This window comes from Phaethon aethereus, assembly GCF_964289735.1.
Source record: "Phaethon aethereus genome assembly, chromosome: 1".
NCBI classification, from domain to species: Eukaryota; Metazoa; Chordata; class Aves; order Phaethontiformes; family Phaethontidae; genus Phaethon; species Phaethon aethereus.
In genome coordinates this window covers 2076230-2138935 of record NC_138575.1, presented here as the reverse complement: position 1 = coordinate 2138935, position 62706 = coordinate 2076230, and the positions used below count along the sequence as shown (strand labels likewise).

Genomic DNA, 62706 nt, shown 5'->3' with positions numbered 1-62706 from the left:
CATTTGCAGAGGGCAAAATCTGCAGATGTAGACTATAAAACTGTGGTTTTGGGAGAATATCCTAGGCACCATGAAAGCTTGAAACAGCCACAGCAGCCCTATAGGGCGCAAGTAGCTGCTCTCCTCAAGCAGGTCCTACCTGGATTTGTAGCTCTGATGATTCAGAAATTGTTCTCTTAGATCACAACAAAACCAAAAGCCTCCCAAAACATACTCCTAGATAGGACCCCCCCTTCTCTTTCAGGATTTTCCATCTTTTCCCAAGCCCTCCAGCCACTTCCTTTGCTGCCCATCCCCGAACAGTCTTAGACATGCACCATCTGGAGAAGAGCCTTTGCAGGGCAGCCTCTGTGCCCAGAGGGCTGTGGGAGGAGACACAGGGTGCTTAGTGGAAAAGGAGTAAATCTCATTAAGGGTTTCAACATTTATGGCCAGTGAGATAATGCAGGAAGGTAATTTGGGGTAGCTTTATTGCAGTTATCATAATGTTTCCCTGAAGCACAAAGATAAAAGTCAGTGGATAATGTCCATAAGGAGTTTTTATATCTTCCTCTTTCTATTTTTTTATAGCCATTGCAGTCAAAGACGGATGTCATTTTAAGAACACAGAGAAGGCAATTATGTCACGTTGAAACCCAGAATTACAAGACTCTCAAGGTTCACCTGGCTGTCATGACCCATGCTGGAGCCCCACTGCAGGTGATGGGAATCCCTTGTCCCCAGCGTTAAATTTTTTTACCATGAAGAGCAGTGTTCTCCCCATATTCATCTCACAGGGACCTTTATTTGGAGACGTCCTGGCACACCTTCTCTTCCTCCCCTCCTTTATTTTCTGGTTTTACTTTCTCATTTTACCCTGTTCTGCAATGTAAGAAGAAAGGTGGATGATGGACTGGGAACAGAGAGGCCTAAAATGAGAGAAAACAAATAACTTTTTCTTTTTTTACCCTGCCTTAGTGAACTTGTAGAACTTGCTGCCACAGGGCATGACTGGAGCTAAGAGGTTACTGTGCATAACTCAACTAATCGCAAAACATGCTCACACAAAACTCAAATATCTTTTGCATCTTTACTTAAGTATGATACTAAGAGTGGGTCAGTATCAGTAAGACTTTTTTGTGGCCCAAAGCTTGTTGTTTGCTACCGTTAGGGATTTTTATTTCTTCCTCTGAAACATGGTGTGACAAGCTTTCTATTCTCTCAAAGAGGAATGCTAACAAAACAGTAGTTTTTAACATCGTACAGCAGTGATTTGCAGGGCTAAATAAAACCATTGTCCTGGAGAATTCGCAGCACCAGCGCCTGCTCTAGCAGCCATCACCCATGGGCACACTGCTCGCCAAGATGGGCTCACATGCCTCCCGATCCCAAATCGACTGCAGAAGCCAGTCAGGCTGTGGTGATAAAAGAACAAGACAACAAGCAAAGATATTTCAAAAGCTGTCGTTTTACTTTCCCCTGCTGTGACAACCTGATCGCTCATTATTTCCCAAATGTTTCCAGCAAAATTATATAGATTTTTTCCACCAGTTCTGAAACTGTATTTTTTTCTTAAGGAAGCACATTACTTCACCATTTCAAACAGCCCCAGACCCTCACCCCAGCAGATGGCTGAGACTCCCAATACAGATTTTCAACGTCGTCCGCCCTCCCAGACTAAAACTAGGATAACCCAGACTGGCCTGTGAGTAAAACAGCCGACTGGAAATCAGGGCCACAGGCCCTCTGCATGGCCTTCATTCTTGAGCAACGCCGCCATCTTAGAGCCTATTTTGGCCTGCGGCTTTGTGGCTGGATAACAGTGCCCTGAAGATTATTTGTCTGACAGTATTAACTTTGTGTCCAGATCTGGAACACACAAATGGAGGTAAAGCCCTGCTGTGGAAGAGTGGGGAAGAAGAGAAAGGTTGATGGGCTGCATGAGGGCGGGTACGGTGCCTTCAGCCACACAAGCGTCTCAGCGAGACGGGTGACACCGCCTCAGGAGACGGCCTGAGTGGCGGACTACAACTCCCAATATGCTCTGAGGCCTAGCGGCCCCCTACGAGGCAGCGCTGCGGAGGGGAACTACAACTCCCATCCTGGCCCGCTCCACCTGCCGTTTTTCTATTGGCTGGCTGTCGGGCTGGCGTGAATCCCCTTCCCGGCAGGGGGTGTGGAGCTTGTCCCGTCTCCACGACAACAGGAGAGCAAACAAGATGGCGGCGGCCTGTTCGGGGGGCTGGTGGGGTGGTGCTCGAGTGTGAAGCACAGACAGCACAGCTCCCTCCGTGTCCTCGCTTCTTATTATAGCTCATGGCGGGGGAGGAGGAGAAGAGGGCAGAGGACGGCCTCGGTGAGCTGCTTCCCCCTTCTCATGGGCCCCTGCAGCACCTCTCCCAAGGGGTCCCTGGGGAGCTGCCTCAGGACAGGCCCAGTCTGCCGCGGCCACAGCTCAACCTGCCTCACCAAGAAGACAAGCAAGAGGCCGATGACGAAGAGGAGTCACAGCACACAGAGGTTCAGCTCAGTGCCCCCCAACTATTTGGGGAGGGTTGTGCTCATGGGGGAAAGAGCCCTTTTCCCCCTTCATCATTCAGTGTAGTTGTGGGGGAAAGAAGGGAGAGTCAATGGGGGCACTAGGTAGTGATTTCTCATTTCCCCAAAGAGGGGAAAGGCTGCTTTGGTTTGTTTCCCCTCACCTCTCATTTCTGCCTTTTTTACGGTCCCTTCTATCCCCATGATGTCCAGGATAGTTCTGGGTGGCCCCCTCTCTGTCTCCCCTTGCTATATAAAGACTAAAGATAAGATGGCATATGGATGGCCAAATTAAACCCTCTTCCTGTTTATATGCCCAGCTCTGAGATTCAAGATGAATTTTTTCTCCCTGCTCTGCTGGGCTCTACAGTGTCCACTGCCACAGCATTATAATCTCATATTTTTACCTAGTGGAAATGCATCTATGGTCTCCATTGCTATAACACGTAGGTGCTATAATTCAGATGATTACCCTTTGAAACATTATTTATCTTGGTCTCTAGATTAGCAATTGTTGTGTGACTTCTCCAAGCTTATAGGAATTTCACAAGCCATTGGCTTATTTTCTCATTAAACCTACGCAGTGGTTCATTAGTGCCATCTGTCAAGTACCCTCTTTGGCAAAGATTGTTCTCCGAAGAGTAGCGCTAGCTGCTCATGCCAAACAAATTTAAAGGGCCTCCAATAATGTGCATATTGGGGTACAACACTGGGGTTATGTTAGTGCTGATTTGCTAAAATGTTAACATCAGTAATCAATGTGAGTTTCATGGCTCAACATCTCTGGAAATAGGTCCTGTTTAGAGATGTGGATTTAAACCAGAAGATAAAAAAAAAAATCCCAACAAAAAGCTGTTGACCCTTTTTAAATGTATAGAGCTAGTAGTGACATATTTCTGTTTATCTGTTTTGAGAGTTGTATTCATCATTTTTACTAAGGTCTAGTTCCTTAGTAGTGTGATGGACCATTGAAAGCAGTGTTTGATTGAGGACTTTTATTAAATTCTGTTCCCGGTTGCATCCCAAGCAGCCCCCAGATTCTACTGAGTGTGGAATTTCGTTTCATAAATCTCCCCTTAATCCATTCCTTTTGCTGCCCCTCCTTTCTGGTATTTTATAGGATCTGTTTGATGGAGCATTGGATGAAGACACTGTGGCTGAGGGACTCCACAAGCTGGGGCGCTCAGCCCCTGGTATTGAATACGTTTATCTGAATCTGTCACTTTCAGTAAGTATAAGAAAAGAACATAATTGTAAAGTGCTTAGCACTCAAAAGTTTCCCCTCTCTAACAGCAAATAGTTGGTCTAATAAAAAAATTTAGAGAGGCAGATTTTTGTCTTTACCTGTCAATGCCATTTCATGTACATGGGACTTGTTTGACAAGACACAGCATGGCTGCTGCTGATGACTGCCGTATCGGTATTGTTTTTTCACTTAGTAGCAACAGCAGTAAGATTTTTCCTTACCCAGTCTTTGGGTGTGAAAATGTATCTTCCCGCTTCAGTCAGGTGAAGAAAAAAATAGAGCAACATCCTAAACACCTGAGAATGCTTTGTCCATTGTACCATCAGAAAGTTAAAATGGTTGTGTCTTTTAAAAGATTACTTGCTGCCACTCCCTTTTCTATGCAGCCTTGTTTTTCTGGCATTTTTCCTAGCTACAGCTATCTCTCCTGGTTGTGTTTTAAACGTCGTCTTTTGACATTTTTCTCCATTTATGGCTGGTCTGCAGGTCTAACATCACTTTCTGTATATGTCATCCTGTTCTGACACATCTAGCTAGAGGGGCCTTGAGGCACCTCTTCAATGTCTCCTGCTACTGTGTATCTCTTGGGAGAGCGGCTGAGGTTATACAGCTAGTTATTAAGGTCTCTGCTTTATTTTTCCAGGGTCGTGAGTTAAGTGACATTAACATTCTCTCCAGATACGTTCACCTACAGAAGCTGGAACTTTCATATAATAAAATTAATGGTATGTAGTAAATACACTAGTAAATTCTTGGGTTGTGAAATCATTTAAGATGAGAAATGCACTGTACCATGTAGCTTTAATATCACAAATCCTGGTCTACATTTTAATGGCATTTACTCCAGCTCTACAAACTGAGGCAATGGCTAGATCTTCTTGAGAATGATGTATGGACCATTCAGACAGCTGCACCAGCATATGCTTATCAGTGGGAACATGGAGATTATTGTCCAGTTTATTATCCAAAGATAAAATGCAAGCAAGCATATCAATACAAGATTAAGGTTGAGATTTTACATGTGCAGATGACATAATATTTAGTTATGTCAGATACAGTTTTCCCAGCCTTGGGTTTTACTTTGCCAAGGTTTCCCATTGGTGACAAAATGTAAAAAATTATATCCCAGATTTTGAATGGTAATAAATGGAGACTGCAGTAAACTCCATCGTCTTCTACACCTTCCTTCATACTCTCCAACTCCTTTTTTTAATATAACATCAAAAGGAATAAGGTGTGGTGGGCAACCTGTTGCATTATTTCTTTCAAGTTCATGTCACTTGAGGTGCTGGAGTACAGTAGCAGCAGCACTTTGTACGGCTGTACTTCTCTGTGCCCATTCTACTAACAGTTTGTGAAGGCTAGGTCTGAACAGACCAGGGACTTTTTCATAGCAACTAGTCATTTAGTCTTCAGTAGTGGTCTAAATGCTTTTCTCTGCTAATTAATAACTTAGGACAGAGGTAGTCTCTCTGTCATTCTAGAGGTAGCTGGAATATAAAACTGTATTCTGGCTTTATGTCAACAAATCAGTTGACATAATGGAAATTTAATGTAGAACCTGAATATTTATTCTTTGTGGTTTAGAAACCATCTTTTTTTCTAGTTGGAGGTGTTAATACATCTGAATTCTGCATTTTAAACATCACTTTCTGAATGTGTAACTACAAATTGATTCTTGATTGTTACTGGACATAATTACCACGTTTTGACATGACGATCTCTGCATTTATCTATGCATTCCTGTACAGTATTTGACGTTTTGTTTTGTTACTAGATCTTTCTTGTATCAGTCACATGCCTCACTTACTAGAACTGAATGCTTCCAACAATGAATTGACTACATATTTTGCTTTTAAACCACCTACAAATCTCAAGGTAAGTTGCAAAAAAATGCATTTCATAGGTTTAAATTCAAACCGGTTTTCTAATTCCAATTTAGATATTGTATTTGGACATGTGCAAAAGTGAATTTTTATGCCTTCCTTGTTCTTCTTTCTTACCTCATTTGACATTTTAATAGCTTTTCCAAATGTTTGAGTATTTTACACTGCACATTCCAGTCTCCTTTCTTTCACTCTCTGAACTGTGGTATGCCATGGGAGGCTGTATTGTACTGGCAACTGTTCTAGCTAAAGGTAAATATAGCCAGAATTTTTTCCTTGCTTGTCAAAGTCATCAGACCTTTAGTGGGATCAGTTTCTGTCTTTCAAAATGACTGGTGCCAGTCGTTACTGTGAAACACATACTTAAAGTGTAGCTGTGTCCTAATCTTCCCTTTGCTGTTGGTTTTTTGTAGCCTGCTTTGGGTTATAAAAAGCAGGATGTTGTTTTGAAATATGACCTTCATGTATTTATCTGTCTTCTCTGTTAGTTTTTTTTAATATGTATGCATAATTACAGGACCATTAATGATAATGTTGTTGGAAGAAAATATAGTTTTGGAAGTTCCCAAAATGGGTATTCTATGTGTCATAAAAAAGAGCCTTTCTCTTTATGTCATAATATTAATATTACTGATCTCTTCTTTCTTCCACACCCCGATCACAAGTTTAATGTAATAGCTGTTTAGTTTCATATGAAAAGTGTAAATGCTGAAGAAAAAAAATTAACTTTTTGTCTCCTTTTTTATTTAGGAAGTAGATTTTTCATACAATAAAATACCTAAAATGCAAGATTTGTCAGCATACCAGTCACTTACTAAACTCTTACTGGATTGTATCCTTATGGAAACTTGAATGGGAGAAAAGTTGCTTGTTTGCTTTCTGAACAGCAGTTTACTTCAAATAGATCCCTGTTTTCTTTGTGTTTTTCCTTCATGTCAGTTTTGCCTTTAGAAGCAAGATTAAACACTGTAATTCTGGCGGTGAAATTGATCTTAATTTCCTTAAGCATGGGTGGTGTTAAAGGTGTTTGTTTATACGTGTAAGGTATTAGCCTGCTAGAGGAGCACAAAAAACCCTCCACTTTGCATCATGTAAAACTGAAAAAGTGACATGTCGCGCTGTCTTTGCACAGCAGAGGTAATAAATAATCCCAGTTTTTTTATATAAGGAAAGGTTAATGGGAAATCAGCTTGGAACACTAAGCTCCTTTAAATGAAAAAGGTGCATGTTATTTAATCTTAGACATAGCTAATTACGCAGGGACTGTAGCGGCTCTGTGGAGGACAAGGCTGTTTAATGACAATGAAGAGAATCTTTCAGTGGGAGAAAACTTGCTGGTGTATGCTGAGGGAAGTACACAGAGCAAAGAAGTTCTGCTACCCACCTTCCATGCTCTCACTGTGGTACTCAGTTTGTGGGATTAGAAACACTGTTCTGGCAGAAATCGTATCACTGTGAACCTGCAGATAAAGTTTCTTCATTGCCTACTTCTGCAAGTACTCCATAAGTACTCTTAGTCTCCCCAAAGATTCTCCTATGCTTTTCTGAAAGGTCTTCTGGAGTTTCATGTTGACATGCTGCCTTACTTAAAATTGCTTCCTGAGGGCTTGTGAACCTTTTCTCTTTGCCTCATAAATTGCATCTTGATTTTCTTCTCTCAAAAGGAGCAGACAGCAGGCTGTTGCAGTTTTTCCTCTGTCTCTTGTCCTCGAAGTAGTCCATTACCAAATGATATTAATGCAATGCCTTTTTCATGTAGGAGCAGATAAAGCATTTGCAGGGCATCCAGGTTACATTATTCACACGTTTTACAAGGTGTGCAGGTGACATGATTCTTGTCAGAAAATGGCATTGAGACACTACCCCTTTGCAATTCTAATATTCTATTGCAGAGCAAAAACCATATGGCAAAATGAAAAGGAAAAAAGATCAGAGATTTGTATTGTGGATCTGAATCAGTATTTTTTCATTTGGTTTCAATGCAGCAGCGTGCTGTCTTCAATTTCTTCATTTGTCAGTGAAAACACCATTGAAATGGGGAGAAAAACGGTTTCATGCATACAGTTGCAACAGAAACCTCTGAAATAGAGGAAAACGAGTGCAGAATTTAGAAGTGCAGAATTTAGAATAGCGAAGTGGCACTGTTCCTAACCCATGTCAAGCACTCCTTGCTGAAGACATGGCAGACAAAACAAGCTGTTCTTCATAATCATCAATGAAAATACCACATTAAATATCATGCAGTAGCAGAAATGTTTGGCATGCATTTCTCATTGACAGTAACTAAGCATTTCTTATCATATTTAAGTGAATTATGATGCAGATGGTAAGGTCATTGTAACTTTTTTCTGACAGGTGCACACACAAGCACACCTGACAGGTTTATAAATGAGTTTTCAAGGAGGAAACTGCCCAAACCAGGAAGGGAGACAGCTTGGACAATAATATCTGACAAAGCATTATAGTGAGTCATTAAAGGACTAAACCTGATTGTATTAGTTTTTAGTGCTGAGCAATTTGCTGCCTAATATTGATGCTTATGGCTCCAACAATACTTTTTCCTCACCAAAACTTTTCCTACGTAGTTGAAACAGTCCCATTTTGTATGCAAATCAATGAAAATCTGTCAAATATCAGTGCCCGTGGATGGTTTTGGTTTCTTTTCTGAATTGACAGAGACAGCCTAGTGTGAGGTTCTGCAAAAGGATAAATCTGTGCTTACTAGCTCATTTCTCTTCCTCTCCTTCCCCATCTAGGCCTGTGAGTGTAGAACTTGGGTAGTGTACAATTAAGTCCCTGTGTAGGAATTCAGTGAGGAAAAAACAGAGTTAAGTCACAGTTATTAGAGAGTGTTCTATTATCCCTGGCTAAGTTTACATTTTGTTTCATTACAGTATCATTCAGACTGAGAGAAAAAAATCCTGACAATTTGTCCGCTGCCTGGTAAAGTCTAGAAATGTGAATGAAAACTCACTTGTCCTTGTTTTCAGGCAGAGTTCATTCTTTCAAGTCAATTAAAAATGTTTCCTTCTGTGATTGCCTAAAGGCATTCTCTGTCTCCTGCATGTTCTGTCTGTTATTTCAGTTATATTTCTTGATTATTTTTTTTTTTTCTATGTAACAGCTTCCAGCTTGGACACTTACACTACAAGTGCAATTCTTCTTGCCTAACTTCAGTCATCAAACAATGAGATGCCTGGATCAGAGTAGAGAGATATAGAGTCAGGTACCTCTGCAGTTCATCCCATTGTGAGAGAGCAATCTGAGATAGCTTGTTTTCAAAGGAAACATGCTTTGTTTGACGATTCTGGGTAGATATGTTAATACAGAACTTTGCTGAGAGGAATCCTAACTGTTTTTACTGCTGCTTTTGAGTTTAATGTTAATTTAAAATACGCTTTCCCCTTACAGTACAGATGGGCAGTATAAACCAGGTATAATTTAGAGTGAAATAGCTCCATATAGTACTACCGTCTGTTATCGCTTGGATAATTTGTATATAATGCTTGGAAGTCAAGGTCAGTTTGGAGCTATGTTAAGTACTTTGTAAACATAAAAAGATCATACCCTCCTCTGATGACTCAGCCATGTCCCCGTATTCTACAGCTGACCTAACATGACTGGTGCCCAGTTAAAGACCCCTATGTTTTAGCCTGCACATATGCATCTCATGAGAGGACCGGAGATTTACAGCATAGTTTTGCAAAATGCTGGCAGAAGTTGTTTCTTCCCCACACTCCTGTTCCCTTATTTCCACTATTTTCTTCATTTGCCGTCGGCCCAGTTATGCCAGGTTGAAGGGCTGCCCTGTAAACCAGGTCACAGAAACGAGTTAAAAGCCCCTCCAAAAAGAAGGGAAGGATATTTCTAGCTGGATCAGTGTCTCTTGTCCTGCAGCCCCACAAAAAGCTGTGTCGGTCAAATGAGGAGGCAGTAAATTCCAGAATAGGGATGGGTGTGTGCCACTGGGATTTAACCTCTCTTAGCATGGAGCATGTGTTATCCAGCTCCCCATACCATAAAATTCAGCTCCATTGGCTAATTCAGCTACTAATTATTGCTGAGGTTTTGTGTTCAGTTATTTTCCTTAAATGCAAAAAATTCTGTATAGTTAATAACATAGAGGAGATAAGAGGACTGGAGAAGTGTCACAGTCTGACTCATCTTAGTGTGTCACACAACAGACTCATTGCAATCAGTGGCCTTGAGAACTTGCCTATCAAAATACTCAATCTGGTAAGAAAGAAGTAATTCTAGTTGTTTTCCTGTCTGTCTTTTATCAATATATTAATGCCTTAATAAATGTGAAGGTAATTGCATAACAGTTTTTCAGAGATATATGTAGTACTGGACATATTTTTTTATTTAATACAGAATCGTAGAATGATATATAGGCTAGAAGGGAGTTGTAAAGGTCATCTGATCCAGCTTCCTGCTCAGAGCAGATCCATCTTCAGTGGAGGTTGTGCAGTGACTTGTCCAGCTGAGTTTTGAATTTCTCCAAAGATACTTTGCATTTTCTCTGGGTAGGTTTTATTGTCGCTTGGGCGATGTTTAAGAGGTTACATACTGTGCAAATCCCACAGTACAAACAATGAAGATTTTTTTTTTTTTAATTACATTTCCTCATAAAGTTAGGTTCATGATAGCTGTGAGCTAGGACAGGAGAGGGAAAGGCAAGGACTGAAACGCCTGTATTCATTTTAGAAAACAAGTGAAATTTAGTATGCAAATCTGATATACAGTTAAAGGATCTTTGTTTAATTTTCTAATGAGGTTGGAAGCTTTATATTGCCAGCTTTGCATCAAGATATCTAGAGCGTATTTGTTTAAATACAGCATTTCTAGGTTGTATTTCTAGATGCTTTAGTGGGATTTATCTTATCTGGCTTCAGATTTCTGCAGTGTAGACAACTGCACATGAGCTAGTTGTTCTCTACTGCCTCAAAAGTCAGTGGAGAGAAATAGACACTTAAAATACTTCATTAATCTGATCCAGCTGCTGACATCTACATTAATACAAGGTGCATCAGGCCTTGGAAGTGTTTTTTTTCTCTCTGTTGGTTATGAAGATAGACAAGGATAACTAGCCCAGATATAGACCTCTTCCTGTCAATGCCTACATTTGTTGGCATGCATTTTGCTCTTTTACAGGTCTTGGGAAGATATTTATCTCAGTGTTCCTCAGTTCCATGTTTGTAAAATGTCCTTATAATACCAATGATCTTTTCTGAGTCATTTCAAAATACTTAATGAGAAGAGCCATCAATATAGAGGTTGCATAGAAACACAAGCAAAAACGATTTTTAATGCAATTCAGTTGCTATAAAATAGAACAGGCTACTTCTTAATACATTTTACTTCGTAATAATAGTTTTAAAAGTATTCAATGGGATTTTAAAAATGAGTACCAAAAAACTATACATAGAAATATGCTCATATTTGCTAGATTAGTTTTAGGCACCTACATAAATATTTTAGGTAAAATGAATAAATCCCTGATCAAGAATAGAAATATTCTTTTCCAATCCTTTTAAAATTTTAAAGATTTTTCTTCTGTTCTGTAGTAATTGATATAGAAAAGAGTAACTAAGATCTGTACCCATCAAGGTCTGATTGGCCCTTGCACATATTACTGCTTCAATATTCAGGAAGGGTATTCACATTTAAAAGTGGAGAGTAGTGTGTTTTGAATAATATATTCAAATAGTGTTCAGTAACGTATTTTTAATATACTTCTATTTGAGATATATAAAGCCTTCAGTAGCTTCCAGTTATGCCCTTAGTGGCAATAAAACTGAATTTTGTCTCATTTTCAGTCGGTAAGATTAACTCAGATTGGCAAAATCTAGTCTAAAAGTTCTGAAATGAACTATAGGAGTATAAAAATCTAAGCTGACAGGAAGATCTTTTCTCTAAATGCTTTCTTCAGGGACAGCTACAGTAAGTCGCTCAACCATTGTGTGCACTGATTTCCTCATCTGTTAAAAGACCTAATAATAATTCTGTTAGCAATGGTTATCTGCTCTGTAAAATGTTTTGGAGGTTGTGTTAACAGCTAAGCCTTATTAATATGAACATGTTCTTCAGTTTTGGTTCTTACATGCTGATACGATTATTCATATAACTGCTTGTCTTTTTTAATTAGCAAAGTAGATAGTCATGTGGAAATTATGTAAATAGACAGATTTTAGCATAGCATTTTCTTTTACTAAATAGAATAGAATTCTGTTCTTTTTTCATGGGAGCAGTCATCCTCTCTTCCCATTGATTCAGCTTGCTTTTCCATTTCCCCTTGAGCTTTTTAGGTTGAAAGAGTAGTAAGGTCTGAAGTTTGGAAGAAAGGCTTCAAAAACTGTAAATACTGCCTAGCTATACCAAAAAGCCTTTATTCTGCTTATGTTTGCAAAAAAATAAGTGCACTCTAATGAACTGGACTCTGAGGAATTTTATGCTTTGCAAAAAAGGATCTCTACACAAATCTCTTTTGTTCACAGAATTTTATGTGCACCTCTTGCATAGCATTTTGCAACTAGAGCTCTAAGCTGTATCCTATTAAACAGCAGTCTAACGAAGAACAGGAAGAGGAGAGAGCACCTCTGTGCTATTAATAACCTAATTAAACATTTAAAAGTCAGGAAAAATGTCAAGGACAGACAACTGGATTAACATTAGAGTCAGCTGGCTTATTTATTTCAATAGTTCCTAAATATTTATTAATAGAATATGAGGCTTCTAAGCTTTCAGCACAAGGTGATGCTGATGGAAAAATATAACTTGCAAGGTTAGACAGAAAGAATCATGTTGCGAGGCCATCTGGGTACATGTGGCCACTGGGACAAAGATGAGACATGCTCAGAACCTAGCATGTTATACCTATTTGGAGTTCATAGCAGAAACGAGTAGATGATTTGTGAGGCCCTGAGAAATGGAGCCATCCGGTGTCCAGTGATAAATATAGGTCTTCTTTTTTGTACCTTGTTTAGAAGGAATGTAAAACAATTATAATTGTTCATGAGTCCTCAAAAGCTTGGGTCGTTTCTTGTGTTAGAGTCTAGATGAACTTATAGTAAGGTGGGTGTCTGAGGGTTTTTTTAACATTTCTGTGCATACTGTCACTGGCAGTAAATAAAGTCTGATCTCACTTAATATGCATGAAGATGAACTCCTGTATCCTAGAGATATTTTTATAGACTGCCTGTAGTCCAAAGAAGGTGGTATTGTATTGTTCTACCTTAATATTTTCATTATTTATTCTGTAATCATAAGTGTAAATATAACCATGATTACAGAGGGAAAGTCTATGTATTTATGTATATATATTCTATACTTTTATGTGCATATCTATTTTCTAAATTTTGAGTTGGGGAGTGACAAGAGTATCCATTAGCCAATATCAGGTTTAAAAGAATGCTAGAGCTCTTTTTGTTGCTGTTACCTCTCGCTGCTTTTCAAGGTGAGGTGAAGATAAGCTAATCAGAAGATAGTTGATTCTTTTTTCCTTGAGCAGTAATGGAATGCTATAATAAGTCATCTCAAGATGAAGATGAGGCTAATGTATAAAAGGCCTATTTGCAATAGGATTCTCAATAATAAAGTGAACTCTTGTTCCTCGGTAATGTTGTTTTCTGCCTGTAGAACTTTATCAACATTTTATATGCTTTCATTTCTTCTTAGAGCTCTAACCAGATTGAGAAGATAACTGGGTTGGACAGCTTGAAAACTCTTCAGAAGCTGGACCTATCTAGCAATAAAATAACTAGTCTAGAAGGCTTGGAGGAACATGGTCTACTAGAGATGATCAACCTAGAGGATAACCAGGTAGCACACTTGATATTGATCTCACCTTTTTCTAAGAATGCACAATTTATTTTTTTTCCTAAAATTCAATCCCTTTAAGGCTTAATCAAAAAATCTTAAAACACTGCAAGAAATTAATATTAGAAAAGATGACATTTTTTCCTGTACTGTTTCACATGTTGATTGATAGTGTACTCCTCAGGCCTTATTTCATCTCTCTAGATGGGGTTATCTTTATGTAGGTATCACTTCTGTAGTATTTAATGCTCACGTACATAAAGAACTAACAGTGGTCCCTTGAGTGGATAAGACAGGGATGAGTATGCAGCTTTTTCAGCTTGATTATTCTTGTGGATCTTTACTTACATCACAGCTTTTCTACTACGAGGCCTCAGGAGGCTTTGCTAATATCTTTCAGCCCAATTTTATGACCACAGGTTTTTCTGAGGTCTCAGCTGGAAACTTCCTGTAAGGCAGAACTGCATGTACTCTATTATAATGTGGCTTTTGTTATGCAGCAGAATTTTCACTGGAAGTACAATTATTGTCCTGGTTTCAGCCAGGGTAGAGCTGGTTTTCTTCACAGAAGCTAGCGTGAGGCTATGTTTTGGGTATGGGATGAGAAAATGTTGATAATGTGCTGATGGTTTGGGTTGTTGCTAAGCAGTCAAGGACAGTCCAGCTTTTCGTGATGGCCTGCCAGCAAGAAGGCTTGGGGTGCACAGGAAGCTGGGAGGGGACACGGCCAGGACAGCTGACCCAGGCTGGCCGAAGGGATATTCCATACCATATAACGTCATGCCCAGTACATAAACTGGAGTTGGCCGGGGGGCAGAAATCACTTCTCGGGGATGGGCTATCAATCACCAGGTGGTGAGCAATTGCTGTACTGGGCATCACTTGTTCTTGTACATTCCTTTGTCGGTATCATTATTATTATTATCATTGTTGTTTCTTTCTCTCTTGCTGTCCTATTAAACTTTTTATCTCAACCCACGAAATTTTTTTTTTTCAATTCTCTCCCCTGTCCCCTGTCCCAGCGGCTGTGTGGTGCTTAGTTGCCGGCTGGGGCTAAACCACGACAATTATACAATCCAACTCATTTATATTTGAATTTTGAAACCCAAGCTCTATATATATATATATATAATAATTTTTATATTGATCTTCCAGGGTCCTTAACTGAAAAGACTGTTAATTCATGAATCGTTTTGACATCATAGACAGATCTGCATGTAAAAAAAAAAAATCTAAGAAAATAAGAAATTAAAATATAAACCAGGAATTTAACATTTTCTGTCATTTTCCCCACTTGCAAGATACATGTACAAGATTTAATTCAAGACACTGTATTTTTTTCTCACACTGTGTTCAGGTTGACATTTAAAGGTATATCAATGGCACAAGACAGGAAACTAACTAATAGTATCGTTGCTATTAGCATTAATAACACCACTTCCATTGCCTCATATAGTTTCTACTGTTCTTTATGGCACGCAAAAGCTATTAATTTTACCTCATCAAAATTTGCCTCTTTTAATGATGTTATTGAAACTGTTTAATGAGTCACCATTTTTTGAACATTCCCTCTGAAGAATAATTTAAAGAGAATTTTAATTAATTAACACAGAAAGATCCGAGTTACTTCAGCTCACTATCACCCAGATCTTAAATGCTTGATTTTTTAAAAATGGGCACAATAAGTTTATCTGCAAACCATGTTTCTCATGTACATGTTCAGTGATTTTCAAATGTCGACAGTTGGCATTCTATGATTTATTTAGGAAATCCACCCAAATGACATTTAACTTGGTCAAAACTGTTCTGCAGTGGGCTTCATGTTATTTCAAAATGAATATTGGGTAGGCTTTGGTTGAGGTTTATGTTTTTAGACACTTACCATAAGCTGAGTATAAGTTAGGGGTAGAATCTGAATTCTTCTAGGTTCAGTCTTTCAGCTCTGGAGGAAAAACTGGTATCCTTACAAGGCAGCTCATCCCAGCCTACCACGGATTGAATGACCTCTGGAACTGCCTCTCTCCACTGATTATAAAGTGAGGTTAAGTGACTTACTTGGGCTAACCTAGCAGATGGCTAAAATGAGGCAACGTGACTTCCATTTGATGCATTTTGTTTTAATTGGGCGCCTTACAACTGTTCACTCAGGGTCTAGCACGAGTGCCTCTAGCATGACTTTGTTTAGGGCACACAAACTTTGATTAATCCCATGTAACTTCTAATGCTTATCTGATGTGCCTGAGTGCAGCCAGCCCAGGTTTCCTTTATGGATGGATGAGACCTTAAGTGGAATGCATCACCTTCTGGATACAGACAGCCAAGGACAACTTTGCTGATGCTTTTCAATCAAGTGCTGAAAGTTAGGTGGGATAAACTTGAGCTCCAGTGAAAAGAAACTCTTCTTAGAAGGAATTTTTTTTGCTAGTCAACTGAAGCGCAAATATAATGGCAGAATTGCCTCACTTAAGCACATCAGCCACATAAAAACTAAATGTGTTAGGGCTTGACATTTGAAAGAACTGGAAAAATGCAGGTGGTTTGAAATTGCTGTCTGTATTATACTGCTTCTCCATCTAACATCCAAGTTGTCAGCCTTTTGTGACTAGAAGTATCTTATTGAGTGCAGTTAACATGTATCTCCATTTTGTGAGTATAATGATTTTTTTTATGTCCAGATTTTAAGAGCAGGGATTAAAATTCTTTTTCCCATAGTTATCATGGATTCTGTTGCTGCTGATTTATGCTCTGTTTCTGTCACTAATTAGATTGCTGAGCTGCGTGAACTTGAATGTATTGAAGATCTGCCTCTCCTCAGAGTTTTAAATCTTCTAAAAAATCCTGTACAGGTAAGAAAGAACCAAAGAGGAGCCAAAAATAAGAACCTAGAACTGCTGTTCTGGATCACACCAGAATCCATTTAGCCTCAGTTTCTACCTCTCAGAGTGGCCAGGTCATTTCAGGGAATGAGAACAAGAAATGAATGAGTGATGGTTTCCCTGGCATCATTACCCACCTCTGCCTGGGAACTTTCTCTGAACCAAAGCTGCATATCATAGAATCATAGAATCCCAGGTTGGAAGGGACCTCAAGGACCATCTGGTCCAACCTTTCTTGGCAAAAGCACAGTCTAGACAAGATGGCCGAGCATCCTGTCCAGCTGAATATTAAAAGCGTCCAATGTTGGGGAATCCGCCACTTGCCTGGGGAGATTATTCCAATGGCTGTTTGTTCTCATTGTGAAAAATTTTCCTCTTGTGTCCTATTGGAATCTCCCCAGGACTAACTTGTACCCATTACCCTTCGTCTTTTGCTTGTGACTCCTTGTAAAAAGGGAGTCTCCATCTTTGTAGCCACCTTTTAAATACTGAAACATGGTGATGAGGTCTCCCCTAAGCCTTCTTTTCTAAAGGCTAAACAAACCCTGTTCTCTCAGCCTTTCCTCTTATGGCAGGCTTCCCAGTCCTTTGAACACCTTTGTGGCCCTTCTCTGGACCCTCTCCAAGCCTGCCCACATCTTTTTTGCACAGCAGGAACCAAAACTGAACACAGTATTCCAGATATGGCCTGACAAGTGTTGAGTAGAGTGTGGTAATGACTTCCTTATCTCTGCTGGTGATGCCCTTGTTAATGCAGCCCAGCATTCCGTTGTCTTTCTTTGCCACAGCAGCACACTGTTCACTTATATTGAGCTTGTTGTCTACCAGGATCCCCAGGTCCCTTTCCACAGAGCTGCTCACCAGCTGAGTAGATCCCAGCCTGTGCTGCAGTCCTGGATTGTGTTTTCCCAGATGCAAAATCTTACTTTTGTCCTTGTTGAACTTCTTAAGGTTCTTGTTAGCCCACTCTTCTAGCCTATCCAGGTCTTCCTGCATGGCTCTCCCTTCTGAAGTATCCACTTCCCCACTCAGTTTGCTATCATCAGCAAACACCATCAGGGTACACTTGATCCCATCATCCAGATCACTTATGAAGATATTAAACATTGTTTGGCCCAATATCGATCCCTGGGGGACCTGACTTGTGACAGGTTGCCAGTTTGAAAAGGAGCTTTTACCAGCACCCTCTGGGTTTGGCCTGTCAGCCAGTTCCCCACCACCACACAGACCACTTGTCTAGACCGTAACGCACCTAGTTTCTCTAGGAGGAGGCTATGAGAAACCTTATCGAAAGCCTTGGAGGAATCCAGGTAGACAACGTCAACGGCTCGCCCCACACCAACCGAGCATATGAATCATGATGTTTATTATCCACGTAGTAAATCCATAAATTTCGTTAATGCCATTTGTGAATCCATTTATATGTTTGTACTCGCAGCATGCCGTGATTTTTGCTTGGGAAAAGATCCCCTTTTTGTGTGCTTTGAAGGTCTGTACTCCATTGTTCCTGGGAAAAGCTCAAAGGAACTTAGAGTACCCCTTTTAAAATCATGTGTCTCTGAAATCTGTATCTTCTTTTCTTGTTTAGGATTTTACTCAGTTCTCATTTATGGCTCCCATAATATTCTTCAATTAATGAATTAAACATCCATTTTATCAATAATGACATTTGCAAAATATCAGAAGTTCTGACTTTGACTCTGCATTTGTAATTTGTCCTGAGTGATCAAGGGTGATTCTATCCTGACTCTTGTGATTTCTAAACTATGCGTGAATTTTACAGTGATTTCCAATGTCAGAAAGAAGAAAAATGTTAAGGGTTTAAATACTTCTTCCTGTAATTGCCAGTTTTGTATTGGCTTTCGTGAGAATGGTCTGTCCTGGCCTGGCACACAATGAAATTATCGGGAAAAAATACCCAAAATAGGCTGCCCCTGGTCCTCCACAATCTGAAAGCCTTTTTCTGTTTAGATGTCCTTCCCCTAAGCAAAGTCTGATCATAATCCTTTCAATTACTGTTTTAAGATGATTGTTGCATGTGTAAGTTACTAAGACAGCTGTCTGAATTGCAGTTGTTTTAACAGGACCTTAGTGGTTTTAGAACTAAGAAGCTTCATGAACTTGTCAGTGTCAGTGTTTTAATTTGATTTTTAATTATTCTTTTTTATTGTCTCAGACTTAAAAGCATATATGATGACAAATTTATAATGCAAATTCTCTTTTGAAGTTCCTATAGTACTACTAAAGTTGGAAGTATTAACCATAGTTTATTACATATTCCCAGTATACATAATGCTTTTAGTTCTCCAGCAGTCTTTCTTGGTATTCTAGGGGGTGGGGTGGTGATTTTTAATTTTTAAATTGACCTTTTGAACAATGTAGTTGCAGACTTTTGAACAACTATTAGCTTTTGCTGCAGAAGCCAAGCTTGTGGTGGGGGATCAGTTTGTACAGTGTATTGACATCCTTCAGGGTAAATAGCTTTTTACGTTGCAATGTATTAAGGCCAATTTAATTTCAACCAATTGAAATTAAATATTAGATTGATGAAGTTACGTACTTTGTGTCAAAGTGTAAACTTTGTCCTTCAGGAGCAAACAGATTATTGGCTCTTGGTGATTTTCATGTTGCTCCAACTAACAGAACTGGATCTCAAGAAGATTTCAGTGGAAGAAAAGGTATGTCAACATCGTATTATTCTGGAATTTTTCTAAATAGAGAATATAAGAAACTGTGCATGCAAATGTAGCTTTTTAGTCATTTGGATATGACAAATCTCCCATGTTTCAGCCCCCAGGATAGGATACAAATTCAGAGACTTTTGCTTTTAAATCTAGATATATATCTACAGAATTTCTGGAGCAGTTATGGTATGTAAAAATGCAAAGCTTACCTAAAAGCTTTGTTCAGTGAAGAAGTTTACTTAGCAGCCATTGTAACTCAGCTAGTGAATCTAAATGGGCAACTACACTGATGAAATACTCTGACGTGGTAACCACTGTGCTACTTCTAAAATACTGTTGGTTTTTTTTACTGTCAGTACAGCAAAGTGAACTCCAAAACTTATAATGTTGCTTGTTTCCCATTCTACTCCATACTGTTTTCACTGTCAAATCTTCTGCTCCAAAACCTCTGCTCAGACCTCTTACGGCAACTTTCTATTGTAATAGAAACCTTTCCCTTTGCTGCTGCTTTTCCTGTAATTTTGCTTCTGCATGTAGTATTTGGGTCCATGCCATGCTAGAACTGTTAGGATTAACAGCTGCCAACTGGAGTTGGATTTTGGGGAATTATCCTTTAAAAATTATCCTTACAGGAAATTCATTGCTCCTAACTTTAGCTACAAAAGTGTTAGGGTTGTTCTTTAATGCCAGACGCTCTCTATCATGAACGCAGGGAAGGGATGATACCAGAGCATCATTTACCCCACCTACCGAGAAGTTGATCTTATTCCTTATCTTACGTGGCAATCTGTTTTCCTTCCAGTAAAATTGTGAATATATTAAAGAAATTTTTCCTTCTCTGTGGACTATAAAAGTAAGCCTGGATGACCGGTTTAGACTAGCACTTAACTTTTGGATGATTAAAGTTATTTCAGAAAATCCTCTCCTCAGGTTATTTTAGAATGTCTACCCTAGCCTCATAAATTCTCTTGTTAAACTGAATTTGGAGGCACTAGCTCTTCTGTCTCACTAACACACAAAATGGATATACAGAAATGTTGTATTTTAGATCAGAAATGTGGTTTTGAAGTGAAACTCCTAGTTGTCCAGTTTGCCGTGCTTGATTCTTACTGTGGAATAGTCTTGCAATATATGAACTAGACTTCTTTTGGACTAACGTGCTCCTAGCCACTAAATCAGACCAAAGGACCAAAGCAGAGCTAGAGTGAAATGAGCTCCCTTCCCCAACTCCCTGCAAAATAGTGTGGACTTTGTGTCCCCAATACTGAATATTTTGCTTTAAAGTTCCATTCCTGTCGCACCATACAACACCATATAGGCATGGCTGTCACCCGAGCTTACAGAAGTATTTTGCAGCAGTTTCGGCTAGTTGATATTTGATGGTTTACATGAAATGACTTGGTAGTTCTCTAACCTGTTTCTGGGTGGGTAGTATTAATAATACTAAAAAAATATACAACTCATTAGCAGTCAGTACCCTCAATAGAGCTTTCAACAGAATGGATGGAGGGAATCCCTGGAGTTTGAGTGCTCCTCCTCCCAGGAAAGACAGAAATGCATTGTCAGGAGAGAATTGCAGTTTGCTTACTTTGTTAATGCCTGTTCTGTTCCTCTTCTGATGAATAAATAAATGGCTTCAGTCCCTGAGGATTTTAGTTCGGCATCTTCCACCAGCACTAAAAGGATGCAAATTAATGGATAATTAAAACCTAAGTAAAATTACTTTGCATCTTATGTGGCATCCTGTTTTCTTTCCAGTAAAAGGTTGAATATATTAAAGACAGTGAGCTACATCTGGCTGTTTTCCATCTATCAAATTGTGCTTAAATCCCCTGAAAAGATTTATGTAGTGGAGTGCTCACAGACAACCCAAATACAAAGACTGACCCTCAGAAATATGAAGCCATCATTATTCATAGTGATCTGCGAAGCATATTGCAGCTGGAAACAATTACATCACTGCTCGTCTTTCTTTTGCCCCTAAACTGTGGAAACAGGTTGCTGCTGTGAATAAATACGATCCTCCTCCAGAAGTTGTTGCTGCTAAAGATCATATGACTCATGTTATGTATAGCGTGCTGCAGCCCCAGAGAATCTTTGACAGGTAAGCTCACCTCCACTTCACATCAGCTCCTGTGGGTGGCACTCAAGTAAAGCAGAATATGTTGTCATATATTTAGAGGGACATTTTTCTGTCCCTCTCCCACCTCTAAATTAATTTAGCAAAGAGGAGAAGTTCTATGGTATTCTGTTAGCAATCTGGAAATTAGGAAAATCTTATTTGGTTGAAATTGATTATGGAATGAAGTTAGTCATTCACCTCTAAAGTCTGAGACAGATTGTCCACAGCTCCATTTCTTTTAAACAATCTGTTGAAACAGATGGCCATTTGCACCATAAATGAAAGATGCAAAATTTCTATCAATACCCAAAAGCAATTTAAAAATCTCTAGAGGGAGAAGAGAGCTATAAAACATATCTTCTTCCTATTCTGCTTACTCCTTCTCTTCACACTATTGGCATTCCATTGTGAGCAAAATGGCTTTATTTTGTGGCTTTGGGGCACGTTTTATATTCATAAGGGGAAATTTTCAAGTTTGTACTTAGGGAAGTTCATCTACTTCTGCCTTTGGGAGGAGATTATGCTGACTGCCACCTAAAGTACAGGAGGGAGAAGCAAATCAATGTTCTTTTTCCAGCGTTGCCATTGCCATGCCAGGTGACTTCTCTCAGTCTCATTTCTGATCTAGAAAATGGAAATAGCCATACTTTGTTATCTGTAGATATGTTATGATATTTGCTTGATGAATGCTTGGAAAATGCTTTGACATACTCCGAATGAAGATATTATGAAATATATGTGGTTTACTATTATATTGACTACAGTGGGCACTGAGATCAACTTTTGTGCCCCAGACCCTGTTTTAGCACCATTTTGGATATCTTAATTCGTAATGAGTAACCTGATTTAAGATCCATGATTTAGAAACTCAGAAATTTATATTTTTAGAATACCTTTATTGCAAGTCTTGTGTTTTCTGGGATTGTTGATGAAAGACAAGAACCATCCCAGTGGTGATGATAGCTCTGAGAATTCTTAAAAGCCTATTAAAAAAAACCACAGAAGATTTATTTACTCTTTTGCAGGGTTGGAGATTTCTTTTACAATAAAAAGCACAATAGTTTTACATTTCTTCCAACGCAAACATAGCTCTATTTAAATATTTGTTTATTGGATTGTGTATGTGTATCTTCATTGCTGGAAAGAAACAATTCTGTCTTCTGTCAGAGGTATTGTATACACAAACATATAAACACACTGACCAGTATTTATGGTACTGACCAAAATTGTTAATGATGCTTTGAATGTTTGCCCATGCTCAGCTGGAAAGCACACAACACAGCCATTAATGAAATCTTCTTAATGATGATGTGTTACAGTCTTCTACGCTATAAAATGCTTATTGGGACCAGATTGGTATAGTTCATTTGCATCTATATTTTCAGATGGGATTATAATTAATTCTTGTTTAGCAATATCTCTATTAAAAATAAAAACTGAAAACAAAGCAAAAAGTTACATGGTTACATACTCTGCAGTCAGAAAACATTAGCATTAAGTTTCTTAGGCCTGTGCCTTCCCCTTCTCTGTGTGCCTTGTGATTCTACCTTTAATTACATGGTAACACACCACTGAACAGTATTACATGTATTTTTCCCCTACTATAAATGCATGTGACATACCATACAAAGCTACCTTTTATATAGTTATAACTGCTACATGGGGAGCAGAAGTTTAATAACAGAGGGCTCTTCAGTCTATTGGGAAAGTACATGATGAGACTTGGTATCTGGCTATTGAGGACAGATAAATTCAGAGAAGAAATAGAGCATGAACATGAGCCAGCAGTGTGCCCAGGTGGCCAAGAAGGACAACAGCGTCTTGGCCTGGATCAGCAATAGTGTGGCCAGCAGGAGCAGGGCAGGGATCATGCCCCTGTACTCAGCACTGGTGAGGCCGCACCTCGAATCCTGTGTTCAGTGTTGGGCCCCTCACTCCAAGAAGGATGTTGAGGTGCTGGAGCGTGTCCAGAGAAGGGCAGTGGAGCTGGGGAGGGGTCTGGAGCACAAGTCTGATGAGGAGCGGCTGAGGGAACTGGGGGTGTTTAGTCTGGAGAAGAGGAGGCTGAGGGGAGACCTCATCGCTCTCTACAACTACCTGAAAGGGGGTTGTGGTGAGGTGGGGGTCAGTCTCTTCTCACAGGTAACAAGGAAAGGGACAAGAGGAAACAGCCTCAAGTTGCGCCAGGGGAGGTTTAGATTGGATATTAGGAAAAATGTCTTCACTGAAAGGGTTATCAAGCACTGGAACAGGCTGCCCAGGGAAGGGGTTGAGTCACCATCCCTGGAGGTATTTAAAAGCCATGTAGACGTTGTGCTTAGGGACATGGTTTAGTGGTGGACTTTGCAGTGCTGGGTTAACGGTTGGACTCCATGATCTTAAAGGTCTTTTCCAACCTAAATGATTCTATGATTATTTTTAACAATGAAGGTAATTAACCATTGGAACAATTTACCAAGGGTACCAAGAATTCTCCACAACTGGAACGTTTTTAATTAAAATAAGCTCTAATGGAACCTCAGGTATCAGGCTTGAAACAAGAACTAACTCAGGGAAATCCTGTTTCCAGTGTGATGAGGAAAGTCTGAGTAGATTATCACCATAGTCCCTTCTGGCCTTGCAATCTATTAATCTTGCACAGCAGTGTATTACTGTACTCGCCAAAGACAACGGAAGTTGAAAGATGTACATTAAATGAGCCAAGAACTCTTTACAAGAACTGCTTACAAGTTGTAGGAAAACCAAAACTTTTAGTTTATCTTTTGAGAACCAATAAGTGGTCGTGTAATGAAAGGTAGTATTATGGAAATGTTCTCCATGTTCTTCTGATGAAATAATAAATCCAAGGAGTTTGAGGATATGAGGAATTTGAGCAATGGAAATTTATTTAAGGGAATTTGAATTCTGAGTATAATCATGTCAAGTAATGATATATTGTGTCACTACTGGATATAACACTTCCTTGTAAAAGAAAAGATAACAGAGGAATTCTGCAGTTTGCAAGTTTGTAAGAGGCTCTGTGCCTGGAGAAGGAATACATTAAAACTACGTTGAAGGTAAGGGTTCTGTCTTCACAGACCTGCCTTGACATCATTATTCATGGAGGGCATGGCCTTGAGCAAGAGTAAGAACCTTTCTGCTACGCCTTGATAAATTTTGAATCTCTAGTCACTAAGCATGTTTCATGGAATTCCCATCTTTGAAACGGTTCATTTATAATAATGCACTTGTAGTATCCACAACTGTCACTACTACCTCCTGGGATCATGTTGTCTTACACTGGTCTTTCCCGTACCACAAATATCAGAAAAGAGAAAGACAGTCTGAACAGCTCAAATAATCAATAGAGGAGGAAGATATTTCTTGAATTGAACAGAATGTCACAACTTAGCAGGTTCAGATAAGGATTTTTAAAATGTATTTTTAACTTCTCCAATATTTTTAATGTATTGTGCTAATAAGCTTATTGTGCTAATGTTGTCTAACGTTTTGTAAATGTCACCAGTTGGCACAGTAAGTAAAAAATCCTTAATTCTCCCAAGGGTTCTGCTACTGTCTTGCTCTAAAATAGTCCAGTGGATGGAACACTGAACCAGGTTCTGCGTTCATTTCACAGTTTAGTAACAGCACATATGTACAGGGTCTAGCCCGTCTCTTAATTTATTAGATGTATCTGTTATTTCTTCTGTGAGAGTAGTACTCCATAGGAGAATTAAGAGACTGAATTGCATTATTACCTTACTGCTTCTGAGGCATTAAGTCCCATTATATACATATCTGTCTGGTAGAAAATAGAGCTGGTTTGCTGAACCTAAAATAGGAGTAAAGCCATTACTTTGAAATCTTTTTCCTCTGTTCTTGTGTTGGGTGGTTATCATTACTTCTTACAGAGTTAGTTACTTGTAAGAGAAAAGGTAGAAGAAATATTCTTTGTTTTCAGGAATTTGTGTTCACCTGTTTTAAATCACATTAAATTGAAGCTTAACACACATTGGTGATTTTCTTCCACTTTAAAATTTAAATTTATTTAAAGCTATTTATTAGTTAAAAATATGTGGGTTTGAAATTCTTTCAACTATTTCTGGCAAACTATCAAGTGTAATAATCTTAAGATCTAGCTGAGATTTAAAAATGAGAGTCCAAAGTTGCATTCCATTTTCAGCTGTCTAAAGAAATTGCTGGACACTCGAAAGTGCAAAAATGCTACTCATTTTGGTATTTCTACCTGGCAGTGGAAATTTGAGGGTCTAACCATCTGCTCAGCATGGAGAAAATGGAGGGCTTTGGATATCTGCAGTACTGAGGTATTTTATTGTAGTGTTATTGGTGTTCAGTGGAGTTTAGGGATCTTAGTGTTTTTCATTCTATTGAATTGAAGACTTCTTTGCAAACTTCCACCTTCATCCTTCAAGGCCATGGCAGCCAGTAAGATTACATGTAGGAGTGTGTAAAGGTTTGTAGGATTGAGTCCAGGTTCACACTAGGCTTGTTATCCTGATCATAAATATTACCATCCCTGCGATAGACTTGGAAAACTCTTAAACAAATCCCAGCAACACTGTAACTGCAGAGGAAGCTTTAGAAAAGGCTATAAATCGGAAAAGATTATGGTAGACGTAACATTATTTCTTTTGCAAAAGAGACCCAGGGGTCTTTAATGCAATATTTTGTGCTATTTTTATGCTTAGAACATATCAAATTGAGCACACGCTTCTGATTTTTGTCTACACTGTGAACAATGTGAATAGTGTGATAGACAGATGAGATTAGCTGAAGTGATGACGAAGTCTCTGCAGAAGCTTTATACAAAGTTGCTGAAGACTTCATTTGTAAGTAATGTAATAGCTCCTTGTTTTCCTTTCTTGTAGCACTTTACCTAGTCTTGATGCTCCCTACCCCATGCTGGTATTAGTTGGCCCTCTAGCCTGTGGTAAGAGAGAGCTTACTTATAAGATCTGCAGACAGTTCAACAATTTCTTCAGATACGGGTAAGTTTTCTCCATAAGTTTCAAAGAACACCAAGTGATCAAGGCTAGAATTTCTGCTGGTTTTTTTTCTTTTTCTTTTTTTTTTTTTTTTTTAGAAAAGAAGTTAAAAGTTAAAGACAACCAATAAATGTTCACTGCTATGCATTTTATCTCTTCCCATGGCTTGATTGCCTGAAGTCATCAAATACTTCCTTAAAAGAAAAGCTGTTTAAATTACCATGTTCTTTTCAAAGGTGAACAGCAAACAAACAAACAAACAAAAATGTGTCAGTTAGTGCTCCTTTTATTGATCTGTTCTATCTGTGCTCACTAATGCCCCTCAACCTACGCATCTGTTTAGATATGTATACATTTCTCTTAATTTTTGTAATGTACCTGCATATAAACACATTAGCATGCATGTGCAGACTGCATCCAGAAGCTAGGAGAGGAAGCAAGTGCAATTGCTGGACCAGTTTATTATCCTGTAAGTAGTATTATCAAAGCAAATGGCACCTTTCAGACTTCACCACCTGCTGGGAGGACTAATTCTCCCTATCTGAAACGCCTGAATTATGATCCTTACTGCCTTGGGCTCCCTGTGTGTTTAGTGGAAAGAAACTATCTCTTTCCAAGGGAAATTCAGCCTTTGTGGATCACTTCCCAGAGGTATCTACCTATTTTCAGTGCACAGTAGGTAGGAATTCTGGATAAGTTAGATCACCACTATCTATTGCCTAAAAGTAGGTGGTGCAAGCTGTCCCTCTTGTCCACCCATTCCATTCTTCACTGTACCTAATTTTCATAGGTCCTATAGCACATGCTATTTGGCACTGGTCTGTATTCCTGTTATATAGTCTCTCCTCTATTTTCTCAATTTTTTTATTACACAAATGTATCCATTCATTTTAAACCAGACTTTGGCCATAGTTTTCCATATATAGCATTTGCCCCAGTAGGACCTGAGTCTACTCTTAAGTACTGAAGTGGTGAGTTGTAAGAAAGGGACTGGGCACATGCACATGCAAGAACGATTCCTCAGAGTTCTTGATATCACAGGACCACACTCTGCATGTCGATGTGGTGTGTAGTAGTAGCCTTCTCTAACGTAATACACCATGGGGAAGGAGCCTATGAGTATTTCTGTCCGCTCTGTACTCAGATTGTAGAACCTTGCTGGATTAGATCATGAAACTGGCAAGTTGAAGGATATTTTAAGAAAAGATCTGTGAAGGTTATGTGACTGGAAAAATGACTTTTTGCCTTTCTTTAAAGCAACTACTATGTTTTGAAAGACTAGATTAGAAATTACAATGGATTGAATACCAATCAAAATTTTCCAAACACTGTGTGTGTTTTTTTAAAAGCATTGTTTTTATACTGTGTATTTTATTTCCTAAAAGTTTTATGCATGAGGGGAAAAAAAGGGAGAGAGACAGAATCTTAACAGAGCAGAAAATTGCAGCCGTAAAGCAAAGTTGTGTTTTAATTATTCAGTGGAGATTTAAGCAATTTTATGGCTTACACTTCTAAATTTCAAACATTCCACTCATTAAAATTGTATTTCATGCAAGATACCCTGGCAGTTTGAATGTAAACATGGCCTTGCAATTAAAAAGGGTTGTAATGTTTAAAAGTGTTTCAAAAAATAAAGTGAAATTGGACCCTCAAACCATCTGGCTAGTGCTCAGGAGTGACCTTTAAAGCTGGATGCGTTCATAATATCTTAAAGAAAATCAGGCCTTTGAAGTGAAATTTTACGGAGCCCATGTGCAGCACACTGTTCTCATTTGCCACAGCTTGCTGATAAAAAAAAAGTGGCACCCTCTAACGCCATGATAGTTAAGATCTGTCAAGCTCTGCCTTATAGACTAAACTTCTTAATGGTTTATAACTCAGCTACCTTGAACAAATGAACAGAAGTAGCCTGGTAGGTGATATACTAGTAGGTGGTATATTTTTTGCTATATTTTTCAGGACAATCAAGCAGAAGTCAAAGGGTTAAAATGTTGTCAGTGTGAATCGACGCCAAAGCTCCACATGACACTTTTGTTCCTGTTATCCTACAATGTAAAAATTAAAGACAAAACCAAAGCAGAAACAAGTAGCAAAATATAATTTCCTAAGATAGAACACGAGCCACTGCATACTTTAATCTAAAATTGCTACATGCATTGAATTAGCTGGGGTTTTTTGGTTTTGTTTGGGGTTTTTTTTGGTGATTTTTTTTTTTAAGTGTTTCATCCTGGAAGTAAGCTCACGTATCTGAGTTTTATCCTATTATCCTTATGTGGTGGCAGGCAATTACTTTTCCTGCCTTATATCCCACTTATCTCCCTAGTTTCAGGATTGTTTGTCCCCTTACTATTAGGGGTCTATTTAAAGATTGGTCTTTATATCTTTCTTAACCTCACAGCTCAGCCTAACTCCTAGTCTCCTTTTCCATATTTAGGGTTCCACTTTATATCATCCACAAGCTGACATAACTGGAAAAAAATGACTTCATCATTTCTCTATTACAGGGTGCTGTGACAGCTTCAGTTCATGCTGTCCTGGGTTGGGGGGCGGATTTATAGCCAAAACGTAACGTTACATTTAAACTTTTTTGTGTATTTATGGGTTAATCTTTCAAATATGCGGCATTAGTGATATGATTTGCACATCTTTATAGTTCCCATAATTCTTTTTTCTTAAAAATAAAATGATTTGTAGTATTCTCCCCCCCCCCCATTCCATAGCTGCTTCTATGATTGAAAACAGGTTATTTCTTTATTATACCATATATTTTCCAGTCCCTGTCACACTACCAGGGCAGCTTATTTTGGTGAAGAAAACAGACTTGATTACTATTTCGTTTCTCAAGAAGCATTTGACAAAATGGTGAACACAGTAAGTACCTGACTAGTATCCTAGTAGGCCTATTTCCTGCACCCAGAGTCAACTCAACTTTTCTGTCCCGATCTGATTTCTTGTTTGTTTTACATTAGGTTTGTGTCTGTGTGTGCATGCTTATTCACTCACGGTTATGTGGCTTAAGTTCATACCCAGAAACCACACACTCGTGTATTTAGGCTGTCTTCTGGATGCAGATATAGAAATCACTAAATGGGCATGATAGTCAATTTAAATGGCATCTTTAAACAGCAGTGTAATGTAGAAATAAACTTATTTCCATATGCAAATATCTACTGAGTGTATAGGAAAGAAAAACTCTTCAAATAGCTGACTTTTTTCCTCTTTTCTTTCTTCTTTTTCCCCCTCTTCCCCCTCTCCCTCCTTCCCCCCTCCTTCCCCCCCTCCTTCCCCTCCTTCCATCCCCTCCTTCCCCCCCTCCCCTCCCCTTCCCTCCCCCCCTCCTTCCCCCCCTCCCCCTTCCCTCCCCCCTTCCCTCCCCCCCTCCCTCCCCCGCCCCTTCCCCCCCTCCTTCCCCCCCTTCCCCCCCCTTCCCCCCCTTCCCCCCCTTCCCCCCCTTCCCCCCCCTTCCCCCCCCTTCCCCCCCTTCCCCCCCTTCCCCCCCCTTCCCTCCCCCTTCCCCCCCTTCCCTCCCCTTTCCCTCCCCTTTCCCTCCCCTTTCCCTCCCCTTTCCCTCCCCTTTCCCTCCCCTTTCCCTCCCCTTTCCCTCCCCTTTCCCTCCCCTTTCCCTCCCCTTTCCCTCCCCTTTCCCTCCCCTTTCCCTCCCCTTTCCCTCCCCTTTCCCTCCCCTTTCCCTCCCCTTTCCCTCCCCTTTCCCTCCCCTTTCCCTCCCCTTTCCCTCCCCTTTCCCTCCCCTTTCCCTCCCCTTTCCCTCCCCTTTCCCTCCCCTTTCCCTCCCCTTTCCCTCCCCTTCCCCCCCCTTCCTTCCCCTCCCTCCCCTCCCCCTCCTTCCCCCCCTCCTTCCCCCCCTCCTTCCCCCCCTCCTTCCCCCCCTCCTTCCCCCCCTCCTTCCCCCCCTCCTTCCCCCCCTCCTTCCCCCCCTCCTTCCCCCCCTCCTTCCCCCCCTCCTTCCCCCCCTCCTTCCCCCCCTCCTTCCCCCCCTCCTTCCCCCCCCTCCTTCCCCCCCTCCTTCCCCCCCTCCTTCCCCCCCTCCTTCCCCCCCTCCTTCCCCCCCTCCTTCCCCCCCTCCTTCCCCCCCTCCTTCCCCCCCTCCTTCCCCCCCTCCTTCCCCCCCTCCTTCCCCCCCCTCCTTCCCTCCCCTCCTTTCCCTCCCTTCCCTCCCCTCCCCTCACTCCCCCCTCCCCCCCTTTCCCTCCCTTTCCACCCCACTTTCTCCCCCCACTTCCTTTTTCCCCCCCCTTCCTTTTTTCCCCTTTTTCTTTTTTCTTCAACCCTGCAGGGAATTCAGCCTTTTAAAATTTAGCAAATCCCCCCTAAAGGCATTGTCTTTCCCTCTGGACGCAGTTTCTGATGCCTTTTGCTGCCTGCAATGAAACTTTGGCTTGAACAGCCACAGCAGAGCTCATTATTTGTACGTACACAAACAGGGGAGCCAACACAGTCTTAAGCAACTGATCTGCTCCTTAATGATAACTCCCAGTAATCAAGTAGCTTAGTCTTAAAAGAATACGATCTGCTCACATCTGTCTAGACATACCACTGGGAACCACAGTTTCAGTTGTCAGGTTTTAACTTGGAAATTTCTTGGCCAGTTATACATTCTCCTTGCAGATTTGTTTCTGTCCTGTCTTTCCTTTTACATTTTCTATTTTATATGGCATGGCCATACGGGTTGATGTAACGTCAAAAGAAGGATGCCTCTTGCTTTAGATCTTGGTTTCTTTACGGTGTGAATGAATAACCAATGAACGCTGTAACCTGTCAGCAGCTTGTTTTCAAGACACTGGTGTTTTATTGCCCATGAACAATGCACAAGCCCGTACCCTGCAAGACTGACTATGTGCTCTTCTCTGCAAATTTTGTGCTCTCATTGGCCTCATTATCATTGATGATTTAGGCAGGGAGAAACTTTGTAAGGAGAGAAAGCAAGGAAGTCCAGAGTGACTATGCTCCTTAAAGGAAGTTGTTTCCCTTAAAATATTTCCTCTGTCATTATACTTGCTGTTTTGAATTTCAGGGGAAGTTTATAGCAACCTATAAATACAATGGCTATTACTACGGACTTGGAAGAGACACTGTAGAATCAATTGCCAGAGAGGGTCTTGCAACCTGTGTTCACTTGGAACTAGAGGTAAGGATTACTTATTGCCTAACCATTTTTGAATGAGTCATTCTGTGAGAACTCTCCCGGGGAGGAATCCATGTGGTTTGACTAAGGTTTGTTTCAGCGGCCTAGGCATAGCCACTTAGTGACACAAGCGATGTCCTATGGCCTCTGCCCAGCCCACAGCTGCTGCTGACACACTTGAACTAGTTGTGTGGGCTGCGTTACACTCACTGCAGATACAGTTGTTTGGCCAGATGAACTCCATTTTTAACTCCACTGCCTGTATCAAATAGCTCTCCGTTGTCTATAGGTAAACCACACCACCCCCTTTATAGACACCCACATTCAGCCAGATGGATCCTTCTGCTGGCTTCTTAAAATTTCCTAGCCTATTTTTTCAGTTTTCAGCGGCCTCATCTCCCCACCACATCACCAGTACTTTCCATTACAGTATCCTCAGCTGTTCAGCCATGTGCTTTCCACTCACCTGCAGCTTATAGTGGGACTAGTCTAGAGCTGCACAGCTACTGATCACCCCTAAAAGAATGCCATCCTTCTCCTTTACTGATGAAGCAATGCAGGACCATGAAGCAATGAGCCTGCCTCATGCAGGCGTGAGGCAATATTCTGGGCAGGACTATTAAAGGGTGCAATCTCTTTGAGGGATTACTCATACTCTGAGATTTGTCAGGTGCACATGCATAGATGGCAGAATCTCAGAAGTCTTGCTGCGTTAAGAAACTAGGTCACAAAGTGTCAAAACCTATCTATTGGAATCCCAAAAGAATAACTTTTTAGCTAGTTTTCTAATTATATAATTCTCATTATCTTAGATCAAGATTTACTAGCTAGGGGTTGAGGTGACCAACAAGGAAAGACATGCGACATTTGCTTCCAAATTCTTTCTACAAAAAAAGCTCTTATCAATACGAGCTTCCAAAATGAGACTCTGCAGAGTGCCCAGAATGTGATACTGAGTGTTGCTGGGATTCACCATGTTTCTTGCATGTTTCATCACTCTGCTCTACCTCTGGGGGATTACTACAACTTAACAGACACTACTACACTCCATGATAGATGGGAAAAAAAATAATAGATACAAAAAAGAAATATAGGAGACTGCAGTGCTAACGTAGGGTCCTAAGTTGTGCATCCAGAGTTAGGGGAATGACTAGGGAGACTTGAGCAAAAATTGATACTAAATTTATTTAATTTTAGGATGTTTATTTTGTTTGTGAAACTGATGATCAAAAAACTAGATTTCAGTTAAGAAACTTAGTGTCCATAAGGAGTTTTAGTCCCCTTTGGCCCAAATAAATCTGTACACTTTTACTGGCTTGCATATAAACGTACAAATAACAGAATAGTAACATGTCAGCGCTAAAGAATTAGTAAGTCCTTGCTCAATTTAATGCTGAAATCCTGCTCTTAAGTGCCTGTTACTTGGCTGATATTAAACAGAAAATTAATAACTTAATCTCTGTGTAGTTCTATTTCTTCTTTTTCTTCAGTCTACAGTAAATCGCCCTCAGTCTCTGCTGATTGCAATAGGCATCGAGTGTGTTTGTTGTCTTGCCAGACAGAGCCTAAATTTACAAAGGGAGAAAAACAGGATGATGAATGGGGTGCCTTTTAAAGCTGTCAGTTCTTCACAAAGTAGATGTGTTGTCAAATAATTTAGGAGAAAGAACTTAATGGAACATCATGTTTATTCATAAGAAGGTTAACCCAGCGACATAGGCAGTGACCATAACTTTTACCGGGTATTACCAAAGGTACTGTCATGGACAGACAGCTAAGTAACTCCTTTGTCACTGAAGTTTCAAGATCACGTAGTAATTATGCATCGTCTTGTATCACTGTGGACTCTGCTAGCAGATGAGAAACAATAATGGTGAGTTATGTATCTGAATAGAAGTTATCAAAGTCCATTATCTTCTGCAAGGCTCATAACAAAAGTGATTTAACACCATTAAAAGAAATTTTAATTATGGTCTGTGGGATGAGACTAAAAATTTAAAGCCGTTCATTCCCTTTAATCTAGAGTATATCTTTCACTGATAAAGGAGACTGACACAAAGTTTAAAAGTTAAATCTTGCTGAGTCTACACTTCCAGTTAGTGAAGCTGCTGCAATTCTGACACACAGTTATGTATTGGAGTAAGCACATTTGCAGTGCTTTCCCTTTGCTTGTGTAGCCACCAATACCTGCAGAGTGACTGAAGGAGCTGCACGTTCCAACCAAGGGTGTAGTGGCAGAGTGGCTAATGTGTCTCATTATGCTTCCAGAAATATAAGTACACCTTGTCTCCTGCCAAAGACTACTCTGTATTGCACTTGTTGCTGGTTATCCAGTCATTCAGGCTGGGAAATCAAAGGAAGTAGGATACAATACTAGTCACATCTGTTCTAGAACCTCATGCTGTTAACTGAAAAAAACTGAGGTGCTTTAGCTGTCTTAAATGAATGGATGTCTTCAGCTCAGGTAGTCCTTCACTCTTTCATATGCAAATTCAGGAAATTAAAATTTTACTCCTTTTTTTAATTTTCCAAATATTTCTTTGGTTTCAAACTGTCAACTCCTAGATTCTCCCATTCGTTATTTTAAGGTCACTTTCCTTATACTCTCTTTATTTCATATTAGACAGTCACTCATCCTAATGTCTCTGTACAACAAATTTATTGGGCACATCAGAAGATTTCTGTATCTCTTCCTTTTTTCTCCTCCCCGCTTATCCCAGACTATTGATGGGCTGCCTCCCTATTCCTACAAAGGAATGGGACATATGAATCATTTGTTATGTTATTTCTTGATCAGAAAGAGAACTCGTTCATGGTGCAACTTCAGATGAGGAGGGTGTTACTGGGCTAGAATGTGGGTCTGCTTTCTGCTGGTTTTCCAATCTCTGAATAGTTATGGGCCTAGCTGAAAGTACGTGGTCACATAGCTGGATGCAAAGATTTCTGTGCCCCAAATTCTTCCCTTTAGTTTTCACTAAAATGAATAGGATTTTCCCCAGATTCACTCCCTGAAATTTTTAGAATGGATCAAAGTACTGTTCCATACTTAGAACGCTGCAAGCAGGAGAAAAAAATCTAGTAAGTGTTCAGTCTATTATTTTATTCATGATTTCACTTGTATTTGACTATATTTTAGAATTATTCTTGACACACCCAGCTTTAAGGATGTGGTGGTCAGTTCTGATGAAGTAATGAACAATGCTCAGATTTGACTTACTAGTCCCTCTCTGTTCCTACCCGCTTTAGTGAAGAAGGTGTATCAAGCCTCAATGAAAATGAAGTAAGCTTCCCCTGTGGTTACTACAGTGCAATAACGTGCATGGTCTCACTTAACGTTGGATAATTTGTTCATCACCAGGCCTGTTTTGGTGTGGGGATTTGGTTTGTTTTTTTTTTTTTTTTCCACAATGATCATTAAACACCAAAAATGATCATTTTATATATATGATCATATAGATATAAATAAAGCCAAGAATTTGTTGTTAGTATGATTGAAATTTTAACTCTCTAATTTAAGAATCATCATTAGTCTACGTCTAATTATTACAAAAAAGGAAGAATAATAATGCTTTTAGAGTACTTATATACTGAAAAATTCCCAATAATAATAATAATAACAACAATAAAAATTGTAACACCTGCTTCTTGGTTTCTGTCTGGTTTGCTGGTGTTATGCTCACCCTTTCATGCTGCTTTGGGTTCTAAGGTCAGTGGTTTCCCTCTGATGTTGTTGGGGGCTGGGGGGGAAAGATGTTACAGCAAGTTGTCAACATTTGAGCCCTTTCCTGGGAGGATATTCATGTTGATAGTTTCTTCTTTCTCCTCCCAGGATCCTCTTGGGGTCATTTGTCTATGTTTGCTTATACATGGTTACACCTTTCTCTTTCTTCGTTGGTCTGCAGCTCCAGGCTAAATATGAATTCATAGAATCATTTAGGTTGGAAAAGACCTTTAATATCATGGAGTCCAACTGTTAACCCAGCACTGCCAAGTCCACCACTAAACCATGTCCCTAAGTACCACATCCACGCATCTTTTAAATACCTCTAGGGATGGTGACTCCACCACTTCCCTGGGCAGCCTGTTCCAGTGCTTGACAACCCTTTTGGTGAAGGCATTTTTCCTAATATCCAATCTAAACCTCCCCTGGCACAACTTGAGGCTGTTTCCTCTTGTTCTATTGCTCGTTACTTGGGAGAAGAGACCCCCACCTCACCAGAACCCCCTTTCAGGTAGTTGTAGAGAGCGATAAGGTCTCCCCTCAGCCTCCTCTTCTCCAGACTGAACAACCCCAGTTCCCTCAGCCGCTCCTCATCAGACTTGTGCTCCAGACCCCTCACCAGCTTTGTTGCCCTTCTCTGGACATGCTCCAGTACGTCGATGTCCTTCTTGTAGTGAGGGGCCCAAAATTGAACACAGGATTCGAGGTGCGGCCTCACCAGCGCTGAGGACAGGGGGACGATCGCTTCCCTAGCCCTGCTGGCCATGCTATTGCTGATACAAGAGTTCATTATATATGGTGCCATTTATGTATGTTAGATACTATTTTTTCTTGTTGCCCCTAAAACCAGCTTTGTCTAGCTCCAGGCCTTCGTTTTTTAACCGACCATTATTGAGATGTTCATAGTTGTGAGGTGTCTATTGTCAAGGTTGTGACCCATCTCTTACCATCCCATACCTGTAGTCCTCTACGTTGTGTCCTTGTGTTTCCACTTCTCAAGGTCTTTGCTATCATGCCAGGCTTGTATTTATCTACACTGTTATTATGTTGAGTCATAAACATCGCATTCTACCTGGAACAACTGCTGCTTACTGCTATCCATATAAATCTATGGTTGTACTACACAAAGATAAACAAAAGTAACACAATTAGATATAGATACCCGGTCAACAAGAGAAATTGCTGTCACAGCTGAACCAAGTAAAACAAAGTTACAGCCAAGCCAAGAAGAGTTCAGAGCGAACAGGACAAGCCTCGGTCTTCAGGTGTTGAAAACTCGGTGCAAATCCCATGGCAATGGCAATACCGTATTGCAGGGCTACATGGTTACAATATTCTGTTTTATATGTAGATAAAGTGAGAAGGAGAGAGAAAAGACTCTTCAAAGTATGAGTTGGTGCAAAGGAAAACTATCAGAAATTCAAGATTGGTACCAATACCTGCATCATTTAATAAGACCTTGTCTTTAAGTCCTAGCATGCAGACAGGTCTCCCTTTTCAGATCTAGCTGAAATTATTATAGGTGTTTGCAGCCCCCAGCTGTCAATTAGTGCTAACCAGAGCCATTGTCCTTCTAGCAGAGTTGGTGCAAGGCACATGTAAATGTTTCCTAGTCTGCTGTACTAAAAGTCCTACTCAATATCGTTTATTGCTGATAAAAGTGGTTCAAGTTAAGACGACTTACTACAGTGTAACAGATAAAGAACGTGCCCATCATCTCTCTGCTGGGGAGTTGTGGTTCCACCCAGTTTTGAGAGGGGGTAACATTGCAAGCTGCTCCAGCAAAATAAATATGCCTGTATCTCAATGAAGTTGCACATTTTCACTTAGAAAAATACACCAGCTGAGTTAAAAATTTGTTTGTTCATAGTGGAAAGCTAAGGGCCAAGGTGGTGATGCAGATAAGTTGTGCTGTGTGTCAGTACAATAGTGTGACTCAGTGATACGCACCTTTAGAATAACTAGGTCCTGATGTAATAGAGAGGATGGAAAAGACGGAAAAGTCATTAACTGGTGGGTATGAGAAGTATGATGCTTTAAATCACTGTGGGATTTGACTAAAAGGATTCTTTCAAAAGTGTGTTTAGAATAAAGTTATACCATTCTTGTAATGCTTTCCACATGTAGCTTTAGGGCATTTCACCTTGAATGTGCCTATTTTGTGAAGCTGGATGCTAGATCTTGAGACCTGTAGACTGGATTCTGGTTTCCAGTACTGCTTTCACAGTAATTTGTGATAAATACAGTGTTGTCCTAAACTCAGCTACAAATTCAATAGGCACACAGTTTCAGGAACAAAACATTGTGTTTCTCTGCTTAATTTTAAAGGGTGTGCGTAGCTTGAAAAATACCTACTTCAAACCCAGATACATCCTGTTAGTACCAATGAACAAAGAAAACTATGAGGGACATCTGCGGAGGAAAGGATTATTCAGCAGGCCAGAGATTGAAGAGGCAGTCTCCAGAGTGGACATGTACATCAAAATAAGCCAGGTTTTTCCAGGATACTTTGATGCAGTAGTCAACACAGGTAAGTTAATCTCTTTCATAATATAAATTTGGCTTCTAATGTCACACCAATAGATGGACTGAAACTGCTATGCAAGCAAAGGCACATGAAACTAAGGGTGACGAATGGTTTGATGTTCAGCATAACAGTTTAAACTTTCCCTTAACTGATTTTTCCCAGTTAATTCTTGTCCCAGGAATCCAGAAAGCTCTGGAGGTCTGTCAGGACTGAATTACTCTGTTATGTCCAAGTTGTGCTTTAAGCCCATCTAGAAAGCGAACCAACTATTGAACTGAGCAGCACGCTTGTTAGGTATTGTCTCCTATGAGAATATTAGACTGATCTGTACTAATTGTCTGTTGGTTTCTGGGCAGAGTTCAGAGGTGCTTTTGCTCTAAGAGACCTAATTATCTCTGGGCAGGTTCGGCTTCTTTCAGGTGTTGAAATGACAGCTAATGTGCAGTCTGGCAACGTCTCCCTGTAAAGAAGAGGCTGCTGCAAAGCTTGTGTAGGACTCTTCTGCTCAGTAACTTGCTCAAGTCCCCCAGCCTGAAACAAGGAATGTGAGCATGGTAGATATTTCATTAAAACAAATGTTTGCTTCTTGATATTTAGGAATTGAGGATAGCAAGTGGTAGAGAAGAATCCTTTTCTAGCTCCTTCTCTGTGTCTGCCCCTTTGTGGAGCTGATTTTTGCAGTTCACCACAGTGATGGTGAACTATATCATTGTGGTATGAAATATCGTATTTGTACTTATTGTCAACGGTATATGGAGCTTACAATTTAAATATAGCATTAAAGAAATAAAACAGTAAACCAAATTGCAAAAGGAGAATATTTAGGTGAGTACAGAAACTGAGATGAATTTCAATTATTTTCTTGAATGTGCTATTTATGAAGGTGAAGATTTTTCTCCTACAGGATGAGCTGGATGAGTTAAGAATGCATTTCTGTGTCAAACTTCTGTGATTTGTAACTTCATATTGATGAAGCTTGGCTTTTTCATTATGTATCCTTTCTCTCCACCATGAAATGTATATCTCTTTCTGCAGATGAATTGGATGAGGCATTCACGGAGCTGAGTTTCCTCATAAAGGCATATCTGGGTTTGGAGCCACCTGCAGTTTCTGATAGCATTCAGGACTTGAAGAGCAGAGCAGGAGCAGGTACTGTGTCTGCGCACATGCTACTACTGTTTTTATCAGTAGAGTATCCTACTCATTTGTTACAAGAATGGAAGTCTGTGAATGTTGCAACCTGTGAGACTGCTTGTCTCTGAAACCTCCTCATGCTTCCCTGTAACGGGTCTCCTGGGCTGATTCCTCCCAAGGTTCTGAATCTTTAATGGAGATCTTTCCAGGAACTTTACATCACTGTGTACCCTGAGGAAATAATATGCAGAAAGTGAGTTGCCTGACTCTTCTGCGGATGCTTTTGGTCTGAGGATCCATTAATTCCAGATGAATCGCAAGTGAGATAGGAGTCCATGGCTGAGAGCTTTGTGTCTATCAAATTGTTGAGCAACAAGGAAGTAGCATGGCACTGAGACCTTACTTTACTCTCTTCCCCAGGGTAGCCAGAAGCATGAAGAGGAAAAAAAAAAAAACTGAATATAGTAAGATGAGTGAAGGCAACTTACAAATTCACTCCAAGTGCTTTTAGGTCTACCCACTGCAGGGTAACCCCAAATGATAGCCCTTGAATGACTAAGGCTGGAGCCCCATGATCACCTCCAGCTTTTCATAGAATCATAGAATAGTTTGAGTTGGAAGGGATCTTTAATGGTCATCTAGTCCAACCCCTCTGCCATAAGCAGGGACATCTTCAACTAGATCAGGTTGCTCAGAGCCCCATCCAACCTGACCTGGGATGTTGCCAGGGATGGGGCATCGACCACCTCTCTGGGCAGCCTGGGCCAGGGGTTCACCATCTTCATCATAAAGCACTTCTTCCTTATGTCTAGTCTGAATCTGCCCTCTTTCACTTTAAAACCATTACCCCTTGTCCTGTCACTACAGGCCCTGCTAAAAAGTCTGTCCCCATCTTTCCTATAGATCCCCTTTAAGTTCTGGCAGCTGCAGTAAGGTCTCCCCGGAGCCTTCTCTTCTCCAGGCTGAACCCCCACAGCTCTCCCAGCCTGTCTTCACAGCAGAGCTGTTCCATCCCTCTGAGCATTGTTGTGGCCTCCTCTGGACCTGCTCCAACAGGTTCAAGTGCATGCTGCTGCAAAAAGTGGTCATGCTCCAACTTACATCTCCTGCCTATGCATTTCTAGTGTGCTCCATGCTCTCATTTCTCTGATTGTGCAGCCATGTGTAATCTGCATCAGGGAATCCAAAAACTAACCTAGGGAAAAAAACTCACAACTATCAGACAGATCGACTCTTGATCAAACTCATCATGCAGCTATAGAATTGGCTCAAGGAGGGAAGGGTGAGGGAGAAGAGCTTCATGGCTGCCTGTGTAGGAAGAAAGAAGACTACTCTTGTCAGAGGCGGAATAACGAAGATTAGCTTAACATATTGTGAGAACTCAGCTGTAACCCCTGAATTTGTTCCAGACAGAGCAGGTTACCAGCTGGGATGAAAACAGAATATGATCTTTAAAGTACTGGAGAAAAAGAGATAAGAAACAGTCATTACAGTATTAAGATGTTGCACAACATGAACTAACAAGAATCTTGTTTATGTGAACTCTTTCCTCTCACTCCAAGAACCTCCATGGTTTATAGCTGTCTTGGTTAGATGCATTACAACAGGAGGATTAATGAGTTTCCTAAGTAACACAGAGACAATATTCATGACATTCTGTGTGGCTCAGAAGACTGCAAATAGAAGTAGCTGAAGGGAGGGCAAAAATGACTGAAAATGTTAATGCAGAATAATGTAAAATTCATCAGTTCATCATTTCAAGTAATTTTGTATCCTGAAATAATTAATAAATACTGATTTTCTAGTGGACAAGAAAAGAGCTTCTACACGTATTGTGGCATCTCAGTGCTACAGCAGTGAGGACCTTTCTGAAGAATCTTATTTAATCTTAAACTATGTAGATTTTATTTTCATTTCCAGAGCTTTCATGTTTGTTTGAAATGAGAAAGAAGACTTCCTTGCCTTATTTTCTATAATATTGTTGCTTATTTGTCTTAAAACCACTGGAGACGTTTCATACTGAGAGGCAACAAAACCCACCAAAGTGTAACTAGATTATCAGGAAAGAAGAAGAAGGGAGAGGCTTAAAGATAAAAGATTTGTATATAATAATGATATTTTTGAAGATATATACATACGTATCTGAAGTTCCTTTAAAGGATTTAGTTTGTATTCCTCAGCAGTTCTAAGTTCTTTCATTGAGTGACTTGTAACTAGTTACAGAAACTTCATTAATAGTACTAGATTTTGGTAATTCTGCTGTCCATAAAGTAACTTTTAAATTTACTATGCACCATTAAATTCATTTAGAGCTTCATTTATAGGTGTTTAAATAAATTTAACTATCCTACTTCTAGAGATCATCTCTTCTTATGGACTGTGTGAAATAATTTATTTTAAAAAACTTGCCTCAAGGTTGTCTTTAATATGGACATTTTTAGTAAGATAGTAGCAGGGGGAAGATTGGTTGTGTGAGATTATGATAGGTTGTTAATTCTCTTTTTAATGAACTGCTGTGCAAGATCTTTTGCTCGTGTATAGAGTAAAAATACTGGGAGAAAATAGAGAAGTTCTTCTTTTTAAAAACTTTTTATAGCAGAGGTATAATACATTTCAGAGCTGATAATGCTTTGTACTTGCATTAGCAGCTTTCACCCATGGAACTTGGCACTTTACAACTATTAACTATATTTCACAGCAGTCCTGTGTAGTATGTGTTACTATTGGTATTTTACAAATGAGGAAAGAGACATTTATGCCAAAGACTGATTATTATTTGTGATGCTGAGCATCAGAAATCCCACTGAAGTTTTGGCAGTGTGAAGCTCTGCACCTCTGAAGGTTAGGCTGTACTACTTAGTGTCGAAGTGAGTAGTTTACTGTGCCTGAAACAACCCACCAATCTTGAGTCTTGTCTCCTCTGTTCTTAACACCACATCTTCTGTCCGCTACAAAACCAGCAGTATATACTGGGTAGGTGGCGAGTCATCTGATGATTGTTGGAACTTTTTTATAAAGGCATATGCTAAGAAAAATAATTATATTTAGTATATGAACATGCATGTGGATGGGATGTCTCTTTGCCTCTTGCCTTTGTATGTGACTTCTTAGGTTGTGAGCTCTTGTGCTTTGCTGTGACACACAATGCAATTAAACCTTTCTTATTGAATTTCTGCAAAGGCTGTCATGTACCAATATTTATAAGAATTTTTCTGTGACAATTAAATATTTAGATACCGTTTTATAGACAGGATAAATCCCACTTTACTTTTTTTTTCAACTTTGATAAAAATGTTTTTTTGAAAAAGTGAATTGGTTATGTCTTCAGCTTTCTGGCTCACGGTCATGTTTGATCCAAGTAGTGGTACAAGTCTTTGGATTTTTGTTCACAGAAATTCAGATAAAATAACAGAAGAAAAGGTGCCCTGCTCCAACTCCTCATCACATTCCAAGAGCTCTGAGAAGGTTAAAACTTCTAAGCAGGTAGACTGTAATTAGCTTGGAGGTCATAAACAGTGGTGCATATCACAGAATCACAGAATCACTGAGGTTGGAAAGGACCTTCAAGATCATCAAGTTCAACCATTAACCCAACGCCACCATGTCCCCTAAACCATGTCCTGAAGCGCCACATCCACACGTTTTTTGAACACTTCCACAGATGGCGACTCCACCACCTCCCTGGGCAGCCTGTGCCAATGCTTGACCACCCTCTTGGTGAAGAAATTTTTCCTAATATCCAATCTAAACTTCCCCTGGCACAACTTGAGGCCATTTCCTCTCATCCTATCACTAGTTACTTGGGAGAAGAGACCAACACCCACTTCGCCACAACCCCCTTTCAGGTAGTTGTAGAGAGTGATAAGGTCTCCCCTCAGCCCCCTCTTCTCCAGACTAAAGACCCTCAGTTCCCTCAGCCGCTCCCCATCAGACTTGTGCTCCAGACCCCTCCCCAGCTTTGTTGCCCTTCTCTGGGCACACTCCAGCACCTCAATGTCCTTGTAGTGAGGGGCCCAACACTGAACACAGGATTCGAGGTGCGGCCTCACCAGTGCTGAGTACAGGGGCACGATCACTTCCCTACTCCTGCTGGCCACACTATTGCTGATCCAGGCCAGGACGCTGTTGGCCTTCTTGGCCACCTGGGCACACTGCTGGCTCATGTTCAGCCAGCTGTCAACCAGCACTCCCAGATATCAGAGCATCCATAGCAAAATGAGCTCATCTACACATGATTGACCACCTCTTCCTAGTCCATTAATATAGGCATGTTTTTTTTAGATTTTTCATAACTTCCATTTGCCTAACTATTCAAGGGGGGTAAATTTGTTACATCTGTGAAGTACTGGGAAGGTGTAAAAGCTTTTTGGGAACTGGCAGTGTGAGTTTATATCCTTTATAAAGTTTATATCCTTTATAACTTTCACAGTTATGTTTTGTGAATCCAGAATTGTGCTAGAAGCCAGCTGATGATAGTTGCAAATTACTAGTTTCTTTCTGCTTGCTGTAAGCAAAGTGGTGTTAAGAATATTTTTGTTGAGAAGTGTCTTTTCCATACTAGATTCAAGAATACGGCTCTTACAAGAGCAAAGATTGTCGCCTGGTGGAGCGATTACTGGAACTACTCGGTCTTCATCTGTCAATGAGTTCTTGGACTTTTCTGCCAATAACTATCCAGGAGGCATCTCGGACAAACTTGCTGCACAACTGAGCGCTGTGGTAAGGAGCATTTACTCTAACCGTAGGCAAAAATGATAAGTCGTATGCAAAAAATACATGTTAGTCAGACCTTTCTTTCTCCAGAGAAAATGGACTCTTGTTCTCTGGCCATCTTTCATATCAACAGTATTTACCAGTTCCGCGGAGCTAAAGGCAGATTGATGAGAATGAGGTAGGTAAACTCAGATGAGGAGACAGCCTGTCTTTTCTGCTCAATTTTACCAGAATAAATCTGTTGATTGTAATTTATTTCATTCAATTGTGTACTGGTGTAAGGGAGCTGAATATCATCTCTCAGTTCTACAACAAGATATGAAACTATCTTATTCAGAGGAAATAGTTAGATGCAGTTAATAGGACAATGAAGATTACTTATGAACGCCATCCTGTGGCAGTGGAAAAACTCATTCAGCCGAGCCTTTCAGAGTGTATGCTAGTGCTAACTGCCAGAGATCAAATTTAAGCACGTTTTTCACCTGCTTTTACTTTTTCAATCAACATATTCAACAATGTGCTTGGATTTCAAATAACCTTTTGCAACTTCAGCTTCATCTCTCTCTCTCTTTTTTTCACTTTTTCTTAATAGTCCTTTCCCTAAAGGCATTCATTCTCCTGCAGGCAGTGGGGGTGTTGGGGCTATGAAGCAGATGTGTCTAATGCTCTTTTTATATGACAACGACAGAAGAAAGAGAAAAAGAAAAATGAAAGCTTTAAACTTTGTTCCATTCCAGGGTGATGATGTCATTATGATGAATGATGGCTTGGCGGGCATGACCTGCTGTACAATTTTGCCACTATCTCTGTATTTATAACTACCTCTGATGTTTAAAATTAATGCTGTAGATGCAGAAAAGTAACAGGCCCCCCCTGCCCCCATTTCCCAGGCTTTAAAAAAGGCTCTCTTAGGTGTGGAGAAAGGTATGACTGTAAAATATCTGACCTAAATAGGGAACCTCCCATCTTTCAGTCTTCTGAAATGAAATAACTCTTTTAAGCCATGCAGAATTAAAAAAAAAGTCACGTGTTGTTTATTTTCATGTTCCTTTCATCCAAAGGTTTGTTAGTTTAATGTGAGAGAGAAGCCAGAATATTTCTTACCTTGCTGCCACTCTGCCATCACTGCTACCCCAGCAATTTATTTTTCTCACTTTTTATTTCATCTTTTTTATTTTTATTTTGGAAGTTTACATTTTGTCAAGTCAGGGAGAAGTGGTTTATGATGAAGGAGGCTATCATTTGCCTTGGGTTTAGCTTACTTAGTGGCTGCAAGGCTCTCTTTCTTATTAGTCTCCTTGTTCAGTGCTGGTAATACCTTTTTGTTATTGACTACACTAAGTTTCCAATATATTTTTACATGCAGAGGAAGCTTTACAGCATCTGCTGAAGTGTCAACATAGTAAAATGTTCAAGGTGAAACACAGGTGCCTTTTAGACCATATTTAATGAGAAGAATATAAATATGTCTGTGGCCTTAAAGTAAAATTTTGTCTAAACTGTTACATTTGGGAATGCAAATTATTTTTGTGCTTTTGGCACCCAAATAATATGCTGTCACTGCAGTAACCACATTCTACTCCCATCATGTAGAACTAGAAAATAAAAAATATGAAGACATTAATGTGAATTATCCACATGCAAAACAAGAAGTGGGATCTGCTGCTCAGGGAAAGACAGTAGATCTGATTCCTCACAGCCTTATCCCTTGTGACCATGCCAACCCTGCACTAATTTTGTATGGCTGTAATTAACTGTACAAGGTATGAACAGAAAGGTATCTATACCTGTAATCCACACAGAAAAAAGGGTCAGAATTATACCTTTACCAAAAGAAAGCAAAACAACACACAAGCTCATTGAGCATCTAAGTGGAGCCTTACTTAATGTAAATAGTGAAGGAATACACAATAGTCATCATGTGAGCATTCAGCAGAATAACTGTATTCTCTTTCATTGCTCATACCATGACAAAACACCTCTGTTACAGACATGTGATTTAGCTATTAAATTGATAACTATCAATGGCTATCAGTTGATAACAATTCAGGATTTAATAACTTTGCTCTGTGATTTCCATTTTATTTTTGTTTAAGCACGCTGTAGTGCTGTGTTTGTCTGTCCTGAGAAATTACATTGTCCTACAGCACATGTTAATTAAGACACCCTTAAAACTCGGGACGACATTTTCCAGCCTGCTGAGATCATAATGCGTTCATTGTACAAAGTCATTTTAACTAACTGAAATTTGCAAAAGGTAATTCCTTCTTTGAAGGGGGAATATTAGTTGATATAGAGTTGGTAAGGCAGGTTTTCTGTGTTGCTGGAGCAAGGAGAACAGTGTATTTAAGATGTAGTGGAGGCAAATTCTTCTGTGTTCAGCCCCTTGCTGGTGAAAAGAAGCTTAAGACAACAGCATAGCTAGAATTATCCCTGCTTTAACGTACTGGGAGGTTAGGATTAATCAAAAGTGGTTCTCTGCAGATATTCTTTCCTGCTACATCCTGGCACATTTTGACTACTATGAAAAAATAGAGCTTTACTGGAGATTAAGATCTTCATTTTTCAAAGACGGCAAGTTTTCAGACCAAAACTTGGTTTGTGTAGAGCAGCGAATAATATTTAGCAACTTGTTAGTTATAACATAGCTGTGTTATTTTCCCAGACTATATAAACGCATACACTCTAGAGTCTTAGCAAAAGAGAGGAATATCACAGCCAATTGAGTTACCATATATACTTTTAAGTTGACGAATAAAGTTGGTTATATTTCTTTATCAGGAAGAAGCTTCTTTCCAAAGGCGTCATTCTGCAGCACGTCAGGCTCTGTCAGGGAAGGCACCTGGTGCATATGTCCAGCTCTTTCAAAGGTAATGTAGAGTGGTTTCAGCCAAGTCCTTTGCAATAAAGTGAAAAATGCCTGTTTAAGATTTCTTCTCCACTGCTCTTAAGGATGACTGATTAGAAACTGTCAGGGATTGCAAATTTCACAGACAACTCTCCTTTCTATCACTTTTAAATCTAGCCCTGCAAATATATCTCACACTCCCTGTCTTTTGACTTGGGAGTACAACAGTCCCAAAACGTATACCAAAAATCCACAAGTAACTTGTCTAAAACTATGAAATTATTATATGCTGCTTCTCTGAGGGAGCAGAAAAGGATCATTTTTCTGGCAGCTCACGGTCTCCGACATGTGTTTTAGCACTACTTGTAATTACTGTTGGAAAGTCACAGCCATGCTCAGCACAAGGTTGTTTGCTGCAGTACATCTTCTGTGGATCTCTCTGTTTAAAGCAGAATTTCTGAAAGATGACTCTACTTCCTATTTTTTTTATTTTTTTCTTTGTGTTTTTTTAGTTTTTAGAAAATGGATTCTGTCTTGACTGTCTCTCTTCCTTTTTTTTCATAGTCACAGCCCTGCAAAAATGGTGTTAAAAGTCTATAAATCTCAATGTACCTTATTTGATTGATCTTTTGTGGCACTCCTGCCTTCCCCTGGTCTAAATCTTCCTAATCTGAATTCTTCTTTGCTTGCTTTTCCTACCTGCCATGAAAAGACTCACAGTGTTGGCATTTAAAGTATCACATAGACCTCTAAATCAGCAGTCATCAGAATGAATAGAAATGTTCACACCTTTCAGCTCATTTCAGGCCTGTACAAATGCAGCCACCAATCGTGTTGCTGAAAATCATTCCAATGACAAAGTCTGGAGATTGACTATTAAAAAAAAAAGAGGAAAAAAGCCACCTACTGAATTAAACTGTCTTTAGAAAATCAATGGCAGAAGCTTACAGGCAGAGATGCATAATTATGATGCATTTTCCAAATCTTTACTTAGAGAAAAGTTTTTTTTAAGTACCTGATTCATTGTTTTCAAATTATGTTGAAATGAGAAGAAAAATAGAAATCAGTGTCGTCTTTTGCTAGATGTTTTGGGTTTGATTTAGTGTTGCAGTGTAAACTGTTCATTTGAGTCTGCCTTGATTTGTTGCTCTTTGCTCCCTTTATTCCACAATACTCATGTGCTGGAAGCTGATTTTAGAGTTAAGTATCAGACTGCTTTGGCAGAGCTGTCAGGCAGGTGAGAGAAGATCCTGTCACCCCAGTCAACATTTGCAATTACCAGGCCTCAAGGGATAGATGTGCTCAGCAGAACTGGAGGCAAGAGTAGGCAACACCCCATTCCATGCAAGAGGTTAAGTCAAGAGGTGCCATAAATATGAGTGCTATAAAAGGGTTGAAATTCTGAGAGAGAATCTGAATCCTGGAATGTAGCAATTAGACATCAGAGAACCCGGTAGGTCATGTAATCCAGTCCAGCAGCAAGTGTATGATTGTTCTTCTGAGCATGTTTATAGAATCATAGAATCACAGCATGGTTTGGGTTGGAAGGGACCTTTCAAGGACATCTAGTCCCACCCTCTGCCATGAGCAGGGACATCTCCAACTAGATCAGGTTTCTCAGAGCCCCATCCAACCTGACCTGGGATGTTGCCAGGGATGGGGCATCTACCACCTCTCTGGGCAACCTGGGCCAGGGTTTCACCACCCTCATTGTAAAACATTTCTTCCTTAGATCTAGTCTGAATCTGCCCTCTTTTAGTTTAAAACCATCACCCCTTGTCCTATCGCAACAGGCCCTGCTAAAATGTCTGTCCCCATCTTTCTTCTAGGCTCCCTTTAAGTCCTGGCAGCTGCAGTAAGGTCTCCCGGGAGCCTTCTCTTCTCCAGGCTGAACCCCCCCAGCTCTCCCAGCCTGTCCTCCCAGCAGAGCTGTTCCAGCCCTCGGAGCATCGCTGGGGCCTCCTCTGGCCCCGCTCCAGCAGGTCCATGTCTCTCCTGTGCCGAGGGCTCCAGAGCTGGACGCAGCACTGCAGGGGGGTCTCCCCAGAGCAGGGCAGAGGGGCAGAATCCCCTCCCTCGCCCCGCTGGCCACGCTGCTTTGGGGGCAGCCCAGGACACGGTTGGCTTCTGGGCTGCGAGCGCACATTGCCGGCTCCTGTCCAGCTTTTCATCCCCCAGTGCCCCCAAGTCCTTCTCCACGGGGCTGCTCTCCATCCCTTCACCTCTCAGTGTGTGCTGATCCTGGGGGCTGCCCCGACCTGGGTGCAGGACCCTGCCCTTGGCCTTGTTGAACGTCACAAGGTTCACATGGGCCCATTCCTTGAGCCTGTCCATGTCCCTCTGGATGGCATCCCGTTCCTCAGGCAGGGATGCTTATACAGGTTTGTTTATACAGAATTGAATCAAGTTTTAAATACCCACAGGAGAGGGGCTTTCACCTTGGAAAAGCTCGCCTAGAGTTTGATGGATCTTGCTTTAGTTACTATGGACCTGGGTCATGAGTAGCTTAAAAGGTTATAGCATGTCATCTTAGCTGTAGTAACCAACTTCGTGCACACTCTCAGCCTATAGTCAATGTAAGGTGATGTGGCTTTCTTTAGCTTTTATCAAGGGCTAAACAAGGAATTTGTACATAGATTGTATGACTGAGATGTCACAAGGTAATTCGGTATGTCATTATTCGTAGTAGCAGCATCCAAATAATTTTGGGGTAGTTAGACTGTTATGTTGTTTTATACTTTCCATGGTTATTACTTAAATTGTGTATATTGTAATGAATTTTTATCTTTCTCTGTAAGTCTATGCTTAGTAAGTTTGGTAGGGTCTCTCTAATTTGTTAATTAATTCAAAATTGATCAGTCCAGAGTATTTCAAGTGTCCCTACAACAAGTGCTGGCAAAGACGACACCTATAGCCTGCATCTGAGGCACCATACTTCATTGTCTCTGCATATGTTGCTCAAAAATTACACCAATCTCTTTGTGCAGATGTGATTGCATTAGATATCCAGGTTTAACATCTCATCTCGTTGTTATGTGTAGATCCATCTCAGCTTTAGTGCTTCCCAAATTTCTCTCTCCTACAGAATATCCATGTTTTAAGTTATTTTCTTTCAAGCTGTATTTTATTTGGAGGTTTTTATTTCTGTTTTTACTTGGCTACGTAAATAGGATACGTCATGCCTGTTTAAAATCCAGTTTTAAAAAAATCTTGCTGTCTATTCTTGCTTTAATCCTATCAGCTTTGTTCTGATGAATTTTTATTTAGAACATGATACACCTTTTCTTTATTTTCATTGTCACCAGCAGTGCATAAATGTACTTTGTCCACTTAATCTGCTGTTTTTGTAAAAACGTGTTTTCTTACACTTTCAATCATATGATTTCGTTCAACGCATCCAGCCTTATACAGGGTTTCAGATGATGAATCTTGATGTAGTAAGCTTGCTGCCATAGCACTCCTCACAGGGGAATACTGCTCCTCTAGAGGAGCGAAGAGAAAAGAATACGCATCCAATATAAAGCCTCATTTTTACCCAGAACTTCCAGTGGAGTTTGAATTGACTGAAGGTATGGGGTTGTGATGGGGAGAAGCAAGTATGCATTTTGTTCTGTCTGTCCTACCCCTGGGGAGATGACAGCTTGGAGCAAAGTGGGGCAGATAGAGAGAATGAAGTTCATTAAAGCAGATTAATTTCAGATTGTTTTGGGAAATACAAGAGGAAGGTCCATGTTTGCCATGCTGGATGGAGTTGGTATAGAGTGAAACTTTGTTCTGAGGGCGTTGCAGGTAACCTGAAGCAAAATAAGACAAGTACTTTAAAAAGTAGGTGATTCTAATTTTAAAAGAACAAATTTGTGACATATACAGGTAATTGATTATGTATATTTTTAGCACATAGAAATACCAATATGATTAGCTAGAAGATTCTACAATATCTTGCTTGAATTTAAGATTTTGAGAGGAAATGGCCTCAAGTTGCGCCAGGGGAGGTTTAGATTGGATATTAGGAAAAATTTCTTCACCGAGAGGGTGGTCAGGCATTGGAACAGGCTGCCCAGGGAGGTGGTGGAGTCGCCATCTCTGGAAGTGTTCAAAAAACGTGTGGATGTGGTGCTTCAGGACATGGTTTAGGGAACATGGTGGCACTGGATTAATGGTTGGACTTGATGATCTTGAAGGTCCTTTCCAACCTTAGTGATTCTGTGATTTTTTTTTTAGCTGTTGGACTAGATTTTAATTGCATGAACTATATGAGTAGCTCCATTAAAGCAGTGTTTTATCTGAGGATTTGTATCCTGATTTTTGTGGTTGAAAAGGGCTATCAGTGCAAAGTAAACTTTTTTGTGTCCAGACGTTTTTTGTCATGCAATGAGGAAGAATTCAGTAAATTTAGTATTTCTTCAGTGGCAGTGCTAGCTCATACACACCAGCCCCTTCCTATTCTTCCACTGCCCACTCTGTGCTGCAACTGGTTCCAGTGTCATACAGCTTAGTGATGAACTGAATAAAGGTACAGATCAGGTTTTGCCAAACAAAAAGGTTGTGTTTTTCAGCCAGATGAATTTCCCTCACTCTCTGAAGAACCGCTTGCGCTGGCATCATGCTGAGAGAGGACTGGAGTGTAAACAGGTGGCTGTGGACTAGAAATGGTAGAGGGCAGAGAAAGCTCATCTTGCTATTGAGCAGTGCTGCTGCAGAGAAGGAGAACCCTGCTTCAGTTAAGAGTGACTAAATTCTATGAAATATATTAAACTGATGCCAAAAATTATATATTCAAAGAAGTTCCTAAGGTAGTAGATATTTTGAATTTCTTGTGTATCTGTAAATATTAAAAGATTCTTTAATGTTTAATCTCATCTTTACACATTTTAATCCAAACTGAAATATATTGCTCAATTTTCCTGAGTATGTATTAGAAAATTTTAAAAGTGGTGTCACACAAGAATCTAACCTGTTTTATTTATTGCAATCCCGCAGGGTCATCTACATAAATTTAGATTCCTAAATCCAAATTACTGAAAGCCTGGCCTCTTTATTTTTTGCCTGTGGCTGTGTGCAGGTGTAATTAAAGTCATTTTGATGTCTCATTGCCTAATATAATGTATGGGCAATGTTCAGTGGTTTGCTCTGAATAATTTCACTAGTTGTTTGTGTGTTTGAGGGTAATAAATAAGGGGCTGGGTTGAAGTCTCATTCAGATCAGGCCTTTAGCTAATGATTAACTTCTTGATTTCATCTAAATGTTGCTGAAATAACTAGAGTAAGCAAGAGCTGGCATCACCAATAGCAGAATTTATAACATGCAATCTTGCTTTTCTGAGTTGGAAGAAATTCATACACTTTACAGTTTCACCGGAGCTCCTTGGCAGAACTGGGAAGAAAGAAAGTCCATGGTCTACCTGTGGTTGAGACACCCTCTTCAGGTTGGATTTGCTAGCTGTGAGCATAAGATTTGCCTGCATGTTGTTGCATACGTTTCTTGCAGACCCCCTTGCCTAGTCAACCTCTGACTTCAATGTAATTCACCTTTTTGGTTTTATTTCTATGCCTCTCTTAATGACAAAACTAGGACGTTGTTCTGAACTACACGGATGTGCCTTTTTACAGGGTGCTATTTAACTTCTCCAGTCTGTTTTCCTTTTTTTTTTTTTTTTTGAGCCGAGGTGCAATCTGAATTACACTCTGAGCCTGAACACTTATAATGACAGTACAAAACTTGAGAGGCAATGTAAAGAAGTCATTTAGTGCAGAAATAGAAGGTGAAAAAAACATCCCTGTAACGCCTTTAAATATGCATATTTTTTTATGCCTGTACTGATACCGGGGGTTGAGATGTAGCTTCTGAGGGTGGGTCATAGGTTCTAAACCTTTGCCACAGGAAGTAAAGTTAATTTTCCTGGAGTGACCCAGTCCTTAGAGGGGTGCCTTAAATCCTGTCGTCACATTTCTGCTTGGACTGCTATAACCTCCATTGTCAGGCTGTCTATTTCTGTGCTATATATTGAACAGAGTTCTTTGCTAAAGAGATTTTCTGGTTTGTTTTTTTTTTTTTCTTTCCACAATGTGGATTTACAAGAAATTATTTCTGAGAGCACTCAGCTCTGGGGGCCATTAATGGAATCAGGCCCTTTCTCCTATGTAATTGGTCTGGATTTTGAACTGAGCAGTTAACAAACACCGTTACCAGCCGGCGGTTACTTGACAGTGAAACAAATAACAGCTGAACAGCTTGAGGCCTTAACACTAGGGAAGGTTTATTTATAGGTATTAATAATAAGAAGCTAAAAAAAGGGAAATTTAAAGATGAAGTGTAGAAAAACCTTGCTTGCAATGCACAGTGTATTGGGCCAGGGACTGATTTCTGAAGGAGGAGTGGGGAAAGCCTCATCACTGAAGCACCAGAAGACCCACAGCAGGGAACAGCCCTGCTTTGGCATGATGAGGAGGCATGAAAAGACAGTTTGAGTTTCCAGCTTGTTTCCTGGGGGAAAGTGTCAGTGGTATACTTGTTGCCTTAATGGCCTATGGGCATGATTGAAGGCTTGATGAAGAACTTAACATTTTGGGGTTTTTTGCCAAACTGTAGCAATCAGTCTTCAAAGAAGATATTAACAATCCTTAAAAACCTAGCTTCTCCCATGGAGCAAGCATTCAGAACTTGCTACTGCACTTAAAAATGTTCTTGACAAGCTCCCTAGGGAAACTAGAAAATGGCACACACAAAAGTTACATAGGCTCATTGCCCTTAAGGATAAACAGATTCCTTCAGAGTTCAGTTGAGGTGTGTCAGTGGGATGGCTCTGGTACAGGGGGTAGATATATGGAGTCTTCCAAGAGTTATAGTTTTAAGTTCAGCATTTCATTAAGGACCTCTCATGTTTGGCAGTCTTCAGTGCTGCATCTGTCTGGTTTTAGCTCTGTGGCTCGAGTCTATAAATAAGGTGATGTCAATACTGCAGTTACCAGGAATGCTTTTTTTTTTTAGGAGTTATGCATGGCAGTGAAGATGAGACTTCTCACCTTGCGAGTTAGATGCAAGGGGTGGGATTAATCTCACCTGATTTTGGGTGTCTTTAATAAAAATATTTCTATCTGAAGAAGTTGCCCTGCATTGCTTTATCTCAGTGGAGAGTAATTCATCCAACCTGCTTTAGATATCTACTTAAACTTGAGTTTATTCATACTAACAGCTGTGACTGTTTTTCTCTATTGGCTATAAACACAGCCTGGATTACTACCCCCAACTGCTTATTGCTGCTTCTCTGCCACTGGAGATAATGCTACCCTCCATCTGAACAGGTCTTGTGAACTCACTAAGCACTAATTATGCTATCACAGTATATGGATGCATGTAACAAGCACTTTATTTTCCTTTTGTATCATTTTAGGGACCTGGCAGTCACTCCTTCACCGAGCAGCTCCTGCCAACAATTACTGGAACCAACGATACATGCTTCTCTGCTCTCAGACAGAAGGAACGTCACCCAAGACCAGAGTTTCACTCCGACTAACCCAGAAAGCCGGTGAGTTCAGTTTCTAAGATGGCAGATCATCACTGGGTGGAATGAAGGTTAATGCTGCAATGTGCAAGATTTAAAACTATTTCCCAAGCTGATGCAATTGTCTCATCTGTTACATCAACAGCCTTATTAAACATGTGTCGCTGCAGCATAAAACAAAGTTTTGTCATTCATGGGAATGGTTTCATTTAGACACCATAATTCACATACACAGAATAGGAGTTTCAAGAGCTTTCTATCAAGAGGATGTTTGAAGGGAAAAAGATGCTGAAAGAAACTTGGTCCAGGTATAGAAAAAACAGAACTTGAGTGATAAATATGTTTTTTAAACAAATTTACCAGATACTGCTATCAATCAGAATTATTTCTCATCCTCTCTTTAGAGTATTACCATAGTCACTGTTGAATACCATTTGGGAGGCTCTGGATGATATCATGATCTTCAAATTCATATCTCATCCGTGATAACAGCAGACCCCATCAGGATGCTGAGCTCCGTAGTACCTTTACCTTCTCTTTCTATCTCAGCCATTGCTGTTATGCTTCATAACTTGTCCAGCACCTCAGCTCGTGAGTGATGAACATCCTCATTTATTTGTACCACAGCTAAACAGGCTCTGAGGTATGGGAGAGAGACAACTCCTAGCTCATTTAAAGCTTGTAGAGAGGCGAGGATAGAAGAAGATTTGAAGAGGCTACAACTTCAGTGTCTTTAAGCCCTTAGCTGCAAAGCGGGCTATATTTTCCTGACTTGCTCTGCGGGTCCACATTGCCTCTTACAAGATGGCTGTGACTTACTCTAATGGTCCTGTTTTGTAAGTACATCTTAGCTCTGGCTGCCAACAAGCCTGTCTGCTGTTGTGGCAAGTGACAGTGCAGGCTTTCTATGCAGTATCCTGGATAAGCTTTTTCCCCCCTCTTCTGGCCATCTGTTGTAATCTCGTGCCCAGATGGGATACACAGAAGCAGCCGGATGCCACACAGCATGACCTAGTGAAGCAGAACACGCCAGTTCCCCCATCCACACTAGGAAATAGGTGTGTGCTTGTAGTCATGCTCTGCTCACCCTTTGGAACCTACCACAAAGCTCATCTGAAAGCTGCAACTTAGAGTGAGCTCATGTCTATGCCGTATGGCTGTTGGTAAACTTGTATTTGATCGTGGGTTCAGTCCCATGTCTGATATCTTGTTCTCATTCCATACAAACCAAGGTACCTTTCCTGCTATACCTAAGCATACCATACCATCTATTTTTCACCTATGTGTTTTCATGTCTTTTAAAAATCACTGTTAAAAAACCTCCTAAACACACATTAGGCAGCTTTTCACGTTAAGTCAGTCCGATGAGAAACGCTGAGCATCTTTACAAGATTTGAACCCCTTCACTTTATTCCTCATCTGTTAAGCAGAATTCTTAGCTAAACTTGCTGTTGAAAAAAACCTCAGTGTTCCTTTTATATCCTAGAGAGACTGCCAGTTCCCTCTATGTGATGTTCTACCTGCCACTGTAATTACAAGTAGTTAATTAGCATGCTGTAAAAAGGTTGAAACCATAGGCCTCTGCAGATTCATTTGTCCTGAGTATTTGTGCCACAGTGGAGTGTGCTGAGGGGGAACAGAGTGAGCGAATGAAAGGAACTGAGTGCGTAATAGGTTGCAGAGGGATTATGCGTCATCTGTCCTTACCAGTAAGAGGCAAGACCTGTAACTCAAATGAGCGTGAAGCTCTGATGAGTTGTAGAGGTCTTACCCTTCGCATATGGGAATAAATATGTCTTTCCACTCCACCACATTTTTGTGTTTTGACTTTCGCAGTGTTTTCATTTAGCACTGTTAATAACACAGTGGAAAAACAACTGTGAGGAGAGAAAAAGCAAACTGCTAATCTGATTCATTTTCTGTGCATGCATCATGGCCTACAGCAAAATTGCAGAGAGTCATGTTGTCAAATCCTTTTGCAAGGGAAATATGGGAAGTTGGGAAGAAATTTGCTCATAGGCGTGATTGATGGAAATGCTGTTGTGTAGATGCATTTGAAATATTGGTGAGAAAAATCCCACTTTTCTGAAGTATTGTAGTAAAGCCTGTAGTGATTTTGTTTGAATATTGAGGTGGTTTGATATTTTTCTTTCTCCTTCTCTCCAATTTTATGCTTTCGACATTGGGAATGGAAGAAAGAGTAAACTAAAAAAAGCCATCAAGGGGTAAGAGCATGAATGTATTGACCTCCAGGCACAACCAATGAAGGAAATACTGTTTTTCAAGATCAGGGACTGCAGATTAGTCTGATATGTCACTGGGCAACACTGTGCCCAGGTCCCAAATTTCTTGCATTATTTCTCAAATCTAGCAGTTTTTATTTAAGCTTGAGCTGTGGTGGACACAGCATCCATTATTCTTCTGGTCACTAGCACTTGTTGGATTCAAGCCCTGCAGTTCTGTTGCTTCTTTTACAAGTGAAATAGACGATCCTGATTGCATTTAAAGAGTGAAAATTAAAGGTTTTGTTTGGATGTCTGCCCACTGACCTGCATTTTTCAGCAGGACAGTTTCTAATTTCATCCATGGCTTCTTTTCATTGCTAAGACCATAGCTATGGTCTTCTCCTTGGAAGTAACCTCTGATGACCTACTCTTTCCTGATTTCACAAAAGAAAACACCATGCCAGTTTCCCTGGATTTTTGAAGTCCTCTGCTGGAGGCTGAACTCTCCCGCACATGAAAGTGTGTGAGGGTTTTGCCTGAGGTTCTATTTGTTTTCATTCATAGGCTTAAACAATTTATCATTGCTTTTGTTGAGTAGCAGTCCTTTAGGGCAATATATCTTACAACTGTGCTTTAAAGGACTGCTATTCACTACAGGCAATGATAAATTCTTTAGGTCCCTGTCTGCTGTATTTCATTACTCACATTTACCAGTAGATGTGTTTGTAAGGACATTGAAACGATCTGGTTACAGCATAACAGGGAGACCAGAAGAGAGGAGGGGCAAAACGTAATGAGTTGGACAGTAGAAACTCAACATCTTAATCTGTTACTACACCTTCATTATTTGCAAGTTTGAGGGTGGAGTCAGAATGTCACCTACCATTGACTAGTGCATTTAACAAGGAACTGCCTCAAATACTTAATTGCATGTCCCCATTCCTGACAAGCACAATCAAATGAAAAATATCCATCAATTGAAATATTATGACATCATGTGCAATGATATATGTTAGGGTTTGGCAGTCCAGTGCAACCATAACCTAAACAGAATCTAGAGCAGTCCAGTGCTTTACTCCTCAACTCATTACTAACACATTTTGTATTTAGTGCATACAGAATCCATTTATCCCATTACTCCATGGGGTAATACTGTGAGGTTTTTTCAGCTTCCTATTTTTCATTTTTCCACTTAGCTGACTGCGAAATTTTTCTAGAGGGAACACATGCCTGCTTCGCCTATAATAGTTCACTTTTCTGTGCTGAGGCTGTCAGGGAAGGACTAAAGATAGGTTATCCAAACTCATTTACAGGTGACCTGGCAAAAGCACAAAGGAGAGGGAGGTTCTCAGCTCCTCTGCCTCACCCCTCCCAAATACCTTGGACATCTAGATGGCAGAGACCTCATAAGCTCTAGTTTTCCTGCTTATTTTCAATGTTATTCTCATTGACTAGTTTTACAAGAAACCTTAATTAAATTAAATGTTTCCTATGTCACTTGTACTGGAAAAGCCTGGGTACCTGCCTTCCTTTTACACCTTGACAAGTGGTTTGTAAATTATTTCCCACAGTTTACCTTGTCTTCTGCTCTTTAAGACAGGGACAGCTGGGGAAAAAGGCAATGAAGATTTTTGTTGAACACCTTAGGATGCTGGATTTTAACATGGTGCATTCATGCAGTTGTGGCTAGAGATCCACAGGGGGTTAATTCTAACTATACAATACCTATTTTTAGCCTTTATTTGTAGGCGAATGTGTGGCAATGTTCTCTGAAGCAAAAGCAGGGGTAGTCAGCCTTTTAGAAATTCGAATAGATGTTGTTGAAGAGTCCAAGCTGCTGTTTATACTGAGCCCGGATTTACTACTCTTAGTAATTTCTTATTCCCACCACAGTTATATCTGATGCGTATTACAGGCAGCTAAAATGAGATTATGACTAGAGTTAAGCACTTGGCTAGAGCATTCGGTGTTTGATGAGCAGCCTTGGATGCAGTGGACCTCAGAGGAAGATAGAAGCACTCAGTTCGTTACAGGATATAATATTCCTGTACCTTGAATGCAATGGCAATATTCTCATAGACTTCCAGAGTTCATCTAGTGAGAAGATACTTAGCTGTTTCTTATGGGAGTACCACACTGTTTTATCTCATTATTCATGATCCCTTCTTCTTATTGTATGGATTTATTAATATACTACTGAAATACTTTCTTTCTATTGCCCAGAATACTGTAATCACAGTATTCTTAAAAGCTAAAATGCTCCTTGCAAGAATTACAGGATGAAATTCTTTTGGCCTGCATCATGGATAAGGTCAGGGTAGATAATCTTTGAACTTCCTCCCAGATTCCTAAATCTTTGAATCAGTTTCTCTCCCCTAGACCAGAACAGTCCTTTCTGTATGAAAAGCGACATTATGGAATGTCTTAAGCATTGCTCCAGATATATATTATGGTTTTGGATTAAATAGGTAGTTATTGATCTCTCCATATCAGTCAAGACCTTTCCCTTACTTTTCTTGAAGTAAATTGATAGTATATAGATGGAAATGGAAAACCTTTAGCAGAAGCTATAACGTGGTCGTTATCATTGTCAGGGTCTCAGACCACTCAGACTTTGGCTTTGACTAGATTTTCTGCAAGAGACGTAACAGGTCAGAGGTGCCTTGGGTACTACTCACTGGTAAATGGCTACTCATGGTCCATGTTGTCACTTGGGTGCTACAGAAACACTTCTTTTCAAGGTAATTCTTATTTTCTTTTACTCCCCAAGACAGAACATCATCCGCAGTGCTGAACCACAGGTTTGGAAACAAGGAGCTCTGAGTTCTGATCCCAAATCTGAAGCTGATTCACTGTGTGGCATGAACCTCTTTATTGTACCTGTCAGTGCAATTAATTAAACCAATAAATGAAAATTGAGAGAGTTAGTACTTGTGTTTGCGAGCACTAGAAGTTTTGAGAGAATTGTGATGTGTGAAAAAGCTTTGTGTAACTGATAAGTACTCAGACTTATTTCTGACTTTGGATTGAGTTGTGTGACTGCAACATCAGTAATACTGTCAGACCTAGTGCATAGGCTTTTTTTACTGGTATTTGAAAGCATAAATCATTTCCCTCTCTCAGCTGCAGAGTGTCTGGTCCTGACGGTGGACTATTTCTAACCTCACCTGGTGCATCTGCTGCTGAAGATCTGCCAGTTCGAACCCCTGTTTCCCATGCTCGTCTCACTGAAGAAGCCAAAGCTGAGCATCAAGATCCAAGAGGTGCTGAAAATGGAGTGGACAGATTGAAAGGTTTGACCCATATTCCAAAGTAACAGTTTTTTTCAGGCTGTGTATCTTTCTTACTGTAATGATAGTGGCTTTATCTGGGTGACAGGGACGCATCTTCATGCCTCTGGTAATGACGCTCTTATAAGCAGCAATGTTACGATGTGGCACAATCTTTGCAGTGTGAATGCAACAGACTCAATACAACAACTTTCTCTCAACAAACTTTTGGAGAAATTAAAAACAGTGATTGCTTAGGCATAAAGTTACTCTTTCATATGTATGAGGTAGAGCAGTCACTAGGCTACCTGAAGATATTACTCTTCCCATCCCCACCCCCCAGAACACTGAGATATGTTTTGTGGTAAATTTTGACTTTTCATTGAAATAAATACCGTCTTAGTGCTTCTTCACTTATTTATATTTTCTGCAGAGACTGAACTCCCTAGTGACAATCTTCAGAGAAAATACAGCAAGTCCAAGACTGGTTCTTCTTATGTGCCTCAGCTCATCAGCTGGCCAGGCTCCCACACCAAACATGTCCTACCTCCAATCCCGTCTGGGCGGAAGAAGACCAACCCTTGATAGCCACTAACTAGCCAAGTCTTTGTCTTGAATCTTGATTCTACACTGAATCTTTCTGTCTAACAGGAATACTGATTTTTATATATTTCTCTTCAACAAAGCAAAGTCTATCAAATATTATTTCTAAATCCATTTCTGATTAACTCTCCCAAAAAAAAGTTATTTATTTATAACTTCATTACAAAATAATTTTTGTATTTCCCAAAGCTAAAAATTATTTCCCCAGGAACTCTCAGCTGGTGTAGATTTTTTTTCCTATGCCACATGACCATATCTTCTATTAATTTCTCTCTTTCCTCCCTCTCCTATATTAGAGATTTAATTGAGGTGTGGAAACATCAGGGCCTCTGATAATATTGTCTATATTGTAGTACTAGTGAATTATTTTGAAGAGGGATTTTGTGAAATGTTCAGAGTTAAGCTGAGAGTGAAAACTAGTTCCAAGTCTTTTTTTTTTAATAAAACGTGTTTTTTTGAAGGGATGAGACATAATTCTTTGATTTGCAAGTGTATGCAAACAACTTAGCAAGAAGTCATCAGAAAAAATTATTAGAATTGTTGAGATGTAGCTGAAACCTGTAAGTAGTATGTGAAGATTTGTTTCTCTCTATGTAGAGCAGAGCTCTGACAAGTAAATAAAACTCTTGAGTTAACATTTGTCCTGATTAATTTTCATTACCATCTACTTATAGAACAGATAACAGGGCCCCTTTGCCCGAGCAGCTTCCCTGGAGGAGGGGTGTTTGCTGTTCATGTTACAGCGTGGGTCCTCAGGTCTTTGTGTGCACAGAAGATATGACACGTTGCCACAGTGTGGAGTCACGTCCATGGGAGAGCTCTGTTTTACCTCACCTGCATGTTCACGATGTGGCCAAGGGTCTTTGTTGCTTAAATAGGATGAACTGAACGAAGCAACGCAGCTCATGGTAAGTAATGGACGGATTCAGATAGCCTGACCTTAAATTCCAGTGAAGCCTGTAAAACAACTCAGCATTTTATTAAGTAGTTCCCTTTCATATAGCAACTGGCCGTATCCTCAAGCTGAAGAACAGCGGCTCTTCCAAGGCACCGTTTTTTTATCATTGATTTTGGCAGAACACAAAGCAAGGCTGCTCCGCGGCGTGGGTTCAGAAGGAGTTCAGGCAGCCGACGCTGCAGTTTCAGCCTCAGTGGGTTTTTTCCCAAAGCAGTTCAGCGAGGTGCGTACCTGACTGCCACTGAATAACCACCTAACCTCCAGTTTCTTCAGCAAATCCCAGGGCTGGGCTCTTCAGGGCCGCTTTGCCGCTATAAATACCTTCGCAGAAGCTGGCCTGGCTGTCACGGCTGGCTGCACGGTTGACTGACATGGATGCTGATGAGTCTATCAGTTTTTGCTGTTTTACAGGAGCGAGTAGTTTTGCCAGTGTCACGGTTAATGAATACGTACAAGGTACCTCATGGTTCATACACAGCAGGGCCAGGGGTGATCACACCCCCTCGCTTAACTTGGGAAAGCAGTACAGTCAGTGGCGGATAAATCAGTTTTCTGCTGGTCACTAATGCAGAAATGCATGTTTAGGCCTTTGCTCTGCATTGCAGTCTGGGTACATATATATGGTAAATAAGGGCAGTGGGTGTTGGCTGATACCCCAGTCACGTCAGTGTCTCTTTCTTTTGGCTTCCATTCCTGCTCAGTTCTCCAAGCCAAGACCACTTCCATACTCAGCCCCAGCTCTCCACGCTTCCCTTGGAGCGGTTACTCCCTTCTGCGTAACAAAACACAAGTTATCCCCGAATTGTGCCAGATTTCCTCTGCTTGAAGTCTGCAATCCTGCAAAAGCCTTGTACATCTGCAGTGAGTGAGCACAGTGATTCAAACTACTTGTGTTTTCTGGAACAGTCTGAAATACTAAGCTCTCCAGTCCAGGAACTGTACCTCTATTTTGATTAGATAGAGCTGAGCATACAGGTGGAGTATAAATATGTTACTCATTTCCCAGTTGGAAAAAGAAGTAATTTGTTCTTCTGTGAGTGTCATGAGAAAAAATCAGTGCTGGAGCAGAGTATTGGTTAGCTTACTTGCGTTTCTATCAGACAACAATGTTTGAAGAGAATCTCCTATTTTGCAATCGATTCTTGGGCCCTGAGCTTTCAAACACTCCCAAATGTGGCACATTCAGCGGAGGCCAGGGGATAAGGAGGAAGGAGCACTTGTGATTTTAAAAATACCAGGGAGGAGCTTAGGTTAGAAACGTGCTGAAGTCAAAATATCAGCAAAATATTCAGTTTCTTTCCTCCCTAAGCTTGTACTGCCACACGCTCTCACTCGCTCTCTTCCCATGCCCCAGCACACCACAGATCGAATTGCTAACCCAATTTATGGGATTCCTGAAAAAAACCTGCGTGATGCTGACCTGCCCTTTGTCTACTGCACCCTGAAGCGTGGAACATCTGGCCGAGTTCGAAGGCAGAAGTGCCATCGGATTGCCGATATGTAATATTTACGTTTCATTTAGCAGATTGTGAAGCTTTGCAGTTCCTCGTTTTGAGATTAGAGCATGTATTTTTGGCTGAAAGTACAGAACTTGTAACTTGGTGCCTATATATTTATAGACTGGCAGATAAAAGTGGGGCTGTTTCAGGGAACTCTGTTTTTATTGGCAGGAAGCGTGTTTGGATTACAGCAGAGTAACACCTTAAGTTAGTCATAGTCAAACAAGTCTCTGAGTCTTGAATTTTACAAAGGGGAGTATAACAAGCTGTTTAATTTCCCTTTTTTAAATTAAACATACAACATTCAATAAAATCAGTAACTGTGGTTGCTGCCTTGTGAATGCAAATGGCTTTACCAGACGGAGGATGTAGCCACATGCTTAACACGTGCTGTGTCGTAGCCCTGTGTTCCACATCGGCAAATCAAGGC

General features: G+C 40.3%; 1 protein-coding gene across 1 annotated transcript; it reads left to right on the top strand.

Moving 5' to 3' along the window:
• Window positions 1-2295: 2295 nt before the first annotated feature.
• Window positions 2296-59801, top strand: LRGUK (leucine rich repeats and guanylate kinase domain containing; the record flags this gene model as incomplete). Its single annotated transcript, XM_082013842.1, has 20 exons — window positions 2296-2499; window positions 3638-3745; window positions 4407-4488; window positions 5541-5641; window positions 6400-6481; window positions 9761-9885; window positions 13327-13470; window positions 16233-16313; window positions 18935-19021; window positions 21025-21131; window positions 26018-26137; window positions 28909-29005; window positions 31167-31280; window positions 37327-37528; window positions 38561-38674; window positions 43221-43378; window positions 46154-46242; window positions 53612-53746; window positions 59071-59240; window positions 59650-59801. The coding sequence occupies 20 exons, from the start codon at window positions 2296-2298 to the stop codon at window positions 59799-59801; spliced, it is 2472 nt and encodes an 823-aa protein (XP_081869968.1).
• Between the last annotated feature and the right edge of the window lie 2905 nt (window positions 59802-62706).